This window comes from Neoarius graeffei, chromosome 19 (genome assembly GCF_027579695.1).
Source record: "Neoarius graeffei isolate fNeoGra1 chromosome 19, fNeoGra1.pri, whole genome shotgun sequence".
Classification (NCBI taxonomy): domain Eukaryota; kingdom Metazoa; phylum Chordata; class Actinopteri; order Siluriformes; family Ariidae; genus Neoarius; species Neoarius graeffei.
In genome coordinates, this window is record NC_083587.1 from 24,663,405 (window position 1) to 24,735,493 (window position 72,089).

General features: G+C 42.4%; 3 protein-coding genes across 3 annotated transcripts; 1 reads left to right on the plus strand and 2 right to left on the minus strand.

Moving 5' to 3' along the window:
- Nucleotides 1–10,688: 10,688 nt before the first annotated feature.
- Nucleotides 10,689–15,468, minus strand: mix23 (mitochondrial matrix import factor 23). The gene is made up of 5 exons (XM_060900868.1): nt 15,391–15,468; nt 14,648–14,773; nt 14,242–14,388; nt 12,146–12,205; nt 10,689–11,335 (listed from the first exon to the last, which is right to left on the minus strand). Exons 1-5 carry the CDS (start codon nt 15,439–15,441, stop codon nt 11,285–11,287), a joined length of 435 nt encoding a protein of 144 aa, XP_060756851.1. The 5' UTR covers nt 15,442–15,468; the 3' UTR covers nt 10,689–11,284.
- A 7,501-nt stretch (nt 15,469–22,969) lies between these two features.
- fam162a (family with sequence similarity 162 member A) lies at nt 22,970–26,667 on the plus strand. The gene is made up of 5 exons (XM_060899915.1): nt 22,970–23,183; nt 23,615–23,701; nt 24,804–24,915; nt 25,424–25,532; nt 25,935–26,667. The coding sequence occupies exons 1-5, from the start codon at nt 23,132–23,134 to the stop codon at nt 26,052–26,054; spliced, it is 480 nt and encodes a 159-aa protein (XP_060755898.1). The 5' UTR covers nt 22,970–23,131; the 3' UTR covers nt 26,055–26,667.
- A 23,257-nt stretch (nt 26,668–49,924) lies between these two features.
- kpna1 (karyopherin alpha 1 (importin alpha 5)) lies at nt 49,925–68,907 on the minus strand. The gene is made up of 14 exons (XM_060899916.1): nt 68,833–68,907; nt 61,207–61,340; nt 60,797–60,910; nt 59,628–59,727; nt 57,540–57,634; nt 56,722–56,853; nt 56,085–56,173; nt 55,823–55,922; nt 53,314–53,477; nt 52,544–52,622; nt 52,258–52,383; nt 52,030–52,157; nt 50,492–50,667; nt 49,925–50,384 (listed from the first exon to the last, which is right to left on the minus strand). The coding sequence occupies exons 2-14, from the start codon at nt 61,330–61,332 to the stop codon at nt 50,197–50,199; spliced, it is 1,617 nt and encodes a 538-aa protein (XP_060755899.1). The 5' UTR covers nt 61,333–61,340; nt 68,833–68,907; the 3' UTR covers nt 49,925–50,196.
- Nucleotides 68,908–72,089: the final 3,182 nt, after the last annotated feature.

The following is a 72,089-nucleotide window of genomic DNA, read 5'->3' on the forward strand; positions in this document are numbered from 1 at the left end:
CCTTTAAGTTCCTAGGGACCCACATTTCTGGGGACCTGTTTTGGGCGGCTAACACAACTGCCCTAGTAAAGAAAGCTCAGCAGCGCCTCCATTTTCTGAGGGTCCTGACACGGAACAGGCTGCAGACCGACTTGTTGGTCTCATTCTATCGGGCCACGATTGAGAGCATGCTGGTGCAGCATGCCACACCCAGTGTGGTACGCTGGCTGCACAGTGGCTGACAAAGAGGCTACAGAGGGTCACCAGAACTGCAGAGAGGGTGATTGGCTGGCTGTCCACTCCCCTCCCTGGACGCAATCGCCAACTCCAGGTGTCTCACCAGAGCTAAGGCGATCATAAGACCACTTTCATCCCAACCATCACCTGTTTAGCATGCTGCCCTCTGGGAAAAGGTTTAGTTCCTTCAGATGTAAAACCAACAGATTCAAGAACAGCTTCTTCCCTTGGGCAGTCAGAACTTTAAATGCACTTTAAAAAAAAATAACAAACAAACTCTTTTTACAGGTGTGTGTGTGTGTGTGTGTGTGTGTGTGTGTGAGAGTGAGTGAGTGAGTATGGGACACCACACTACCATTATTGATTGATCATGTGTGTGTAGATCACCACACTGCTGCTACTGATCATACCCATATGTGCAATACTAATGTGCAATATCTACCTGCCTACCTCTATTTTTATTTTTTTTATTATTACTAGTATTACTTTTTGTGTTGTATTTATTATGAATTTTTTAATATGTTCTCTTGCACCTTTGTGGCCATGCTGGCTAAATTTCGTTGTTCAGGCAACTGCTCAATAGGCAACTGCTCAATGACAGTCTTGAATCTTGAGCTGTACGGAAACCTCAGCAGCCCATCAATACTTCATGTAAAGAGGCTGAAGTTTATAGGGCACATGTGGAGGAGAAAGGAGGAATTAGTGAGCCAAGTGCTTCTTTTGGAGCCAAAGCAAGGAGTAAGAAGGAGGGGAAGACCAGCACTTATGTTGACCAGTTGAGGAAAGGCACTGGACTACCCATTGAGGAATTGAAAAACATCATGGATGACCATGAAGAATGGAGGAAGATAGTCGATGATGTCTGAGCTAGCTAGCTTTCGTGCAAGTGTGTGTGTGTGTGTGTGTGTGTGTGTATATATATATTTTTTTTTTTTTTTTTGGGGGGGGCTACTTTTGAGATACAGATATCCATGACATTAGAACACACAACAGGTTATGCAAACTTGTTTGGCAGAAGCTCCACAACATTAAATGCAAAAAATAAATTGTTAAAAAGGATGATGGATTGTTTAATTGATCTTTTTTTTTTGGGGGGGGGGGGGGGACTCACTCTGGTATAAGACGGTTTGGGATGTGAACATGGAAAATAATTTTCGGGGGTTACAGGAACTAGACTTCAGGCTGTGCCACGTCACACCATGTCCTCATTGATTGATTAACGTATCCTCAAGTATTTTATTCCTGACTTATTATGTAGGAAACTGTCCTGTTCTTTAATCCTGGTATTAACAGTATGAACATGACCAGGACAGACTGCAGTACCTTTATTTATCAAGCTATTACCTGACTTCAACTTTATTCCTTTAAAGATTCTAATCAAATATACCTCCCCCCCCCCCTTCACAAACAAACCCTTGATCTTGCCCCTGCTGCCATACTTGTACATCTGGGAAGGCATCATTAAGGCTGAATGATATATACATGTTTCAGAGTAACATGCTGCCATCCAGACAAAATATTTTTCAGAGAAGACCTTCCTTCTTTCAGCAAGACAATGCCAAACCGCTTTCTGCACCTATTAAAACTGCATGGCTCTGTAGTAAGAGTCTGGGTGCTAAACTGGCCTGCCTGCAGTCCAGACCTGTCATCCATTGAAAACATCTGGTGCATTATGAAGTGCAAAATATGACAAAGGAGACCTCGAAATGTTGAGCAACTGAAATTGTATATCAGGCAAGAATGGGACAAAATTTCTCTTTCAAAACTACAGCAATTAGTCTCCTCAGTTACCAAATGTTTAGAGTGTTGTTCAAATTAGAGGTGATGTAACACAGTGGTAAACATGCCCCTGTCCTAACATTTTTTAAACATGGTGCTGGCATCAAATTCAAAATGAGCATATATTTTTCAAAAAACAATAAAATTTCTCAATTTCAACATTTGATATGTTGTCTTTATACTATTTTCAATGAAATATAGGGTATCCAGAATTTGCATATTATTGCATTCTGGTTTTATTTACAGTTTACACAGCATCTCAACTTTTTTGGAATTAAGGTTGTACGTTACATTAATGGCATTTAGCAGATGCTTTTATCCAGAGAGATGTTCAACTTGCCCAAAGCAGCCTGGGGAGCAGTTAAGGGTTAAGTGCCTTGCTCAAGGGCACTTCAGCCACTCCTGCTGGTCCAAGGAATTGAACCAGGAACTATTAGAGCCCAAAGCTGCTTCTCTAACCATTAGGCCATTGTTTCCCCCCCTCACAATAACATGAGATGTGTTAGTTTTACTATAACTGTTACCATCTTCGCTTTGGTTTGTGTGTGGTGTGTGTTTTTTAATTAAATCAAATATAAATCAAGCAGGGGTAAATTGCTGTCAATCAGAAATGTAGCTAATTCAGCATCGGTTGTGAATCCTTTCAGGTCTCGCAGCTCCCTCCACCAAGTGACCGCTATGGATGGAGTTCAGGTTTGAAAATCGATCTTCATAATTTAAAAAAAAAAACAAATTGATAACAGGTACTTTAAGTAGTGATTTTATTAACTTCATTTTATCCTTTTTTTTATATATAAATTGTTTAGGATAGGAATTCCTTTTCCTTCTACCTTCTTGCTCCACTTGCTGTAGCTTGTAGAAAGGCAGGAGTAAGGAACATAGAGAAACAGGGTTTGCCTGCTAGTCAGTCTCATAATGGCAGAAAGGAAACGAAGAGCTGTTCTTTGAACATTCTTGAACCTGCTGATGTGGTGAATAACTCTGGAAAAGGATACTAATGTAAATTAACATTTTTGAACCTCACCAAACCTGTGTCTTATAATCAGAGGTGAAAAAACTGGATTGGCAAAGTAAAAGTCCTGCTTAGGTTTTCCTTCTGCCTGTGCTCTCAACACAGGTGATTTCACCAATTAGCTCATCAACCTGGCTTAGGGGATGTGGTAATTAGGATCAGTTGGTTCATTGAATTGTCTGGAGCAAAAATGTGGCAGGGTTTTTACTTTCTGCACCCGGGTTTTTCCACCTCTGCTTATAATTGCTGTTATTCAAAATCAAATATTATATTTCTTTTAGTTTTAATCATTTTTTTAGAATAGTGCCAAAGCTTTCAAGTACAACTTCTGATTTACCAAATTTTACGACAGAAATCAAAGATTTCCTGTTTTTGTGAAGACTTTTTAAAGTATCAGTATTCGTATCGTTATTGGGATTCTAGCCTTAGTGTGACTCAGTATTGGATTGAAAGGAAAATCAGTGGTCCACAGCATGTGCACGAGCAGTGACACTACTTCCTGGCTCTGACTGACTGTTTTGATTTGGGCATGGTGGATTCTTGAAAACGGGATTAGGAGCACTAGGTTGAGAAAGAGGAGTGTGTTATCTGTCTCACAGGTTATCTGTCTCATGTACTACCATCATCGCATAGTGACAGTTTTAACAACTATGATAAAATGTTGTTTTTATCCAGGTTATCTACTGCAGGTTTAAAGAGAAAAGGTTCCTCCTTCTTAACAGGAAATCAAACAAGCAGTATCAGCCAAAATGGGTGTGGTTCACTGGCTCTCAAATTCCATATTTCTCAATGTTTCTATTGCGGATGAAACACTGATTTCTGATTTAATTCTCTGGTGAGCTTCTACAGTGCAGAGGTTTCGAAACACTAGTCCAAAGTGTGGTTCAAAACACCTATGCTATGTGTCAGTCACAATTTGCTGTCTGACAGCCTGAAAGCTTTTGTTTCTTTGTTGTGTGGTCATTTCTCCAAAATATGTATTGATCATATGCATTGATAAAATAACATACCATAAAATATAATAATGGCCTTTACACATCGGGGCATTTTTTTTTAATGCAATAATTTCTCAGGTCAATATACAACCCGATTCCAAAAAAGTTGGAACAAGCCAGGGAATTGAGGTGGCTGGAATCTGCTGAGCCAATCGGCTCATTGGAACTCAGTCCAAACCTAAAGATCAAAAATCCCTGCATTTGGAAGGAAGGGGGGGGGGGGGGGTCTCCTCAACAGTAAGAAGTGATGGGAATATCACTGTGACCTGATGGCTGGATAGGCAAATTATCCATGTGGCATCAATATGTGCTGGAAAGAATTCACAGGATATTGCCAAAAGGTAGAGCAAAAGGGAAAACAAAGTCATCCAAATCTCGCTCCTACAAGCCATCAAGCTCTACAGCACCAGCATGGAAGGTGTAGATCTTTTGGATCAGTGTGTGGATGTATGTTCACGTCAGAGTAAAAACAAGAGATTGTACTTGCACATTTTTATCCACTTTTTGAATGCAACCTGTGTGTGATTTTGCTTCTTGAAACACTGGAATGAGCTCATGGATGGAAGACTGCTGACGTGTCCATCGTCTTTTTGTGCTAATTCACCATGGAATGAATGAAAATAACGCTTTGGACAGGAAATGTTTGACCCGTTCCTAATCAAATGATCAAAATCACAGCTTGTAGGATTATGAAGAGGAAGTGCAGAAAGACATTCTGCAAAGGACATTTTGAAATTTGATCATAAACATAGAATAAATAATTGTAAAGCTAAATCAGTGAAATGTCGTTCGCTACTAAACAAGATAACCAATCAGCTGTTGGAAGTCATACACATGCAGCTATCCATCTTAGATTTTTTTTTTCATACTAATATTTAAACACTTCTTTTCTGATGTTGAGTAAATATGTTTGAGTTCACATGCACATCTGGTGGATAGTGCACTTATTTTCACTTTAAAATATTAAGAGTGTTAGCAGTTTTCTTTTTTCTTTCATGATCCTGAAACAAATATTCTCCATTTTCTTCAGGGCATTTTGGGTAGAGTTGTATGTCCTATTTGTGCCTGTTCTTTTTCTCTTCCGTTATTGACATTTTTTTCATTCAGGGTACATATTTCTGTTCCAAAATGGTCTTTTTTTTTTTTTTTTGAAAGTTTAGTTTTCAGATTTTTAGTCAGTGCACTTTGTTTCCACATATCTTAATATTACAGTGTGAGAATTTCATGAGGTATCCTCATCTGAGTCAGAAGATATGGCCTGTTGATCAAGACCACCATTTCGGTGAATTGGTGGGGGCTACAGAGACTACACCAGTGTATAATTTTTTTTCCACAGAATGAAAAAAGAAAGATTTAAAGGTATAACTAGATATATTTTATTGTAAATATTATGAAATACAATTTGTATGGCAATGAGCACAAAATCAAATATCTTTTCTAACGAAGAAACACCTAATGAAGAATTGGGGGCTATGAAGACTACATGGGGTATGGAGACTACATTTCTCAATTAAACCACTAAGTGCAATTACTTCAAGTCTGTAATGACTAAAGGCATTTTTATACCTTTACTTCTCATGGTAATTATAAAAACATTATGGGAAATCCTTAAACCCTGATTAAACTCCGAGTTTAGAGAGGGCTATGGAGACTACATTGCTTTTTCCATTATCCCAGTGAACATTTTCAATGAACGCTGAAAGGTGTTGGTGCCTTACAGTCAACAAATTTTTTTTTCTGTGTATTATTCCTACATATATAGAGATTGAAACTACCAAAATGGATACCATTAAAAGAATTAGTGATTGAATTTTTGGGTTCCTTTTTGAGAACACTGACCAAAAACGTCATTTGGCATAATGACGGACACATTATTAAAGAACTGCAAAATTTTTGCCAGGTGATAAATGACTCCTTTTATATGCATATATTAAATTAAGCAGAGATACTACATTTATCATTTCATATCAATCTTATAGCACAAAATGCACTAGAAATGTGGGATTTTGTATTATGTTCTATAGTTCAATGTACAGTGGAACAGTATAACATGCCAAAACAGCCCTAAAATGGACCAAAAAGGCATAAAGAATCAACATGGAAACAAAATTTAAAAAGTGTTCTGTGGTGATCCAATGACACTAATGTAAACATATACAGTGCTCAGCGTAAATGAGTACACCCCCTTTGAAAAGTAACATTTTAATATCTCAACGAACACAATTTCCAAAATGTTGAAAAGACAAAGTTTAATATAACATCTGTTTAACTTATAACGTGAAAGTAAGGTTAATAATATAAACTTAGATTACACATTTTCCAGTTTTACTCAAATTAGGGTGGTGCAAAAATGAGTACACCCCACAACAAAAACTACTACATCTAGTACTTTGTATGGCCTCCATGATTTTTAATGACAGCACCAAGTCTTCTAGGCATGGAATGAACAAGTTGGCGATATTTTGTAACATCAATCTTTTTCCATTCTTCAACAATGACCTCTTTTAGTGACTGGATGCTGGATGGAGAGTGATGCTCAACTTGTCTCTTCAGAATTCCCCAAAGAAAATAATTTCTTTCCACCACAAAGGTGAAAGCTACAAGAAGATCAGCAAAGCTTTACTTATCAGTCAGAATACTGTAGCAAAAGTGGTACAAAAATTTAAGAAAGCTAGAACTGCAACCATCTCACAGAGATGTCCAGGTCGTCCACGGTAGTTAACACCTTGACAGGAGCGTCTTCTGATGAGAAGGGTTGAAGAAAATCGGCATGCAAGTTCACTGCAGTTATCTAAAGAAGTAGAAAGCCAAACCAGGGTGACTATTTCCCATGACACAATATGGCGTATGCTGCAGAGGAATGGCATGCATGGATGCCGTCCACGAAAGAAGCCTCTCCTAAAGCCCAGGCACAAAAAAAGCCCACCTAGAGTTTGCCAGGGCCCATGCTGACAAAGATGAAGACTACTGGGACTCTATACTCTGGAGTGATGAGACCAAGATAAATGTTTTTGGCTTCAAAACTGTATGGCGTCGCAAAGGTGAGGAATACAAAGAAAAATGCATGGTGCCTACAGCGAAACATGGTGGTGGCAGTGTCCTTATGTGGGGCTGCATGAGTGCTGCTGGTGTCGGGAAGCTGCATTTCATTGATGGCATCATGAATTCACAGATGTATTGCTCTATACTGAAAGAGAATATGCTACCATCACTCTGTGCCCTTGGTCGTCGTGCACTTTTCCAACATGACAATGATCCTAAACACACATCTAAGGCCACTGTTGGATTTCTGAAGAAGAACAGGGTGAAAGTGATTCAGTGGCCAAGTATGTCTCCTGATCTGAACCCAATCGAACACCTTTGGGGAATTCTGAAGAGATAAGTTGAGCATCACTCTCCATCCAGCATCCAGTCACTAAAAGAGGTCGTTGTTGAAGAATGGAAAAAGATTGATGTTGCAAAATGTTGCCAACTTGTTCATTCCATGAACATTCCATGAAGACTTCGTGCTGTCATTAAAAATCATGGAGGCCATACAAAGTACTAGATGTAGTAGTTTTTGTTGTGGGGTGTACTCATTTTTGCACCACCCTAATTTGAGTAAAACTGAAAAATGTGTAATCTAAGTTTATATTATTAACCTTACTTTCACGTTATAAGTTAAACAGATGTTATATTAAACTTTGTCTTTCCAACATTTTGGAAATTGTGTTTATTGAGATATTGTTTAAAATGTTACTTTTCAAAGGGGGTGTACTCATTTACACTGAGTACTGTAAGTTTAATACAAGAATCTTGACATATTTAAAAAAAAACACCTGCATAACATCTTATTTCTCCAAATGTGTACCCTGAGTGAAAAAATGCCGTATGTAAACAGAAGTTTGTAGGTTCTGGGACTTCAGTCTACTGGTACGTGTTCATTTCTGGAGTGTCAGTTGTATTTTTAGCCAAAGTCTCTGTAAGCTTTGGAACTGCATAGCGTCTTTGACAAGTACAGTAAAAAATGTCCTCTGAGGAATATGATGCCAGCAAAGAAGTGCAGCAAATCCCTGAAGAAGGTGGTGTATTTTCAGTGTTGTGACTGAATGCACTGAATAAACACTCTTCCTTAAATGTACACGTTTTTGGTGGAAGGTGACCCGGTACGGCATTAAATTATGCTGCCTTCAAATGGAACTTGTGAGCTTGTGATTACAACATGGGAAGTTGTGTACATGAAACACTTGGTGACCAAGTGCTGTCATCATGAGAACACAGCTACGAGGCAACGGCAACACGGATACCCGTAGCCTCCTTTTTTCAGACTAACGTTAACAATTTAGCAAGCTAAAAATGCTGGTAATGAACTGTAGGAAATGTAAATCTTTGAGTTTAGAGGACCTTATGTGTATGTGATCATCTTGTGTTCTCCACCACTGATTATCATCACAAAGGCATTTCACGTGACAAACACAGACCCGCCATTAAGTAGTAAAAACCTAAAAATGCCATATGGTAAATGTAATTCTGTTTTCTTTTGAAAAATAGCAGGAAGTATATTTCAGCTAATGAGAAGCCCCATGATAGGCAGACAATCAGAAGTCTGTATTTTAAACAAAGAGATTCCTTTTACGATGATATTAAAAGGAGCTGCCATTTTATTTTGGGGCGATCCTCCCCGAAAGGGACACAACTTAAAAACTAATGGAGGAAACTTAGACTTCAGTGTTTTTACAGGAATCACTCACGCTTGCATTGGCTCTATGCAATAAAAACGTTTTAAGGCAACTTCTTTCGTGTACCTTTCCTACAGGATAGGTATGCACAGGAAAAAGTAAATGCTATCAGTAATGCTGCTGAGCACTAGAAGTCCAAGCTGGTATAGGAGACTGTCAATTAATTCACTGGAAGAAAAGGAACCAACAGGGGAAGAATAAAAGCAAAGAACCCAGAAGATCGTATCAGGAAATGGAAACATCACTTTTTGAACTTACGAGGACATCCACCTGTGATAACGCCTAAGCAAACAAGAACTGTGATCCAAACCATCAACACAACTTCAGCATGGAAAAATTAAAGAGATGTGTGAAAGGCTTTAAAAACAATAAGGCATTTGAATTGGGCAACATTCCTATCGAAGTCTGGAAGTCAAATGCCCTAAACACACAACTTCTTGCAGCAAGCCATTAAATGGTAAGAGACCGTAAATTTGGGAAGAGAGTGGGATTGTGCCATTACCAAAGAAAGGTGACCTTGGAAAAACAGGAAATTATTGTGAAATATCACTGACGGTTGCTGCTTCCAAGATTTACAAAAAGCTGCTTCTGGACAGAATAAGACCACATCTGCATACACTATTACAAATAAACCAATATGATTTTTGCTCTGGAAGGTCGACCTTCTCGCACATTTTAACCCTGAGGAGATTAATTGAAGGAATAAAGGCAAAACAACTACCAGCAGTGCTTGTTGACTTTAGTAAGGCGTTTGATTCCATACACAGAGAAAAGTTGATAGAAATATTGACAGTCTACGGCATGCCCACTAAAATGGTGGAATCAATTAACATTCTCTACAAAGACACAGTTGCACAAGTACTTACACCTGATGGAGACACTGAGATTTTTGATGTAGTTGCAGGTGTCCTACAAGGAGATACTCTTGCACCATTCTTATTTATAGTCGCATTAGATTACGCCCTTCACGAAGCTACCAAAGATCCAGAAATAGGGTTCATGACATCAAAACGACAAGGCTCTCAACAACCTGCTGTATACATCACCGACATAGACTTTTTTGACGATTTGGCCTTACTTTCAAAATATGTGAAGCAGGCCCGACTACTCTTATTGAGGGTGGAAATTGCAAGAGAAGCTATTGGCTTGCATGTCAACTACAAGAACACAGAGAACATGCTGTACAACCAGGCAGATGCCGATTTGATAATGCTAGAGGGAAAGAAGCTGAAACAGGTTGAAGACTAAGTATCTTGGTTTGTGGATAGAACCTAGCAAGAGGGATATGAAAATAAGAATTGGACTACCTTGGCAAGCACTGAACAAAATGGACAAACTATGGAAATCTAACCTAGAGAGATCACTAAAAACACAGTTCTTCAGAGCAACAGTTGAGTGCGTTTTGTTGTACGGTGCAGAGTGCTGGACACTTACAAAGGATACGAACAGCCGATTAGAAGGCACGCGCACACATGCTAAGAGCAGTTCTCAGTGTTTCTTGGAAAGATCACAAATCGAACAATGAGCTGTACAGAAACCTCAGCAGCATATCATAAACACTTTGTGTAAGGATGCTGAATTTTATAGGGCACATTTGGAGGAGAAAGGAGGAATTAGTGAGCCAAGTGCTTCTTTCGGAGCTAAAGCAAGGACTAAGGAGGAGGGGAAGACCAGCACTTACTTATGTTGACCACTTGAGGAAAGATACTGGATTACCCAGTGAGGAATTGAAAAACATCATGGATGACCGTGAAGAATGGAGGAAGCTATTTGATGGTGTTCGAGCTAGCTAGCTTTCGTGCAAGTATATTTTTTGGCTACTTTTGAGATACAGACCTCAATGACATTAGAACACACAACTGGTTACACAAACTTGTTTGGCAGAAGCTCCACATCATTAAAGGCAAAAAAATAAATGGTTAAAAAGAATGATGGATTGTTTAATTGATCATGGGGGGGGGGGGGGGGGGAATCACTCTGGTACAAGACGGTGCAGGATGTGAATATGGAAAATAATTTTTGGGGGTTACAGGAACTAGACTTCGTGCCGTGCCATGTCACACCATATCATCATTGATTACTGATGTACCCTCAAGTGTTTTATTCCTGACTTATTATGTAGGAAACTGTCCTGTTCCTTAATCCTGGTATTAACAGTATGAACATGACCGGGACGGACTGCAGTACCTTTATTTATCAAGCTATTACTCGATTTCATTCCTTTAAAAAGAGTCTAATCAAAATGTACCATCGGTGGGTCTTTCCCCCCAATCCTGCACAGACGCACGCACACACAATTTCATTTCATCCTCACCATTCAGGTTGCAGTGTAAATTGTTAAGCGAGAGAGTAGAACTAAAAACACGCAGGCCACTGGAAAAAAAAAATTCTTTATAAAATCCATTTTGTCCAACAGCTGTATGAAGAGCAGAAGTCTCATGTTCATTTACAAACACAGGAGTTCAGACTAACAGTGGGAATCAGAGCAGCATTCCAATTCACTCCAGTTGTGAATCACAGCCATTGCAGTGAATACTGTAAATCTCTCCAAAGGGCAATGAGGCTTAATTGATCTTAGGAGGGATGTAGTGGATTCGACATCGTTCATTGAAAACCTGCAGAGAATCAAAATACAGTTGTTAATGTTTCTAAATCAAAGGGAAACTTTAATAAATAATCCAGAAGTATTGAGAAGAACAGTAAGAAGGCATTGCATATGTAAATGTGTACATTTAAAAAAAGATTAAATTTGTTTACTTGGTGCAGACTTGCTAACACGAAAGGGAAATAATACACAGTAATAAGGGTTTGTTTCGCAAGAATAAGAAATAATAAACTTGAGGTAGAACCCGGAGTGTGCATTTACAGCATTTAATTGCAACCACCAGCCAGAAATGTTTGCATGCAGGAAAGTAGAAAACTATGTTTTTTCTCCTTATTCTCGGAAAAACATGACACAGAGCAATTAATAAGAAAGTACAGTATATGTACACTTTTCTACTATCTACATCCACTGTGGTCTTCTGTTCCTGTAGTCCATCCACCTCAACGTTCAATGTGTTGGACATGCTGAAATGCTTTTCTGCTCAGCACACCAGGGTTGTAAAGGGTGATTATTCCATCTGGTCCCAAGAACCATGCCATGATCAGAGTCACAAAAAAAAAAAAAAACACATTTCTTCCCCCCCCACACATTGTTTTATTCAGGTCAAATTGGATAATTGTATGAATGAACAGTGATGCTGTACCGCTGTTCCTAATAAAGTCGTCAATGGGTGTGGTTTATTAAGCGTTTTGAAAAATGTGAACGGCACTGATCTATGTCAAAGGTGATTAGTGTACAAGTAAGGTTTCTGAATCTGGTGAAAAAGTTCAGGATACACAATTCACATAAATATACAGAAAGAGCATGCAGACATTCTGACCTTCAAACTGCGATCATTGATGACTTCTTCAATGTTCAGTTCTGACTGCATGAGTTTTAACTAAGAGCAAATGTAAAAGCGATAAAGAAAAGGTCATTCTTTATGAAGATGTTATAAATAAATACAATAGATAAACAACTCTTACAATTTAAAACGTCTACTTACGAAAAATAGATGGAACTGAATAAGTAAATAAAAGCAAACAGAACTAAAAGTGGATCTTTAGCTTTTTTTTTTTAAACCAAGAAATCAGTAGATGCAGGAATTTTTCAGCTACGGTATTGGGCAAAAGTTTTAGGCACATGTAAAGAAGTGCTATAGACCAAAAAATGGCTTTAAAAAAATGAAATGAAATGTTTCAACATAGTTTTCAACATAGAAAAAAAAAACCTATGTAACAGCAGTAAGCCATAATAAATGAAGCAAAGTCTATATTTAGTGTGAAACAACCCTTTGCTTTGAAAAAAAAAGTCTCAGGTCCAGTGAGTGCAGTTTTATGCGGAAATGAGCTGTAGGTTTTACTGAGCATTTTACAGAACCAGCCACAGTTCTTCTGGATACTTTGTCACACTCACTTCTTCATTTAGAACCAAAACCCAGTAGCCTTCATTATGTTTTCTTTTTTTAATCTGAAAAGTGCTCTCTTATGCTCTCTTCACCGGTGACCCGGTGAAATGTAACTGAATTGTCTTGGCCAGGCCTAAGGGTCCCATCTGCATCTCATCATTGCTGAGGAGTGTGCTCCCATCACCCAATCAAGCATCCAGCCAGAGCAGGTCATGATATATTTTTTTTACCATATTAACATGCCATTGTGTTTCATGCCTGATGTAAAGACTCTCGTCTCTGCAAGCCTACCACACAGATTTAATACTTTCATTTTGCACATCATTTTTAGGGCATACCTAACAACATGTTTTCTTTCTCTCCCCCCCCCCCAATCTGTCCCTCTGAGTTACATGTTGATCCTGGGATTGAGATGCTGGCCTCTTCTGCCCCTCGGACCTGCTTGATCCATCCTGGTGCCCTGTGTCTGGTCGGAGTTTTATCGCCCCACTCCTGTGAAGGACGGCCCCATGAGGACAGTTGAGGGTTATACCTGTTAAAACTGTTAATATTATAGTCAGGCTGTCTGTTGTTGCCCAAATGAGGATGGGTTCCCTTTTGAGTCTGGTTCCTCTCGAGGTTTCTTCCTCATGTCGTCTGAGGGAGTTTTTCCTTGCCACCGTCGCCACAGGCTTGCTCATTGGGGATAGATTAGGGATAAAATTAGCTCATGTTTTAAGTCGTTCAAATTCTGTAAAGCTGCTTTGCGACAATGTTTATTGTTAAAAGCGCTGTGCAAATAAACTTTTTTTTTTTTTTTTTTTTTTTTATGTAATATGCTGCTCAGATACATACTTTTTTCCTGGAACATTTTATTTTGTGCTGGAAAATAAACGTTTGGACTCTAAAATGTTTTTGTACTGACTCAATAATGTAGAAGTCATAAAATAGAAATGTATAACAGTTTGTGTGAAAAAAATAGGGTGCAAGTAAAGGTAGAGATATACAAAACACATTAGTAGATATATACACAGCCTAAACAAACAAATAAACTCAGTAAATAAGTACACTGCCTCAAGAAATATGCACAGGATTGCATTTTAACTTGGAAATTAAACTTTTGAAAAAATAATGTTATTTCTTAAATTTGAAATCTCCAATACGATTCGTACACCGAAAGAACTGAAATATTAAACTGTTAAATCACGTTCATTACTTTTCCCTGTAAAAGATGCTGGAGCTCGTGCTGAGGTTTGTCTCCCCCTGGTGGCAAGTCGGTAGATTTGTACACAACCTCGGTAGAAAAGTACCAAGCTCAGTAGAGAACTAATCAACCTTGATAGGTATATAAAATAAACTCAGCAGATATTTGCACAACCTCAGTAAATTTCTCAAGTAAAGGTAGAGATATACAAAACACATTAGTAGATATATACACAGCCTAAACAAACAAACTCAGTAGATAAGTGCACTGCCTCAAGAAACATGTAAACAGACATGTACCCAACCTTGGTAGATAAGGAAACAACCTCAGTAAGTAAGACCACTACCTTGTTCTGTTCTTTCCTGAGTTGTCTGATGATTGACAGGTTGTCGCTGTCCTTCGCCCTCGCTTCACGTAACCGTCCGACAACTTCTGATGTTTCTAGAATACATGCTTTTATTGCTTTATCTCTACTCATATGGGCCTCCATTAGCTGGAAAAGACAACCAACACACACACACACGTCAGTAAGCGCCTCCCTCATGCAAGCAAATGCACAATCTGATTCAGACCTGAATGAAATGTACTGATCAGATGGGCATCCCAAAAGCCTCTTAACGTTAAGAGCATCTTAACTGGGGGGGAGGGAGAAAGAGAGTGTTCATTGTGCTGCATGCTCTACCATTTAACGATGATCTTTGTGCTACAATGCTTTTGGGAAACTGCACAGTTTAGTTCTACAGCACACTTACAGATTCATAGAGCTCTTTACAGGTCTGTGTGGCGTTCACTTTGCCTGAGAAGGACACCGTGGGCACGGTGGTGTTGAGAGCGTGGACAATCCTGTCATCAAAGGTACGCATTGTTTTTAACACTTCCTGAAAGAGAGAGAAACACAGGACTATTCGGTCTTCATGAACCTCATTAGCCATAAATGTTACCAAAGTATTGACAAGACATGCATGTTTTTTTTCCCCCCTGGGTTAAATTGTCACTGAAAAACCTGAACACCTACAGGCATGCCCAAACATTTATTTAGTCATAAAATGCTACATAAATTGCAAATTGAAATAGATTATACTCCACCAAAGTGTCAAACTTGCAAAATCTACCTAAGCTACATACTATATATTAGTCAGAATCCACACTTTATCTTGGAAGACAAACAAACTTGTATATACAGTATAAATGAGAGAGTTTAAAATGTAGAGCAGCTTTCCCTCATACACATCCTATACAAAGCTCGGTCACATCCCAATTGACTGTACTTTCCCTATATATGTGCCCTACATAAGACACGAAATAACGGGTTCTAGACCCTATTTAGTGCACTACACAACCAACAGTTGAAAAAATCAGCCATAGTCAACTCTGTCACTGTATGAACCCCGCTAATAAACTTCGTCAATAAAACAGCAACAAGCTCACAAAGATGAGCTTTTATTCAAAAGAATTAATTTGTAATTTTTTAAAAAGGCAAAGCAAAAGCATTTACCTGAAACATTAAAAAGTCCTCACAATTCAGAGTACCACCGGGCGCCGCCATAGTGAACTGAAGGGTCCTCTAAACCCGTGAGGATCATAGCTGCCCAAACACTGCCTGCATTATATAGGTAAAAGAATATTGCACTGTTTAGTTGGCTAACCTGATCAAATTAAGAGGACTGTATAAAATATAAATGAACAATATATATTTAAAGAATATAGGAAAGGCCACGTTACGAAAGCATAATAATAAAGATTAATGTGAAATTTAAAATAGAGTAAAAAAAAAGATTTAAATTCATATTTTAACTGTATTTATGATTCATGAAAAATTCCTAATGTTTACATTTATAGAAACTCTATTTTATTATTTTTTAAATGTCCTTTTGTACTTGAACGTCCTAAACAGGCGGTCTGGACGGACTACTAACAGTCTCAACAAGGTCCTATTTAGCAGATGTACCTTCACTGCACCTAAGTGTGTCAAAGTGTTTAGAAACTACAGCTGTTGAATAGTAAAGTGCGAATTAAATTGTTAATAAAGTGAGTTATGATAATAGAAAGTTAAAAAGTGAGTTAGTAAATGGCTGATGGAAAACAAAACACAATGCCGTGATTTATGCTGATACATAGATACATTTATATTAAATTAGGTTCGTGATGAACGTTACGATGAACTGAACGTATAACAGCAATCACAACATGCTGAGATGAACAATGTTTTGTACGCAGTTGTGTACGTAGGATAACCACTGTAGCCTGGAATAAACAAAATTGTCATGGGGGAAAATGACAATGTTGCTTGTGAAATAAGAGCAGCTTCTTTCCCCATACCATCAACGTCATAAATATCTGACCTGATCCATCCGTACCATTATACCACTTGTATTTTTAGTATATATATATATATATATATATATATATATATATATATATATATTATGGAACAGACTTCCAAGTAATGTTCGGGAATCAGACACAGTCTCAGCATTTAAGTCTAGGCTGAAAACATATCTGTTTAGTCAAGCCTTTTGTTAATGGTGTTTATGAGGTAAAGGAGTAGATCTGGAGGGTCCTCAGACATAGAGTGTTTTGGTAAACTGGGATGTATGGATGCTGTCAGTTCCCACTCGCTTGCTCACTCAAGTTTGTTGACGGTGTAGTGGCTACTGCTTTATGTCCTGGGGCTCCCTCATGCCTGTGTTACCTTCTGGCTCTCTCCTTTTAGTTATGCTGTCATAGTTAGTTGCCGGAGTCCCTGCTTGTACTCGGTGCAATATGTATACTGCTCCTACTTATTCAGGTGACATTGGGCATACCTAACAACCTGTGTTTTCTTTCCCTCCCCCCCACCCCAAATCTGTCCCTCTGAGTTACATGGAGTCAACAGGAAATCTTTTGGTGGAGAGGGTGGAGACCTCGACTGGCTATCGTAGCCTGCAGGGAATCGGCCATCAGACATTCTGTCGCATGTCCCAGACCCGGTGAAATGTAACTGAATTGTCTTGGCCAGCCCCAAGGGTCCCATCTGCATCTCATCATTGCTGAGGAGTGTGCTCCCATCACCCAATCAAGCATCCAGCCAGAGCAGGTCATGATATTTTTTACCATATTAACATGCCATTGTTGTGTGTTATGCCTAATGTAAAGACTCTCGTCTCTGCGAGCCTACCACACAGATTTAATACTTGTCATTTTTAGGGCATACCTAACAACCTGTGTTTTCTTTCTCTCTCTCTCTCCCCCCCCCCCAATCTGTCCCTCTGAGTTACATGTTGATCCTGGGATTGAGATGCTGGCCTCTTCTGCCCCTTGGACCTGCTTGATCCATCCTGGTGCCCTGTGTCTGGTCGGAGTTTTATCGCACCGCTCCTGTGAAGGACGGCCCCATGAGGACAGTTGAGGGTTATACCTGTTAAAACTGTTAATATTATAGTCAGGCTGTCTGTTGTTGCCCAAATGAGGATGGGTTCCCTTTTGAGTCTGGTTCCTCTCGAGGTTTCTTCCTCATGTCATCTGAGGGAGTTTTTCCTTGCCACCTCGCCACAGGCTTGCTCATTGGGGATAGATTAGGGATAAAATTAGCTCATGTTTTAAGTCGTTCAAATTCTGTAAAGCTGCTTTGCGACAATGTTTATTGTTAAAAGCGCTATACAAATAAACTTGATTTGATTGGATTTGATTTGATCTGTATATGAAAGGCATTCCACCAAATGGGTGCCATTTCCTTGTACCACTCCCAAATTAAACTTAATTTGTTATATCTTTTCAACACTGATTATAATAACACACATATTTAACTATTCAAAATGTGTATTGGTCAACCTCAGGCTACATTATTTATTTTTTTACAAGGTTTGGAAGTCAAAAATGGCTGCATACTCTTTATATGAGTAACAGGACTGAAAGTAACAGGACTGAGTTTTTAGCCTAGGATTAGCTAATACATGGAATTAAGCCACATGGCATCATCGCTAATAGCATGACCACACTTAGCACATTCTAGTGATTTACCAAAAATCTCATCTCATTTCATTATCTCTAGCCGCTTTATCCTGTTCTACAGGGTCGCAGGCAAGCTGGAGCCTATCCCAGCTGACTACGGGCGAAAGGCGGGGTACACCCTGGACAAGTCACCAGGTCATCACAGGGCTGACACATAGACACAGACAACCATTCACACTCACATTCACACCTACGGTCAATTTAGAGTCACCAGTTAACCTAACCTGCATGTCTTTGGACTGTGGGGGAAACCGGAGCACCCAGAGGAAACCCATGCGGACACGGGGAGAACATGCAAACTCCGCACAGAAAGGCCCTCGCCGGCCACGGGGCTCGAACCCGGACCTTCTTGCTGTGAGGCGACAGCGCTAACCACTACACCACCATGCCGCCACCAAAAATCTGTATTTTTAAAATAAATAAATATCATCAAAGAAATAATTTAAGTCACAGGACAGTATGTTGACATTGACCTTATCAGTCAAAGTTAAAAAAAAAAAAAAATCATCAAATATACAGAAAAGTAAATGCGAGAACTAACTTTTGGTCTTCCCATGGCCTTCAGAAGACACAATTGATGTAACTTCCTGTTGAGCATGTGATTTATGGAATGTTCCAAATTTGTCAGATGGGGTAATTATGTTTGGGTAACAGGACTGAGTGAAAACTCAGGGACACGACTAAAATGTGTATTTTAACTAAGATATTGTGGATTTCTTATGAAAAAAATATAATTAAACCATGGATAGGATATGGAGTCACACAACAGTGCAAAAGAAATACTGTTTCTGAAGGATTTTAATCATAATATGTCATAGTTAAGTATAAAGTTAGAGTGCGGGGACAGGTAACACATGCTATTTTTCAGTGTTTTAGGTAGTTTTTATTAATCCTTACAATTATATATGGGCGGCACGGTGGTGTAGTGGTTAGCGCTGTCGCCTCACAGCAAGAAGGTCCTGGGTTCGAGCCCCGGGGTCGGCGAGGGCCTTTCTGTGCGGAGTTTGCATGTTCTCCCCGTGTCCGCGTGGGTTTCCTCCGGGTGCTCCGGTTTCCCCCACAGTCCAAAGACATGCAGGTTAGGTTAACTGGTGACTCTAAATTGACCGTAGGTGTGAATGTGAGTGTGAATGGTTGTCTGTGTCTATGTGTCAGCCCTGTGATGACCTGGCGACTTGTCCAGGGTGTACCCCGCCTTTCGCCCGTAGTCAGCTGGGATAGGCTCCAGCTTGCCTGCGACCCTGTAGAAGGATAAAGCGGCTAGAGATAATGAGATGAGATGAGACAATTATATATCTTAAATTTGAAATCAGATCAATGTGCAGGGCATTCTGCGTAATAAGGAAATGTATTTTAATGTACATTTTTATGTGCATTTATACATATAATTTTCTAGGGACAGAAATGGCACCGATTCGGTGGAATGGCTTATATATATTTGGGGGGGGGCACGGTGGTGTAGTGGTTAGTGCAGTAAGAAGGTCCTGGGTTCGAGCCCAGCAGCTGATGAGGGCCTTTTTGTGTGGAGTTTGCATGTTCTCCTAGTGTCTGTTTCCTCCAAAGACATGCAGGTTAGGCTAATTGATGGCTCTAAATTGACCGTAGATGTGAATGGTCATTTGCCTCTCTGTGTCAACCCTGTGATGACGTGGTGACTTGCCCAGGGTGTACCCTTCCTCTCTCGCCCATAGTCAGCTGGGATAGGCTCCAGCTTGCCTGCGACCCTGTAGGATAGGGTAAGTGGCTACAGATAATGGATGATACACACACAAACATATTACAAATATTTAATAGATATTGTGCAATACAGAACCATCCATCCATTATTTGTAGCTGCTTATCCTGTCCTACAGGATATCAGGCAAGCTGGATCCTATCCCAGCTGACTATGGTTGAGAGGCAGGGCTGACACAGAGACAAATTAATTTAATCTGCATGTCTTTGGACTGTGGGGGAAACCAGAGCACCCAGAGGAAACCCACGCAGACACGGGAAGAACATTCAAACTCCACACAGAAAGGCCCTTGTCGGCCGCTGGGCTGAAACCCAGGACCCTCTTGCTGTGAGGCGACAGTGCTAACCAGTACACCATCGTGCCACCCTGTATGATACAGATATTATATATAATATAGGTGTGTGTGTATATGTATATATCTCATCTCATTATCTCTAGCCGCTTTATCCTGTTCTACAGGGTCGCAGGCAAGCTGGAGTCTATCCCAGCTGACTATGGGCAAAAGGCGGGGTACACCCTGGACAAGTCGCCAGGTCATCACAGGGCTGACACATAGACACAGACAACCATTCACACTCACATTCACACCTACGGTCAATTTAGAGTCACCAGTTAACCTAACCTGCATGTCTTTGGACTGTGGGGGAAACCCACGCGGACACGGGGAGAACATGCAAACTCCACACGGAAAGGTCCTCGTCGGCCACGGGGCTCGAACCCGGACCGCTCATGATATTTTTTAACCATATTAACATGCCATTGTTGTGTATTATGCCTGATGTCAAGACTCTCGTCTCTGTGAGCCTACGACACAGACTTAATACTTGTGTCATTTTTAGGGCATACCTAACAACCTGTGTTTTCTCTACCTCCCCCCCAATCAATCTGTCCTTCTGAGTTACATGTCGGTCCTGGGATCGAGATGCTGACCTCTTCTGCCCCTCGGACCTGCTTGATCCATCCTGGTGCCCTTTGTCTGGTTGGAGTCTTATTGCATCGCTCCTGTGGAGGATGGACCCATGAGGACAGTTGAAAGTTACACCTGGAGGACGCTCTGGACTCTTACAGTAATGCTTTTATGGCTGAGGACTACAGTTGACTTGCTAACTTTAGGACTGCAGTTGTCATGAACAGTTTTGCACTCAAGTTTCCATCAGTGAAGAGTTACAACATCAACAAAACTGTCATGTTAAAACTGTTAATGTTATAGTCATGCTGTCTGTTGTTGCCCAAATGAGGATGGGTTCCCTTTTGAGTCTGGTTCCTCTCGAGGTTTCTTCCTCATGTTGTCTGAAGGAGTTTTTCCTTGCCACCGTCGCCACAGGCTTGCTCATTGGGGATAGATTAGGGATAAAATTAGCTCATGTTTTAAGTCGTTCAAATTCTGTAAAGCTGCTTTGCGACAATGTTTATTGTTAAAAGCATTATACAAATAAACTTGACTTGACTTGACCTTCTTGCTGTGAGGCAACAGCGCTAATCACTACATCACTGTGCCGCCCCCCTATCTCATCTCATTATCTGTAGCCGCTTTATCCTGTTCTACAGGGTCGCAGGCAAGCTGGAGCCTATCCCAGCTGACTACGGGCGAAAGGCGGGGTACACCCTGGACAAGTCGCCAGGTCATCACAGGGCTGACACACAGACACAGACAACCATTCACACTCACATTCACACCTACGGTCAATTTAGAGTCACCAGTTAACCTAACCTGCATGTCTTTGGACTGTGGGGGAAACCGGAGCACCCGGAGGAAACCCACGCGGACACGGGGAGAACATGCAAACTCCGCACAGAAAGGCCCTCGCCGGCCACGGGGCTCGAATCCGGACCTTCTTGCTTTGAGGCGACAGCACTAACCACTACACCACCGTGCTGCCCCCCGCCTGCCTATATTATGGATATTGTATATAGTAGTTATAATAGATTGCATATTTTTTATTTTGTGTAATGTTTATATAGTCCATATTACATGTACATATATACTAGGGTGCATCAGTTGTCCTCACTTTCATAAAATCTGATGCATTTTTGTTTGGGTGTTCCTTTTCACCAATAAAGACATCCTGTAAAAATTTTTTGACCATAATATTCAAAAGTCTAATGTTGGCACCATGAGGTTCATTTTTTGCCAAAAAACGCTTATTTTATGTTTTCGCGTAAGGTTTGAATCACAATGTTGGACTCCATTTATTGATTCCTTGTGACCCAGAGATCATGTTAGGAACCTTTGCAAGGGATTGAGAAGCATTAATGTGATTCATAATACATTTGTATTGTTTAAAAGTAGTTGAACAATGATTCAATGAACAGCTAAAACTCAAACTGTGCTTGATAATATATTTAGAATATGTACTAAAAATGTGTATCTAAGATATTTGGTATACTCTATAAGGTGCCATAATGTTTCATGAAAAGTGATCGAAATTTTGTCATAAAAGTTATAAAATAGCAGCTTTTTCCATAACTTTGAGCTCCTGGTGCCACCATTAAACTTTTGAATCTTGTCAAAATATTTCACCCAGTGTGTTTTCTTACCAAAAGGAACATAAAAACAAAAATGCATCCTGATCGGAGGAACTTTTCATTTTCAGGGGGCAACTGATGCACCCTAATATAGACATTTTTCTTATATTACACTACCGTTCAAAAGTTTGGGGTCACCCAGACAATTTTGTGTTTTCCATGAAAAGTCACACTTTTATTTCCCACCATAAGTTGTAAAATGAATAGAAAATATAGTCAAGACATTTTTCTGGCCATTTTGAGCATTTAATCGACCCCACAAATGTGATGCTCCAGAAACTCAATCTGCTCAAAGGAAGGTCAGTTTTATAGCTTCTCTAAAGAGCTCAACTGTTTTCAGCTGTGCTAACATGATTGTACAAGGGTTTTCTAATCATCCATTAGCCTTCTGAGGCAATGAGCAAACACATTGTACCATTAGAACACTGGAGTGAGAGTTGCTGGAAATGGGCCTCTATACACCTATGGAGATATTGCACCAAAAACCAGACATTTGCAGCTAGAATAGTCATTTACCACATTAGCAATGTATAGAGTGGATTTCTGATTAGTTTAAAGTGATCTTCATTGAAAAGAACAGTGCTTTTCTTTCAAAAATAAGGACATTTCAAAGCGACCCCAAACTTTTGAACGGTAGTGTACATATGCATATATTCACTCCCCCCGTTTTTTTTTCTTTCTGTATTGTTAGACACACACCAACTCCCGGAACCAAATTTCTTCTGTTTGTCAACAAACTTGGCCATTAAATACGATTGATTCTGAGTCTGAAATTTGAAAACAGTCCATAACGCAGATCCGCAGGACCAGTGAAGGGAGCACAGACCGGCTCGGCAAGCTACGCACTTCACCAACACAGTCAATGAGCTCAGGCTGATTTCAGTGACAGAAGAAAGAAGTTTGGGGGATTTGTGTGTTTTTAATGATTTAGGAAACAACAGATCTTTTCTTTTTGTCGTTGTATATCGATATTTAACTTCAAGACATGATCTTCAATGCAATCAGCAGATCTCGTGCCGCTTTTGGTACTTTTGTAGGTAGGTCAGTAGCATTATTGTGGTTTAGGAAACATTGTTTCTTTCTGGATGAAAATATGAAACATTTATAATTAAAAAACAAAACAACAAATCGCTGATTTCCTTTTTTGAGAAGCTTCTTGATTGTAAAACTCATGCTTACTGTAATGTATTTATCATTGGTGGGAATATAACGTTTATTTCCGATTTCATTCATAATCCATCAAGCTCACTCCTTCTTTATTCTCCTTAAACATATATCTTTAATTCTTTATGACTGATACAGTGTCTCTAATCACAATCAATCCAGAGTTCCCACCACCACCACTTTAGTGACGTCACAACCCGTAAAGGGCGCACCATGTGCCCTAAGAGTCGCACATTTTTCTGACACAAGTGTCATGTCATATTTCCTTGATGATAATCTGGTTCTCATTGTGTTTTACTTCCAGGCCAGTTGCAGAGATCTGCACTAAATTCAGCAGGCAGGAGGAAGTTGTGCAGTAAACCACATGAAGAGGCATGTGTGGCAACCCCAGGTTGGTACATTAGTGTCTTCTTGTTCTTTTGGCTGCTCCCGATTAGGGGTCGCCACAGCGGATCTTTCGTCCCCATTGCTCCCTGTCTTCCGCATCCTTCTCTACCACACCTGCTACTTTCATGTCCTCTCTCACCACATCCATGTATCTCCTCGTTTTCGTTTGCCTGGCGGCTCCATCCCCAACATTCTCCTTCCAACATGCTCTACATCTCTTCTCAGGATGTGCCCATATAATCTCAGTCTCATCTCTCTTAGCTTAATTCCCAAGCTCTCCACATGTGCTGTCCCTCTGATGTGCTCGTTCCTTATCCTGTCCAACCTCCTATCACAAACCTTAACATCCTCAACTTTGCCTCCTGTCTCTTCGTGGTCTCCAATCCGTACATCACAGCTGGTCTCACTACTGTCTTATACATCTTACCTTTCACTTTTGCTGGGACTTTCCTATCACAATCAGTGTGTTTTATATATTTATGGTCCATTAAAGCCTGTTTTTCTGTTTGTGTCTCTGAAATGTTAAACTCCGCTCTGTTCAGGATGCCTGTGGAGCCTGAAAAAAAAATGATCTGAAATACCTGTTTACTCCAGCAACTCTGAAATTTGCTGCAACTTTTTTTTTTTCTGTCAGCACATGCTGATGGTGTAACTGTTTTTTGTAACAGACATACAAATATATAGAAATTTCCTCAAGTTGTTTAACATAAGTAAATAAAATTAAAAGTAACCTCAGGATACCTGTAGATACACCTGAGGCAATTCAAAAGGCAAACAGAGTTTAAGTGGGTGTGGTTGGTTGTAAGGTGAAGGTGTAGCAATGGGTTTATTTGATCACAACTCGCTTCACACACAGTAAACAGCTCTAGCCTGTTTTATGCTTCAGCTAAGTGTAATTTATGTAATAAAAAAAATGAGGGGGATGCATACTTTCTATGTCATCATCATTGCAAAGTTGCTCTTAAATTCCATTTGAAATGTCATGAAAAAAGTCTAAGGATGCCTGTAGACACCCTGGTAAAAAGCAAAGCGTTATTTATTTTTCATCTACCAGGTCACTCTTTAATTCTCATCTTTTTTTTTCTTCTTCTTCCTGTTCTTTACAGCACAGAGACCAGGGTTCAAAATGCCCGGCTACCGGCCGTCCGAGACGGACAAGAAGATTCTTGTGTGGTCTGGACGCTTCAAATCCAAGGAGCAGATCCCAGAGCTTGTGTCGTAAGTGGTCACTTCCTGTTACATAACCAGATCAAATTGTTTATGAAGTCATATAATGCTTGTTCTCAAAGTCACTGCCCAGTGTGTAAAGTTAATTGGTGTAATTTGTGATATCTGGAAAGAGATCAAAGAACAGATATGGTTCATATGGAGAGCTGAGGATTTTCATATGGGATACAGATGCTTTCTCACACATTAAAAGAGATAAAAGGCCCATGTTTCTGAAATAGTCTTTGCTTTTGCTTGACAGTTGAAATGATGATATTGAACAGGGAAGGAGGCGTGGCCTCGGCGGCTATCAGTCGCAGGGAGGGAAGGAGGCGGGGCCTCGGTGGCTGTCAGTCGCAGGGAAGGAGGCTTCGCGCTTATGAGTTGCAGACATTGCCAAGGCTGGCACTTGCTTGTATTGTGCAGTGTATGCGTCCTTGCTGAGGTTTTTAACATTTGCTAAATGTAAAAAGCATTTTTGACCTTCATGTTACACACAGTCTTTGTTCCTGATTTCCAGATTTGAGATGATTGATGCAGCCAGGAACAGACTGCGTGTTAAAGCCTGCTATGCCATGATCGTCCTGACTATTGGAGGCTGCATCTGCATGGTCATCCTGGGAAAACAAGTAGGTCCTTCTTACAACTATACAGATCTGATACTTGGATAACTACATCTCCATATAGGTCATTTAAAAATAGACCATCAGTGGAACTTGCGTAATAAATTGGCAACTCGGCCTATGGCAATAATCAACATGGATATGGTACTTAAACATATTTGTTCCATTTGTAAGGCAGCAGAAGGGCACTTGTCTCCTTATTTTGGAGAAAATACATTCATCCTTTTGAGTGACACCAATGAAAGCATGGTTGTTGTATATGGTCATAACATGAACATTTAAATTAGTCCACCCCCCCAAAAAAAAAAAAAAAAAAAAAAATAAATAAATAAATATATATATATATATATATATATATATATATATATATATATATATATAAAAAAATATAAAAATCTGCCCCTGCAGGCTGCAAGTCGCCATGACAACCTGACCAGCAGGAACATGGAGAAAAAGGCTCGGTTGAGAGAAGAGGCACAGAAGGAACTAGAACTGGCAGCATCTCTGGCTGAGAAAAAAACACAATGAGGCTTGGAGCTTCCATCCCAAACCAGGAACACGAAAATGTTGTCACATGTTCACAATTTAAACAGTAATCACTCATCCTGGTACCACGATCACGTTCCTGCACTTTTAAATACATTTCTGGATTATTTCAAAAATATTGATCATCTGTTTTTGTTAATATACAGGGTGTTTCAAAAATATATATATATATATATATATATATATATATATATATAATATAATTTCACAATCTAATAACTTTGGCAATTCTCATACAGTCGACCTCAAATTTTAACAGCATGTGTGGAAACAGGTCAAAATTTTATGTTTAATGGTTTTTGTTTTTATCTTTTTAGGTATAGATATGCCATTCACTGGACAAGAAAAGGCGTTTTGTGTGTTAGAGTACGCTCGAACACAGTCAAACGAGACTGTGCAGCGTGCATTTATGAGAGAATTCTCTAAAAATGCACCAACTGTAATGCAGATTTGGACTCAAAGAGGAAGGCTGTGTGTGTCTGTGTCTCAGGCGGCGCGAATATTGAAAATTTGTGAAATCGTTCATGGAATCCACACACCTTTTGAATTTCTCATTCAAATTTTGAGGAATAAATTTTATATTGCTCAACATTAAGCCTGTTCAGTTTCATTTGCCTCGACTATGTAGTTTCTGGGATATTTATCAAAGTTTTTGAAACAGCCTGTATTTTTGTTTTATATGAGACAGAGCAAGCTGTTCAAGTTAAAATATATTAAATGAGAATCAGGCCCTGTGTCGTCAGTGTTTATTCTTCTTGCTTTGGTTTATTTGGGTCATAACCAAGGCAAAATGTTTGCAAAGCCTCATCCTTACTTTAAAAAAAAAAGTAACTTTCCATTTCCTTGAACAAGCAGTACAGAGGAAGAAGGCATGAGTGTGGACTGAGGTTTTTTTTTGTTTGTTTTTTTTTTAAATATGAACACTTGAAATTGTAACTTACAGTTGTGGTCAAAAGTTTAGACATTCATCATGGACATGAATGTCATGACAACACTGGACTTTCAGTTGGTCTTTTGCTGTGGCAGAATGATTGGACAACTAACGTCTTTTTGTCCGTGACCAGATGCTTTTGGTAGCTATTAAAAGCTTCGGGCAGAATACTAGTTGGATGTTTGACTGCTCTTCTTGGCAGAATTGGTAGGGTTCAATTAAATTTGTTGGTCTCCTGGCATGGACCTGACTTTTAAACACAGTTTATCTCTTTTCAGTAGGGTTGAGGTCTGGACTTTCGGAAGTCCATTCCAAAAACTTAATTGTTAGCCTGCTTTATCCATTCCATAACCAGTTTTGATGTGTTTAGGGTCATTGTCTTGTTGGAACACCCAATTGTGTCCAACTTTCAACCATCGAGCTGATGGTTTGAGGTAATGCTGAAGAATTCTGAGGTAGTCCTCCTTTATTATTCCACTCACTTTGTTAAACAGGTGGTACAGCGTTCTTGGGGCTGAATACCTCACTTTTACTCCTCCAAACATACCTCTGGTCATTGTAGCCAAACAACTCAATCTTTGTCTTATATCTGACCATAAAACTTTTCGTTCAGAAGACTTTTTTTTTTTTGTCCATATGGTTAGCTGCAAACTTCAGTTGAGCTTGAAGGTGTCAATTTTGGAACAGGGGCTTCTTTCATGAACGGCAGCCTCTCAGGCCATGGAGATGTAAAACTCGCTTGACTGTAGATGGTGACACTGTTGTTCCAGCAGCTTCCAGTTCATGGCAGGCCTGTATCTTTGTGGTTCCTGGACTAAACTAATTTCCTCTCAGCTGAGGTCACAATTTGGGTCATCTTCCAGACCTTGGCAATATGGCTCCACCTACAATAACTTGTACTTGTAGCCACAGAGAAACTACCAGCTGTAGTCAATCATCACTAACAGGCCTGGGCAAGTTAAGACTATTTCAAACTTTCACCACTGAATTAATACTTTACATGGGCATATGTATATTTTTGACTCTGTATGTATAATTTGGACCTTGCGTTGATTTCAGAAAACCCAAAATGAATTCAGACATGTGCACCAAATTCTTAGGTTTTTTTATTTTATTTTAAAAAGATATGTTGTATAATTCAGGACTGTGAAATAGAAATGACAAAATCTGAGCAATTTTAGCAGGGGGTCTGGGGGGGCGCAGCTCCCCAGGAGCCGTGGGCCTGGGGGCCGCAGGGCCCCAGAAGCTGAACAGATTTTGTGTATATTGATAGATTTGAAGCATCTCCTGAAAGCAAATATTTTCTCAACCATGCCATTTAATTTTAACTGTTATTATTATGTTGAAATAATACAATTTGAACTGATTTACCTTTTAACTGATAAGGGTTCACTTGAAGAATGAAAATATATCAATAACATACCTCATATTGTAAATTCACTTATATTCTTGTGTCGATTTGTATCAATTCATTGGGTACCATGTCTTTTCCAGGGGGGAAATTCTAGACTGACTATTAAATAATAGTCACTAATGTTCTTGTTTTTGAACTGATTCAATACCAAAATGTCTTTCTTGTTCATGTTAGACAGATTCTAGTCAAAAACTATATACAACTATTTACAAGTCAATATTTATATTTATTTCCTTTTCTTTGTTAGCAGTTTCTTCAGCTTAGAAAGCCTACTCTTTTCTTTCTGACTTTCTATATGGCTTTTCCTTGCTCTTTTGGTCTCTCTTTCATTACATATTCATGATAACAATGAACATTATGAACAATAACATAAGTTAAAACTACATAAATAATAAATGTGAACAAGATGGTCTACCTGGTAATCTATAGTTCAACAGCTTCAATTTCACCAATTCCGCATGTTTTTTTCCTTTAACATGGTCAACCAAGCGTGTTCTTCCACCAGAACCGTACTTCACATCCTGATGGCTAATGATGTGCATCACACCAGGGCTGAGAGCGATGTCAGCCACGCGGTAAAGTTTTAAATGTTTTTAAAGTTTTAGAGACTTTTTTCTGTCATGTTGGTGAATGAAATGGCCAATGGACAGTTTATCCTACTTTTCCTGCTGACGTTTTGTCAAATCGTAGGACTGTACAACTCATTTGCGGCTAGCAAAAACGCGGAAGCAGGTTTGTTTGTTGAATTAGCTGGTAACAAACATTCCAGTCAAATACCCTTCGGACATTACCAACTGTTTAATAAATTAATCCGACCGTTCCATTATGCCCCCAACAAACAACGTACCAGGAGGAGAAATGTTGGAGAAGTAAGGATAAATGTTACGCTACTGGTTGTCACAGAAAGTTTGCTGGTCCTTGCCCTGGACCATCCACCTGCAAAACATCTAGGTGTCCATGCCCTAACTGTGGGAAGACTGTGAGATCGAAAGCAAATGCAATTGCTTGTGATTTGTGTGACGAGTTTGTTCACTTAAAGGTGGAGTACGAGATTTTTTTCAGGAGTATTTTTATCATATTGCTTGAAAAGCTCCTCACACCCATGTTGCAAGCAGTACAATAGAAGGTTTGACCCAAAAACGAAATATTTTAATCCAGTCTACAGTGTAAAATAAAGGAAAAACACCATCCAATCATATCAAGGTACCACCTCAAAATGATTGGATACTGACACGTCAATCAGACTGAAGCCCGCGAGCAGCCCGTCCCTTCTGTGTGTGTGTGTGTGTGTGTGTGAGAGAGCGAGCAGCCCCTCCCCCAACCCGCGCGCTGCGAGCAGAGTGTCTCACAGAGCGCAGGATTTTCTCAGTGTGCTCCCTCCAAACAACGGGGATTTACACGAAAATGGAAGGAGATATTCACAAAATTCTTTCACAGTGAGCGCCACAAGGCTCTCCTGAACACACTGATGTAATTTTTTTTGTCTGTAGTGTAAAAAGTGAGGTCACTAGAGCGAGTTAAAAACGAGTGACTTTTCTGCCACGTTTATAATGGCAGTATATGAGGCTGCGCGCCTGCCCTCTCCTCACTTTCAGGCTTCTCATTCAAAAACTGCAAGTCCTATCGTGTAGGTAGACACATTGTGTGAATCAGGACAAGTGTGGCTACTACTTTTGAGAAAATTGTGTGTGTGGAGTGAAAATTGGGGCTGAAAACACAGTTTAAATGAGAAAGTTTGAGCTATTTTTCCAAGCTCTCTACACTCTAACTTAACGAGCTCCACTGGTGTGTAACACAATAGACACCCATTATAAAGCCGGATTTTCTCAGGCTTTATAAGGGGGAGGGGGTGGAGACGGGGGGGGGGGGGAGCATGGCGAGGGCGGGCGTGTTTCTTTTCAAAATATGGCTTGCAGGAACCGTTATTCCAAAATCTCGTACCCCACCTTTAAAATGTGCAAACATAGACCGTAAAACATACACTTTGGCCGTCAAAGCGCAGGCAAACATTCAGCTGGTGTGTAATGCCTGTTGTGTGCATGAAATGTGCTCCCCCGATATCCTGGATTTTATGCGAGAGGATGATGCATCTTTTGGTGGGGATGACAGTACGATCGAGAAAGGGAATATGTCCTTGGAACTTTTAAATCAAAGAGGGCTACATTTTATTCATGGCCGTAACTACCATTGAGGACACCGAGGTCATGTCCTCGGTATTTTTTTTCAGAAATTTAAAATTGGTCTACGCTGAATTCGAGCAGTGATCAATGTAAAACGCAGCGTATGCATCCACATGGCATCTGTATTTCCCCCCAATAAAATTCACATTTGTCTAATGTCATCTGAAATCTCTCAGCCTCTATCTCTATCGTTGCCATGTCTAACGCAGCATCACGCGACGTAGCCTATACTAGTGTCGGCCGGGGAAGTTGGGTTTTGGATAAAACAGGCAGGGTGTAGTCTACGCTCTATCACATATGCCTACCTAACCTAACGTAGGCTAATAGTCACATCGCATTATAGAGCTTTACCAGAGTGCAAAATGAAAAAGTTGCAACAAACTAAATTAAGGTTTGGACAGCCAAGAGAAGAGCAGGGAAAGAGAAGGAGGGAAGGTGAGAAAATATTGTCAGTGCAGTGGCAGACCGTTCAGCAGTGTCATGCCAACTTTCCAAGGGGAAACGTTTCATGGTCATTGCCTATTACATTTTAGTTAGCATTTCGAGAAACATTCAAAACTACGTTGTCACAGGCAGCCCTGTGCAGGGCTGACTAAGGGCCCGTTTACACGAGGACGCTGTCGGGTAAAAACGACTAAATATTTTATCGGAAGTGCCTTTCGTCTACACAGGGACGGCGTTTTCGAGGCTGAAAAACGGAAAAAATTGAAAACGCCTTCCAGAGTGGATAAGTTAAAAACAGCCCCCGTTGCATATCCGTCTAAACTACCCAATACGCGAAACTCTGCTCGGATCTGCTCACGTCGGGTACGCGTTTACATCATAGTAAGAGCATGTGTGACAGTGGGGGCGTGGTCAAGCGCAGGTCTGTGACAGGAGGGTGGAGTCAGGGAAGGTAAGTGGCAGAATCACTACACCTGATGTCAATTAACCTGTGTTTGTGTGTCTTCCCAGTGACCGCGCCCTATTTAAAGAGGGAGAGCAGAGAAGCTCATCCCCAAGCTAGACGCTGGTTGTGTGTCTCTCTGTTGGTTTAAAAATATTGTTAGACTGAAAAGTGTGGCAATAAAGCCTATTTGTAAACCTGATCTCTGTCCTGCCGTCCTCTGTGCTCCACCCACTCATATAGAACGGCTACAGCATGTCTGATTACATCGATCCAACGGACCTTCAAGCTGCTCTGGCAACTTCACGAGTAGCCATAGGCAGAGTAGTCAAAGTTTTCGCGGCGCAGATGTGCAGATCAGACAAGACGGAAGACATTGCGCATGCGTGCAGACATAGCGGAGGTCTTTCACAGCACCACTAAGCTGCCTGGCATGCACATCCAATTGAATTCCACACATTTATGCGTCACCGTATAGACGCAGATTTCCTCCTTGAAAACGGTCGTGTAGACGCGGAAAAAAGCGAGAACGAAAACGGACTTTTGCGTTTTTGTTTCAGACCGTCCCCGTGTAAAGTGGGCCTAAACGGGCTTGTTCGAGTAACTCTCTTTCTCTCTCACTCACTCACACAGACACACACACACAAATAATACACTCTCACACACTCTCTCTAATACATAGTCTTCACACAGAACTAATAGCTCTACATTCTAATGTAATTTAAGATAATGAAATGTAAATAATGCCAACACTTCAGGTAGCTGAGCAATACACTCAGTTCAGTTCAGTTTTGACTTTTATGTCAGACAAAACTCCACAGTTATGATGGCACAGTTTTAGAATTGTTGAAGTAAATGTGTTATGAGCCAAACTTACATTACACTCTGTTTCAGAGAATGCATGCAAATGGATCTCAATTCAAGACAGCCAGATAGACTGATGCCTTTACATTACTGCTCAGAATGTCTCTACACATACAGACACCCACAAATAACACACAAACTCTCAGTCACACTCTCTCTCTCTCTCACACACACACTCACACTATTATTACAAGGTGTAATACTAAAGCTTACAATTCAGCAGTTCACACCCTTTCTGTCATGTGTATGCTGCAGTGTAAATAATGCCAATACTTTAGGTAACTGGTACTTTAGGTATGTATACTCAGTTCAAGAGTTCACTACCTTTCTACTTTTATGTCAGATAAAACACCACAGTTATGGTGCCACAGTTGTAGAATTGTTAAAATAAATGTGTCCACCACCAAATCTATCCTTGGTTTGTTATTTATTTAAGTTGTGCCGGGGGGTGCTGTCAGCCATGCTTGACCTCGGTATTTGAAAAATCCTGGTTACGGCCCTGATTTTATTCACCTTAACGCAAGGAGTTTATTTCCGAAAATTGAAGAGTTAAGGCAGTTCATTGCAAGGACAAAAGCCGCAGTGATTGCTGTGACTGAGACGTGGCTGGACAGTTCCATTGAGGACGGCGAGATCAAACTGCCTGGTTTCAACTGCTACCGGTGAGACCGCAATAGGAACGGAGGAGGGGTATGTCTCTTTATTAGGACTGATTTATCATTCACCCCTTGCCCGGACTTACAGATAGACTCATTGGAAACTGCTTGGGTTGAAATTCGACTGCCCAAAACAAAGCCGATTTTGGTGGGGGGGTGTTACAGACCCCCAAAACAAAATGACTTTTATGAACTTTTAGAATCAGTGTGTATTGATAATGTGTTGATGGAGAAAGAATGCATCCTTTTGGGTGATTTTAATACAAATTTGTTGCTGACCACTAAAAATGGACTTCTTAAAAAGTTTTTACATTTCTGCAAGGTGTTTGGATTACAGCAACTTATAACTGAGCCAACCAGAGTAGATATGCACACACACTATTTTGGATCTGATACTGGTTACTGATAGTAAAAAAATCTGCTGTTCTGGGATATTGGACATTGGTCTCAGTGACCATAAAGTTATTTTCTGTACTCGTAGACATCTAAGGGTAAATTAGGATCAGGATCTCATCATTCCATAAAGATAAGATGTACAAGACAATATTCTAAGGAGGCTTTTGAGCTAAAACTTGCCGATCAGGATTGGAGTAAAGTTATGGACAGTAAGGATCCTGATCAGGCATGGAAGTTGTTTAAGGAGAGGTTTTTAGCAGCATTGGACATGGTTGCACCAATGAGAGAGATGAGAGTAAAGCAAAAGAGCGCCAAATGGATGACAACTGAAATAATTGATTTAATAAGACAGAGAGATCACTATTACAGAAAATACTCTAAGTCCAATCTTCAACACGATTTTGATAAATATGTATATAACGGGAACCAAGCAAGATATCATATACAGAAAGCTAAAGCTGATTACTATGCTGAAGCAGTGTCAGACAATATCCACCAACCAAAGAAACTGGAAAATCCTTAAAGACATTGGTGCTGGGAAATCAAATAGTAACAGCTGTAACACCGGGATTGATATTGACAATGCAATTTGTTTTGACAAAAAGGTTATATCGAATCATTTTAATAGGTTTTTCACTACAGTCGCTGCCAGTCTGGCTTCACATCTACCAATAGGATCTGGGAATTTTGGGGCATCCTTTTTGAGGTCTATCTACAAAGACGTATCACCTGACTCATTTGATCTTTGCACAGTATCAAATGAAAAGATAGGGGAGATGTTAGCATCCTTATCCACCAACAAGGCCACTGGCATGGATCAAATTCCAGCCAGATTCATTAAGGACAGTGCTAATGTTGTAGGGGGCGCTATTGCACATATTATAAATTTGTCTATACAACTTGGTAAAGTTCCAGCTGAAATGAAATGGGCCAGGGTACTCCCTCTATTCAAGAAAAATAGTAGGACAGATGTTAAAAACTATAAACCAGTGTCAATTCTGCCAACTTTGTCCAAAATTTTGGAGAGAGTGGACTTTGATCAGATGGAGAGGTATTTGTCCCAGAACAACTTGCTATATGACCTCCAATCTGGTTTTACAGTGGTGCTTGAAAGTTTGTGAACCCTTTAGAATTTTCTATATTTCTGCATAAATATGACCTAAAACATCATCAGATTTTCACACAAGTCCTAAAAGTAGATAAAGAGAACCCAGTTAAACAAATGAGACAAAAATATTATACTTGGTCATTTATTTATTGAAGAAAATGATCCAATATTACATATTTGTGAGTGGCAAAAGTATGTGAACCTTTGCTTTCAGTATCTGGTGTGACCCCTTTGTGCAGCAATAACTGCAACTAAACATTTCCAGTAACTGTTGATCAGTCCTGCACACCGGCTTGGAGGAATTTTAGCCCATTCCTCCGTACAGAACAGCTTCAACTTTGGGATGTCGGTGGGTTTCCTCACATGAACTGCTCACTTCAGGTCCTTCCACAACATTTTGATTGGATTAAGGTCAGGACTTTGACTTGGCCATTCCAAAACATTAACTTTATCCTTCTTTAACCATTCTTTGGTAGAATGACTTGTGTGCTTAGGGTCGTTGTCTTGCTACTTGACCCACCTTCTCTTGAGATTCAGTTCATGGACAGATGTCCTGACATTTTCCTTTAGAATTCGCTGGTATAATTCAGAATTCATTGCTCCATCAATGATGGCAAGCCGTCCTGGCCCAGATGCAGCAAAACAGGCCCAAACCATGATACTACCACCACCATGTTTCACAGATGGGATAAGGTTCTTATGCTGGAATGCAATGTTTTCCTTTCTCCAAACATCTCATCTCATCTCATTATCTCTAGCCGCTTTATCCTTCTACAGGGTCGCAGGCAAGCTGGAGCCTATCCCAGCTGACTACGGGCGAAAGGCGGGGTACACCCTGGACAAGTCGCCAGGTCATCACAGGGCTGACACATAGACACAGACAACCATTCACACTCACATTCACACCTACGGTCAATTTAGAGTCACCAGTTAACCTAACCTGCATGTCTTTGGACTGTGGGGGAAACCGGAGCACCCGGAGGAAACCCACGCGGACACAGGGAGAACATGCAAACTCCACACAGAAAGGCCCTCGCCGGCCCCGAACCCAGGACCTTCTTGCTGTGAGGCGACAGCGCTAACCACCGTGCCGCCTTCTCCAAACATAACGCTTCTCATTTAAACCAGAAAGTTCTATTTTGGTCTCATCCGTCCACAAAACATTTTTCCAATAGCCTTCTGGCTTGTCCATGTGATCTTTAGCAAACTGCAGACGAGCAGCAATGTTCTTTTTGGAGAGCAGTGGCTTTCTCCTTGCAACCCTGCCATACACACCATTGTTGTTCAGTGTTCTCCTGATGGTGGACTCATGAACATTAACATTAGCCAATGTGAGAGAGGCCTTCAGTTGCTTAGAAGTTACTCTGGGGTACTTTGTGACCTCATCGACTATCACATGCCTTGCTCTTGGAGTGATCTTTGTTGGTCGACCACTCCTGGGGAGGGTAACAATGGTCTTGAATTTCCTCCATTTGTAGACAATCTGTCTGACTGTGGATTGGTAGAGTCCAAACTCTGGAGAGATGGTTTTGTAACCTTTTCCAGCCTGATGAGCATCAACAACACTTTTTCTGAGGTCCTCAGAAATCTTCTTTGTTCGTGCCATGATACACTTCCACAAACGTGTTGTGAAGATCAGACTTTGATAGATCCCTGTTCTTTAAATAAAACAGGGTGCCCACTCACACCTGATCGTCATCCCATTGATTGAAAACACCTGACTCTAATTTCACCTTCAAATTAACTGCTAATCCTAGAGGTTCACATACTTTTGCCACTCACAGATGTGTACTATTGGGTCATTTTCCTCAATAAATAAATGACCAAGTATAATATTTTTTGTCTCATTTGTTTAACTGGGTTCTCTTTATATACTTTTAGGACGTGTGAAAATCTGATGATGTTTTAGGTCATATTTATGCAGAAATATAGAAAATTCTAAAGGGATCACAAACTTTCAAGCACCACTGTAGATCTGCTTACTCCACTGACACATGCCTCTCTCACCTATGTGATTACATCAGACAAGAAAGTGAAAAAGGAAATTATACTGGCATGGTTTTATTGGATTTACAGAAAGCGTTTGACACTGTGGACCATTCAATTCTTTTATCCAAGTTGCAATGCATGGGTTTTGGCCAGGCATCATTACAGTGGTTCAAATCATACCTATCAAATAGAAGTCAAATCTGTGATTATGATGGAGTATTGTCAGAACCTTTGCAAATATCTTGTGGGGTGCCCCAAGGCTCAATTTTAGGTCCTTTGTTATTTCTTATTTATGTAAATGATATGCCAGCAGCTGTTAAATGTAAAGTAATTCTCTATGCTGATGATTCCTCACTACTTGTATCTGGTAGAAACATCTCTCAGATTCAAGAAACCCTTAATGATGAGCTGAGTAATGTAAGAGAGTGGCTGTTGGATAATAGACTGTCATTACATGTGGGGAAATCTGAATGCATTTTATTTGGTACCAAACACGATAAAAAAGGCACCTGAGTTAAAAGTCACATGTAATGGTAATGAAATTCAAATAAAGACAACGGTTACATATTTAGGTTTAACACTGGATCAGACTTTGACCGGTCATTCCATTGCTGAGAAGCTATTAAACAAAAGTGCTTCCAAAGTGAAATTTTTATACCGTAACACAAGGCAGTTAGATTTTAAAATAAAAAAAACTTCGTGTCAGCGCTTGTTCAGTGCCATTTTGACTATGCTTGTTCAGCATGGTACAGTGGCCTGACAGTGAAAATTAAAATGTAGGTTATGCAGAACAACATGATCCGTTTTATATTGTGTAAACCATCTAGATATCATGTCACTTTTAATGATTTTAAGAAAGTGGACTTTCTGCCTGTAAAGCTAAGGGTTGAACAGCTAAAATTGAATCATATGTTCAACATTATCAATGGTATAGCCCCTAAGTATTTGGGATCCCAAATTGTAATGGTGCATACTCAACATACCCATGAAACAAGAGCAAGTGTCCGCTCTTGCAAGGTACCATCTGCAAAGAGCGTGGCACGTAACTCTTTCTTTTATACAGGAATTATGTTATGGAATAGCCTTCCACTAAATATTAAAATGACAGAAACAAAAAGGGATTTTAAACAAAAGGTTAGGGTTTTTTGTGGAATAAAGTAGAGAATTAGGTGACTTAGGAATGTGACTGTATATGTGATATCTGTTGCATGTGTTTGTATGTCTTGTCCTTTTCCACCAGGGACCATGTTGGAAATAAGTGTTTTACGCTTTTACATGTAATCCCTTGGATATCCTTTGTCTTCCTATATCCATAAATAAACCAAACCAAAAATGGCACAAGATGCAGTAAGCTTTCCCCGGTTCTTTTATCTTCCATATGTGCTCATGGAGATATTCACTACCGGCTTTCAACTCCAGCCATCGCCAATTCCATGGATTTTTGATGCCGTTTTCCTTGTCAATGTTTTTGACATCGTCGGTCTCACCGTCCTCTCTCTGAACGATGTCCCTCCGTGACGCGGACATACCGCGAAATTCTCCTTTTCAAAACCGTTGATATCGAAAGCGTGTTTAAAGAGCACAATGGTAAAACGAAAAGAACACAAGATTCGCGCCATGGTTTGTAAGCATGGCACAAATGCCGTAAACTGGTCCGTCATTGTTGCAAAAGAAAAAAAGATACCAAAAAAATTAATGTCGTTACAGAAAGAACAATTTGCGATAGGCTCGTTCCCAGACTCGCCGGCCCAGTGACCCTCGCTGTACGAGACTACTAGCGGTCGGTAGACAACAACCCCTACCCCCCCCCCAATTTGTTATTGCAAAATTAGATTTACTAAAATTATATTTTTGGCGGCCAAATTCGCGGAATTCCGCGGATTTTTCACAGCCCTGATAATTATTAGGGTGCATCAGTTGCCCTCACTTTCATAAAATCTGATGCATTTTTGTTTGGGTGTTCCTTTTCACCAATAAAGACATCCTGTAAAATTTTTTGACCATATTCAAAAGTCTAATGGTGGCACCATGAGGTTCATTTTTTGCCAAAAAACGCTTATGTTTTCGCGTAAGGTTTGAATCACAATGTTGGACTCAATTTATTGATTTCTTGTGACCCAGAGATCATGTTAAGAACCTTTGCAAGGGATTGAGAAGCATTAATGTGAGTCATAATACATTTGTATTGTTTAAAAGTTGTCAAGGACCAGACAGGAGAGAAGATCAAATGCACTCAAACCACAGTTTAATAATAACAAGGGAAAAGGGAGTTGGGAGAATGTGTGTGAGAAGATCAGTGGCAGGAGGACTGAGAGGCAGGGATGGCTGGTGGGAGCGTGGTGGTGACGTCTGAGGTCTCCCATCCAAGTACTGACCAGGCCTGACCCTGCTTAGCTTCTGAGATCAGACGGGATCAGGCGTTGTCAGAGAGGTGTGGCTGTAGGCTGACAGCACTTGGGTTTCAGGCAGTCTCCCAGCAGTAGTCCCTCAGCAGGCTGGAGTTAGTGAGCAGAACCGGGCTGATGGAGAGGCAGGCGAGCAGCAGGGCTGGGCAAGCTGGAGATCAGGCAAAGGTACAGGAGAGGCAGGCAAGAGGCAGAGTCGACAGGACAGAAGGCAGGTCAGGTTACCGGGGCTGGAGAGCAGACAGAGTCAGACGGAACAGAATATCATCAGGAGTCAGAGTAGTAGGAACACAGAGCAGGTTATCACGCTGGAAGTTGCAGACGATCTGACACCGAGGCTTGGGAGAACTGCAGCTTAAATACACACAGGGGGGAAGCAGGTGATCGGTGACAGCCAATGACAGTCACTGAAAAAGTTAATAAGAGGAAGTGAGAGCGGGCGTGGCCGGTAATGCTGAGTGGAGATGTTACCTGAAGAGAGAAGCCCACAGGTAGGACCATGACAGAACCCCCCCCCCCCCCCCAAGGGACGGCTCCAGAAGTCCCTAGCCACAGATCCACCAAGACGGGCGGGAGGAGGGGGAATACCGGTGGAGGGTCAGAACTCCTCTGACCGGTCAGTGTCCAAGGCCTCAGGATCTGGTTCAGAATCGGACTCGGGGACAGTAGCGGTTAGCGCATCGTCATTCCGACAAGGACCCCTTGGTCGACCCCTCCGGTTGGCCGGCTGGTCCGGATGCAGGCGATGAAAGGTGCTGATGAGGGTACGGTCTAAAATTCTCCCAGCAGGAACCCACATCCTCTCCTCAGGACCATAGCCCTCCCAATCCACCAGGTATTGGAGGCCCCTGCGCCGTGACTTCAGCAGTCGCCGGACGGAGTAGACCGGGCCACCATCGATGAGACGAGGCGGAGGAGGAGAAGGTGCAGCTGGGACCAGCGGGCTCTCGTGCACTGGCTTAATCTTTGAGACGTGGAAGGTGGGGTGCACTCTCATGGGCAGTCGGAGCCGGAGAGCAGACTGGCTGATTATCCTCTGGATCGGAAATGGTCCGACGAACCGAGGTGCCAGCTTACGAGACTCCACCTGGAGGGGCAGGTCCTTGGCTGACAACCACACCTTCTGGCCCACCCGGTAGGTGGGCGCAGGTGTCCTCTGCCGGTTGGCTCCAATGGAGTAGCTGGTGACTGACTTGGAGTGCAGTGCGGGCTTGAGACCAGGTGCGGCGGCATCAGTGTGCATAGGTGAGGGCAGACGGGCAGGTGACCTCTCCCTCCTGGCTGGGGAACAGGGGTGGTTGGTAGCCATACACGCAGTGGAATGGGGACAGTCCAGTGGCTGAGCTGGTGAGGAAGTTGTGGGAGTATTCCACCCACAGCAGGTGCTCACATCAGGCCCTAGGGTTGCGTGACGCCATGCACCGAAGAGCCTTCTCCAACTCCTGGTTAGTCCGCTCAGACTGGCTGTTGGATTGGGGTCGGAATCCGGAGGTGAGGCTGGCGGTGGCCCCGAGCAGGTGACAGAATTCCTTCCAGAAAGAAGAGGTGAATTGCGGCCCCCGGTCCAAAACGATGTCCCTGGGCAGCCCATGGATGCGGAAGACCTGCTGCAGGATGATCTGGGCGGTCTCTTTGGCCGACGGTAGTTTTGGGAGGGGAACAAAGTGTGCCATCTTGCTAAAATGGTCAATGATGCGAGTATGACACTCATCCCATTAGAAGGGGGCAGACCCGTAACAAAATCCAGGGAAATGTGGGACCAGGGTCGCATAGGCACGGGCAGAGGCTGGAGCAAACTGGCAGGAGGCCGGCTGGAGGATTTATTCTGATTACAGGTAGGGCAGGCTCGGACGAAGTCTCGCACATCCCTGCTCATAGACGGCCACCAGAACCGTTGGGCGAGCAGGTGGTAGGTGCGAGTGGAACCAGGGTGGCAGGCTAGACGGGAGTCGTGTCCCCATTGTATAACCTGGGATCACAGGTCTTCAGGAACAAAGAGGCGACTTGCAGGGCATGCACTGGGGCTGGGTTGGTCACGGAGGGCTTCCCGAACTCGTTCTTTGATGTCCCAGGTCAGAGCAGCAATGATACAGGGGTCAGGTAGGATGGGAGCTGGATCCTTGGAGGAGGCATCATCCTTCTGGAACTGGCGTGAGAGTGCGTCAGGCTTGGTGTTGCGAGATCCGGGCCGGTATGAAAGGGTGAAATTGAATCTGGTGAAAAAGAGAGCCCAGCAGGCCTGTCTGGGGTTGAGTCGTTTAGCGGTGCAGATGTATTCCAGATTCTTATGGTCTGTCCAGACCAGGAATGGGACTACGCACCCCTCCAGCCAGTGACGCCATTCCTCCAGGGCGAGCTTGACCGCCAGCAGTTCCCGGTTGCCTATGTCGTAATTGCGTTCGGCCGGTGATAGCCAGCGGGAGAAGAACGCACAGGGGTGGAGTTTGTTGTCATCCGCTGACCTCTGTGAGAGCACTGCCCCAACTCCCACATCCGAGACGTCCACCTCAACGATGAATTGCCGCTCCGCATCTGGCATCTGGAGGACGGGAGCAGTGGTGAACCGAGCCTTGAGGGTGGCAAAGGCTTTGTTGGCAGCCGGAATCCAGGTGAAGGGCTGTTTGGTGCTGGTCAAAGCGGTGAGGGGTGACGCAACGGTGCTGTAATTACGAATGAATTTCCTGTAGAAGTTAGCGAAGCCCAGGAACTGCTGAAGCTTCTTCCTGCTCTCTGGTACTGGCCATGAAGTCACTGCTGAGACTTTGGCAGGGTCCATCTGGATGCTCCCCTCTGCCACGATGTACCCCAGGAACACCACAGACTTGGCGTGAAACTCACACTTCTCTGCCTTGACGAAGAGGGAGTTTTCAAGGAGATGACGGAGCACTAGCTGGACATGCTGGGTGTGTTCGGACAGGGTCTTTGAGAAGATCAGGATGTCGTCGAGGAAAACGAACACGAACTTGTTCAACATATCTCGCAGGACATCATTCACCAGAGTCTGGAATACCGCTGGCGCGTTGGTAAGGCCAAACGGCATCACCCGGTATTCATAGTGACCGGTGGGGGTGTTGAACGCAGTCTTCCACTCGTCTCCCTCCCTTATCCGAACCAGGTGGTAGGCATTCCGGAGATCGAGTTTGGTGAAGATCGTGGCTCCCTGGAGCAGCTCGAAGGCGGAGGTAAGCAGTGGGAGAGGGTATCGGTTCTTGACGGTGATGTCGTTGAGACCCCTGTAATCGATGCAGGGGTGCAGGGATCCATCCTTCTTTCCCACGAAGAAGAACCCAGTGCCGGCGGGAGAAGAGGATGGACGGATGAGGCCGGCAGCCAGAGAGTCACTGATGTAGGCCTCCATCGCCTTCCTTTCTGGGGCAGACAGAGAGTAGAGACGGCCCTTGGGTGGTGCAGTGCCTGGGAGGAGATCAATGGCGCAGTCGTAGGGCCGGTGAGGAGGCAAGGAAGTGGCCTTGGCTTTGCTGAATACCTCCCGAAGGCTGCGATAACACACTGGGACATTAGTGAGATCGGGGGCAGAGCTGGCAGGTGGAGTACGAGGGGTTAGAGTGGAGGCTCGTAAGCAGGTCCGGTGGCAGTCCTTGCCCCATTCTCTCATCGCTCCAGTGGCCCAGTCGAGGTGAGGACTGTGCTGGCGGAGCCATGGATAGCCCAGGATGAGAGGTTGGCCGGGGGAATGGAGCAGGTGAAACTGGATGGGTTCGTTGTGGTTGCCTGACAGAGTCATCGGGACGGGGCAGTGAGGCGGGTGACGGTGCCAAGGAGATGGCCATCCAGCACCCTGGCTGGAACGGGAGAGGATAAGCGATGGCTTTGCAGACCCAACTGGCGCGCAAGCTCGGTGTCCATGATGTTAGCCTCGGCGCCAGAGTCAACCAGGGTGGCCAGGGTGTGGGTGGAATCCGACAGACGAAGGCAAACTTGGAGCATAGGTTTCTGGCTGGTGGAGGATTGGATGATCATTGAGCTCAGCCGGGCCCCTCCTATGTCCGGTGAGCTCGGGCTTCTTCGTGCGCGGATGACTGACTGAGTCTGGCGGGCCCTCTCTCGTCGACGGGTCTGGACCCGGCGGTCAATGTGGACGGCCAGGGCGATGGCCTCATCGAGTGTCGACGGTTGTTCGTATGAGACCAATTCGTCCTTCATGTAGTCGGCCAGGCTGTGCAGAAAGGCGTCCACCAGCGCCTGCATGTTCCACTTGCTGCGCTGGGCCAAGGTCCAGAAATCGATCGAGTAGTCAGCCACTGTTCGTCTGCCTTGGCGAATACTCATCAGTCCTCCGGATGCCTCTACCGCCGACGAGCCCAGGTCGAAGACCTTAATCATCTCCATTGCAAACAGGGAGAAGGAGGCACACGCCGGTGTCCGGGGTTCATACTCAGCAGTCCCCCACAGGCGGGCGCGGCCAGTCAGACGAGTGATGATGAAGGCCACCTTCGCTGCCTCCGACGCGAAGGTTCTGGGCTGCAGGTCGAACAGCAACCGGCAGCTGGTCAGGAAAGCACGGACTTGGGAGGGATCACTGTCAAAACGCTCCGGACTGCCGACCTTGGGTTCCGGGGCATCGAGTGCAGCAGGAGCACCTCCCGGAGCTGGCCAGTCAGCGGCGGGTATGACGGGCTGATGCAACGAGGGGTGGCGATGGTTGACTCGGAGGAGCAGGGGGTGCTAGGGCGGTGAGCAGCTGGAGTGCTTGGTCCAGTCGTTGTTGCTGTTGCTGCTGCTGATGACCAAGCTGGATCAGGGCTGCAACGTCGGCAGACATCCGACTGACATCTCCTTCGGTGCGCTGCAGCCGGTCTAGGGCAGAGGGTTCCGGCGCTGACTCCATGTCTTGGTCAGATCGTTCTGTCAAGGACCAGACAGGAGAGGAGATCAAATGCACTCAAACCACAGTTTAACAACAGGGGAAAAGGGAGTTGGGAGAATGTGTGTGTGTGAAGTTCAGTGGCAGGAGGACTGAGAGGCAGGGATGGCTGGTGGGAGCGTGGTGGTGACGTCTGAGGTCTCCCATCCAAGTACTGACCCTGCTTAGCTTCTGAGATCAGACGGGATCAGGCGTTGTCAGAGAGGTGTGGCTGTAGGCTGACAGCACTTGGGTTTCAGGCAGTCTCCCAGCAGTAGTCCCTCAGCAGGCTGGAGTTAGTGAGCAGAACCAGGCTGATGGAGAGGCAGGCGAGCAGCAGGGCTGGGCAAGCTGGAGATCAGGCGAAGGTACAGGAGAGGCAGGCAAGAGGCAGAGTCGACAGGACAGAAGGCAGGTCAGGTTACCAGGGCTGGAGAGCAGACAGAGTCAGACGGAACAGAATATCATCAGGAGTCAGAGTAGTAGGAACACAGAGCAGGCTATCACGCTGGAAGTTGCAGACGATCTGACACCGAGGCTTGGGAGAACTGCAGCTTAAATACACACGGGGGGAAGCAGGTGATCGGCAACAACCAATGACGGTCACTGAAAGTTAATAAGAGAAAGTGAGAGCAGGCGTGGCCGGTAATGCTGAGTGGAGATGTTACCTGAAGAGAGAAGCCCACAGGTAGGACCATGACAAAAAGTAGTTGAACAATGATTCAGTGAACAGCTAAAACTCAAACTGTGCTTGATAATAGATTTAGAATACGTACTAAAAATGTGTATCCAAGATATTTGGTATACTCTATAAGGTGCCATAATAGTTATAAAATAGCAGCTTTTTCCATAACTTTGAGCTCCTGGTGCCACCATTAAACTTTTGAATTTTGTCAAAATATTTCACCCAGTGTGTTTTCTTACCAAAAGGAACATAAAAACAAAAATGCATCATGATCGGAGGAACTTTTCATTTTTAGGGGGCAACTGATGCACCCTAATAATTATTCATTCAAAGAAATCATTGAAAGCCCAATGTTGGCATGACATGTCCATGACGAGTGTATGTAAACTTCTGACCACAACTGTATATTGTGTTGTACACAATGTCTTAGAAATGCGTTTCATTATATCGCTAACCCTTAGCTCTGATATTAGTATCATATTTTTAAGAAAAAAAAAATTGAATTGGTGCATTCCTAAAATTGAGGAAGTGTAATAAGTAATTAGCTTATAATTAGTGAATAATTAGCTTGGATGAGACAGGCTGTAATCCCAGTTCCATTCCCTGGACCAGCAGGAATGGCTGAAGTGCCCTTGGGCAAGGCACCTAACCCCTAACTACTCCCCAGGCTGCTCTGGGTACATTGTACATCGCTCTGGATAAGAGCATCTGCTAAATGCCATTAGTGTAGTGCAAATGTAATGTAATTCGTCTACCTGAAAATGTGAGTAGCCATATATTTACAAGGTTCTTATATTTGATAAGTTTCTTGTCCTGAACTGAGTCGTAACAGATGAAAACTGAAGTGGAAGGTTGACAAAAGTCATGCTTGAATGTAGCTTTAATTAAGCAAGAGTACTCAGAGCACAATATCCCCCACGGGCAACTACAGTGGTGCCTGAAAGTTTGTGAACCCTTTAGAATTTTCTATATTTCTGCATAAATATGACCTAAAACAATTAGATTTTCATACAAGTCCTCAAAGTAGATAAAGAGAACCCAGTTAAACAAATGAGATAAAAATATTACACTTGGTCATTTATTTATTGAGGAAAATGATCCAATATTACATATGTGAGTAATTCAGGGGTGATAGCGTTCCGGTGCGCCGCGCCGGATTTCCGGCGCGCCGTGGCTGGGGAAAAAAAAAAAAAAAAAACTAGTTCGCCCATTGTCCTGTGTCATTCTGAGATGCGCAGATAGACAGTAAAGGGAATTCCGAATTCCCTTTACTGTCTATCTGCGCATCTCAGTGACACAGGACAATGGGCGAACTAGATTTTTTTTTTCCCCCCCCAGCCACGGCGCGCCAGAAATCCGGCGCGGCGCGCCGGAACGCTATCACCCATGGTAATTAACGAAGAGACAGGAGGCAAAAGTTGGAGGTGGCGGAGTTGAGGATGTTAAGGTTTGCGATGGGAGTGACAAGGTTGGACAGGATAAGGAACGAGCACATCAGAGAGACAGCACATGTGGAGAGCTTGGGAATTAAGCTAAGAGAGATGAGACTGAGATGGTATGGGCACATCCTGAGACGAGATGCAGAGCATGTGGGAAGGAGAATGTTGAGGATGGAGCTGCCAGGCAAACGAAAACAAGGAAGGCCAAAGAGGAGATACATGGATGTGGTGAGAGAGGACATGAAAGTGGCAGGTGTGGTAGAGAAGGATGCAGAAGACAGGGAGCAATGGAGACAAAAGATCTGCTGTGGCAACCCCTAATCGGGTGCAACCAAAAGAAGATTACATATCTGTGAGTGACAAAAGTATGTGAACCTTTGTGGTCAGTATCTGGTGTGATCCCCTTGGGCAGCAATAACTGCAACTAAACATTGCCAGTAACTGTTGATCAGTCCTGCACACCAGCTTGGAGGAATTTTAGCCCGTTCCTCCGTACAGAACAGCTTCAACTCTGGGATGTTGGTGGGTTTCCTCACACGAACTGCTCGCTTCAGGTCCTTCCACAACATTTCGATTGGATTAAAGATCAGGACTTTGACTTGGCCATTCCAAAACATTAACTTTATTCTTCTTTAACCATTCTTTGGTAGAACGACTTGTATGCTTAGGGTCATTGTCTTGCTGCATGACCCACCTTCTCTTGAGATTCAGTTCATGGACAGATGTCCTGACATTTTCCTTTAGAATTCGCTGGTATAATTCAGAATTCATTGTTTAATTAATGACAGCAAGCCATCCTGACCCCAGATGCAGCAAAACGGGCCCAAACCATGATACTACCACAAGCATGTTTCGCAGATGGGATAAGGTTCTTATGGTGGAACGCAGTGTTTTCCTTTCTCCAAGCATAACGTTTCTCATTTAAACCAAAAAGTTCTATTTTGGTCTCATCTGTCCACAAAACATTTTTCCAATAGTCTTCTGGCTTGTCCACGTGATCTTCAGCAAACTGCAGACGAGCAGCAATGTTCTTTTTGGAGAGCAGTGGCTTTCTCCTTGCAACCCTGCCATGCACACCATTGTTGTTCATTGTTCTCCTGATGGTGGACTCATGAACATTAACATTAGCCAATGTGAGAGAGGCCTTCAGTTGCTTAGAAGTTACCCTGGGGTCCTTTGTGACCTCGCCAACTATTACACGCCTTGCTCTTGGAGTGATCTTTGTTGGTCGACCACTCCTGGGGAGGGTAACAATGGTCTTGAATTTCCTCCATTTGTACACAATCTGTCTGACTGTGGATTGGTGGAGTCTAAACTCTTTAGAGACGGTTTTGTAACCTTTTCCAGCCTGATGAGCATCAACAACGCTTTTTCTGAGGTCCTCAGAAATCTCCTTTGTTCGTGCCATGACACACTTCTACAAACATGTGGTGTGAAGATCAGACTTTGATAGATCCCTGTTCTTTAAATAAAACAGGGTGCCCACTCACACCTGATTGTCATCCCATTGATTGAAAACACCTGACTCTAATTTCACCTTCAAATTAACTGTTAATCCTAGAGGTTCACATACTTTTGCCACTCACATATGTAATTTGATCATTTTCCTCAATAAATAAATGACCAAGTATAATATTTTTGTCTCATTTTTTAAACTGGCTTCTCTTTATATACTTTTAGGACTTATGTGAAAACCTGATGTTTTGGGTCATATTTATGCAGAAATATAGAAAATTCTAAAGGGTTCACAAACTTTCAAGCACCACTGTATATCTATGCTATAAGTGCTTAATACACCCTCATGAAATTGTCAAAATACAAGTTTGGTAATCAAGGGCCATAACTGGTGAAATGTGACCGAATTGAACGAAATTGTAATATGCACATTACCAACATATAGCAAGGCATTTTGCAAAGTTTTGGAAAATTCCTGCAAAAATTGCAAGAGGAGTTGATTTCATAATACAAGCACACTTTCATGAAATTGCCAAGCTACAAGTTTAGTAATCAAGGGCCATAACTCTGAAAAAATCAGACCGAATTGAACTAAATTGCAATATGTGTACTACTGACAAATAAAGAATCCCGTCAAGTTTCATGAAATTCCTCCAAAAATTGTGAGAGGAGTTGATTTCAGAAGGTGAGTACTCTTCCCAGGATGGACGGGCAGTCGGGGATAAAAAGGGAGTGGTTTTCACTCATTATCTTCACCATCTGCTTTTCTGAACCTGGCCAGGACGTTAGCCAAAAGCCTTAAATAACATCATTCTCAGCACAACTCAAATATAGTATTTGAAAAATTAAACAGTGAACAGAAATAAAATGAACAGAAAGGCTGAAGAAGAACTGGCATCCAACATCATTCTGCTTTAAATCTTATTTGGGTGTCTGCCATCTAAGCTTGCAATCATTTTGCATGCAGAACATACACAACGGTTCAGACTATAAAAAGTAATTTAATTTAAAGATTACCTACCTGTTTGAATTTCATTCGGGCTCCACTCTATTCACATTTTTGGTGTGTTATATGAACATCTGCTTTCGGATTCATTAAAATCAGTCAGATTATTAGGCTGCATGTGAAAATATTTACCGTGTTATTCGCCATCCTGAACCAAGATGAGCAGAAATGGAAAACAACACGGCCACGGGAACTCATGAAACAGCATTTATGCAAATGGCTTAACAGAGAACAGTTATACAATCTCAATACAACAGCAGTATTGAAAAATGACGAGCTGGTCATCTCTCTGTGAGAGAATCCGACATTTAAAAAAAAAAAAATCCAGGAGTAAACAAACAAAAACAAACTTGCAGCTTTTTTTTTTTAAATAGCAAACATAAGTCACCAGTATGCTTCAAGCTCAATTTGGATTCATTTCCTGCCTCATTTAAATTGCTGCTGGGTTGTAAATCTTAATTTCACATAAGGATTATGGCACAGTCGGTACTAACAGATTCCACCCCAAAATGAAAATGTGAAGAAATGTGGGTTTTTTTTAGCCCCCTTATGTCACCCTAGTTAACGATGATATTATATGGGGTCATCTGAACATGGGTCTATGATCAGCAATATCAGTCATGTTAAAGTGTGTGCGCGCGCGCGCACGCGTGCGTCTGTCAGTCACACTGGGAAACTAAGATTTCAGCTCACTAAATGTCATCGAGAGTCCGAGTAGTGGAGGAAGCTTCAGAAGGGAAAAGCTCATCAGCGATACGATTTCACTCCGATATTTAGTGTGTTTAGTTCTGTAAAAGAACATCCTGCGAACTGGGGCGTGCACCGAGTGCAGACCTTTCTCGTCTCATTTCCTGAGGAGCGGAGAGCCAAGTACTGCATGGAAAGAAAAATTATTTCCATTCGAATCAAAGGATTTATGTCCTGAACATAAAGTGCTGCTGATAATAAAGGATGATAATCGTATGGAATTGTCCCCTTTAAGTCCGAAGAGTCTGGCACACAGGCTCAATTAGAAAAAGAAAAAAAAAGTAAAAAAAAAAAAAAAATTTGTCTTTGTCTCAGTGCTCAGGGAGATTCCAACTCCCAGAAGGTGCAAACGTCATTGTAAGGATCCTGCAGAGTCATTGTAGGAATGCATGAGAATGAAAGCAAATAAGTTCAATATTCAATTAAGTGGCACACAGTCAGTCAGTCACACACAGTCTGGACTCCTGTCTCTGTCCGTCAACAAGAGTTGCCTTTTTCTTTAGGCAGTCCGGGTCGAATGAGTAGAGAAAAGTGCTGAAGTGAATTTCAGTCTTCAGGGCCCACTGGCCAAGTTGTGCCTCTCTGTTCCCTCCCCCAACGTTTGTATGCGCATTTCCAGGCGCTCCCACAGTCACATGGTCAGTCCAGTGTTTCTGAACGAATGAAAAAGGGATCACGTACAGGCCGTCCGTCTCAAGACGTCCGTATTGCAGCAAGGTCATACGTTCAAGCAGTCAATAACCAGCTTCTAATCAACTCAGCTGGATGCAGCGTGTAGTCTTGATGCTTGTTTATATTGGTTGGGGCATTTTTTTTTTGGGGGGGGGGGGGGGGGGGGGTGTCCATGGTGGGAATTAATGCAAGGTGGCCAATACGGGAGTCTTTCAAAGGTTCCAGAGCTGCTCTGGTGGTCATTTTTTGGATTAATCTGGTTCGATTTTCCTGAAGCCGTTCTTCAAAACCAGTGACAGCAGGTGTGAAGGGAGCAGGAAAGGTAAAGGTTAAGGAAGTCGACCAGCAACACAGGCTCTTGCAACGTCACACTCTTTATAATCATTATAGATATTAAGAACTCTCTCTGCTGTGGCTTTTCTGGTGCTCAGAGCTGGAAGCCTTCCATGGGAGCCTCGCACTGCTGGAAGAGGAACTGCTGCTGCTGCAAGTCGACAGCAGGGGCCAGGGCTGGATCCTCATCCTCAGGGCTGAAGTAGTGCTCGATCAGGTCGAATGCTTTCTGGTAGATCTCCTGGTTCTCGTGGCCCTGCAGGAACTCCAGCTTATCCAGACCTGAGGAAAGGAATCAGTGGAGTTCTCAAAATACAACGCTGAAATCTCGTGAGACGATTAGATGTTTAGAAAGTATTAAAAGTAGAAGCCCGAGTGTGTGGAGTTACCATATGCTTCCTCGATGAGGGCGCAGTACGGGTTGATTCCTCCTCCTCGCTTGGCCTCCAGCTCTCCCAGTCTGAGGATGTTCTCCAGGCCATTCAGCGCCACCTGCACAATCTTGGAGTCCATCAGGGTCAGAAGGTCACAGAGAGGCTTGATGCAACCCAGCTCCACCAGATGCCTTTTTAAAATAAACAACAGCTTTATTAAAGTTCCATTTTTTCCTTTATTGCCCTGACAAAGTGATGGATCCAGACTTCTATATTTGGGCCTGAAATTTCCTTCACATTTTGAGGTTCTACTTGTGCAACAGGTCAGAGCTCTTCCCATGCTGAAATACTGCCGGTGTACACCAGATACTTTGTGAGGTCTATATGGGATGTAGTTTTGCAAATAAAATTTTTTTTTACACTTATGTATGCCAGATTAGGTGATATCTGATGCCAGGGCCTGTACCCATTTAAGTGTTGGAAATGTCCAACAAATTTATGTGGTTCACGCTGGCAAGCAAGAAAGAAAGCGACAGTTAAACTGAGATTTTCTCAAGTCTATCCGACTTGGGTATGATGGTGTAAATATAAACTCAGATAATGGGTTGTAAGCTATAACTAAAGAAGGGAAAAACACCACCAGACCATGCACGCCCCCAAGTGACAGCAATGTTCATTACACACAAGTCTACAAGCCACACAATATTATGCTGTTAAAGTGAATATCACAGGTAAATTCAGGAGCAAGATCAATGTAACTCTCCTATTTTATATTAAACTTTGGTCAAATATCTGGAACATTCTGCATTCTCTGCAGTTTTTTTACCTTGCGCAATACCAGAAAAATTCAGTTGAAATCAAGCCATTTGAGGCGAATTGGTCCGCCTCTGAAAAAACTTGGCATTTGGATTTTCCGGCAAACATTGATTTTCGTGACGTCACGTGCGGGACGCCTCCCTCTGAATCCTACGTCAGCGCTAGTTTGTTTATGAGAAAACGACCTGCTGGTTTTCTGCAAATTTCTTCAACGTTATCGCGTAATTATTAAAATGGTTAACAGATGTATCGTAGGAGGGTGTACTCGTAGCAACACCAGTCTTGATGGGATTAGTACTCATCGTTTCCCAAAAGACCGGACAATGAGAGGGAAATGGGAGCGCTTGGTCTACACAGGCTGTGCACTGAAACCATGCAAAGCTCACGCAGCCTGCTGGCGCTTCCGCAGGTAACGTCACGAATCTGGCTCCAGACTCCCTTGGGATTTTTCCAGATGCGTTTTGTTATTTTATTTTTTTCTGCTGTAGATAGATGGGCTTGTGCAAAATTACCCTTCTGGATGAGTGTGTAAAGGGACATACTTTCATATATTAAAAAAAAACAAAAAAAACAAATTGGTCCAAAATATGCCCTTTAAATTGTATATCTTATTTTCACAAACAATTTTCTGAAACACTAGCATGAGGAAATGGAATAAACTGGAGAAATAGCATACAGGCATCTAATTTATGCTCGCACAGTTAAAGCCTACGGTTTCATTTTAAGCAATACCCGACCTGATCTGCTCAGCAGAGCCCCCAGATGTGGCATTGGTGATGGCCCACGCCGCCTCCTTCCTCGTCCGGAACTCAGCCACCTGAAGGATAGTGATAAGAGGAGGAAGCAAACCTGCGTCTATCACCATCTAGAGAAAAAGAGAGAGCAGACAAAACTCTTCATCATCAAGCACACACAGATATATCATACTGAGCCATACTCATATACTGAGCCCGACAGACACGCACCTGTATCTGTGCCCGGTTCCCAGCAGTAATATTGGAGATTGTCCAGCAGGCTTCTTTCTTAATGGACTCCTTAGGGCTACATAGCAAGTGAAGGAGACTTTGAAGGGCTGAACAGTTCAAGATCACCTGTTCAGGTAAAATACAAACAGGATTAAAAAAAAAAAACACACATTTTTTACTCTTAATTGCCAAGCTAAACACACTCCTAAAGGTGACCCTCTAAAGCAATATATAAAACTCATAAGAAACCAGACAAGACAGAAAAGTGCAATTTTGTTTTTATTACCTGTGTCTGAACGTCATCTCCTGTGACGATGTTCCCCACAGCCCGAAGCGCAGGAGAGACTACCTTATAATCTGAATGTCTAAGTAAATAAATAAATAAATAAATAAATGTAACTAAACATCCAGCCAATAACATGGAGTTTTCCACTGATCTTGCAATCACTACTCTATCTTGGCTGACATTTAAAAGATAAACATTTTTGGCTTTTCAATTTTTAAAGGCGTTGCTATACAGGCTACTGTATAAAAACAACAATAATACAGTTACATTTTAAAAATCCAGATAAATCAACTGGACGTCACTCAACAAATGAAGAAAATACAAATTCCCACTTAATCGATTGCTAATCCGAATTTAGCATTATTGAATCAATTACAGAACAATTATTATATTATAGGTGCCATAATACAATAAACATGCTGTAACATGCAAATTAAAACATACATAGGCATAAATTATTTTTTTCTGAACCCCAACAGGAAATTACTGTAGTATGCAAATTAAATATCAGCACACGCCTAACATCTTATCATGGTCTATGTGGTCACAATGTTGTATTAAAAAGGTAAACAAAAAATACACAGAGCGTGACGTTTGGTAGCTTCTCAGCGCGCACAACTATATTTAACCACCTAGATCAGAGCTAGTCAGTTAGCGTGCCATCTGCCCAGCATCGTGTTTCAGACTTCATAATACTTCATATACCTGATGATCAGAACATGTCTAACTGCACACTCGACCACCTTCTAAGGCTGTGTGTAATATCTTACAGTAGCAGCTCCACCAGTCTGCGGCACACGCCCGAGTCTATAACAGCCTGGATCTTTTCATTGGGCCCGTCAGACAGGTAGGAGAGCGCCCAGCACGCATCAGCCAGAATGTCTGTATCATTCACAAAGAGCAGCCAGGAGAGCACGCTCAGGCACGGTGACACCTACACACACGGCAAGTGCATTTTCTGTATTCAATGTCACTTATGTAAATATATCCAAGATTATTCTATCCACATTCACTGGATATGAGCAATCGCACGCTCTGATTGGTTACTCTACTACTAGGCAATCAGCTCATATACCGTGAGTAGAGAAAAACAAAATGACGGAGCGTTTAGCTCAACCAACCGAGGACAAAATAAAAACTCTTCTCAATAAGATAAGACCTTTATTATCCAACAATGGGAAAATTTCCTGTTTGCAGCAGCACAGTGGATAGCAGCAGCAGAGGACATATCAAGCCACACAAGTAAAATAAATAAATAAATAAATAAATAAATACTAAATTAGAGGAATTATGAAGTAGGTGAAACAGACTTATTACACATATCAGGTGGTCGTAATTGCAAAAGATAAAACAGAAAAAAAAGTGTTTGATGAAATGAAAGTATTTGATGGTAAGAACATCTTTTTTTATTTTTCAAGAATTATTATTATAGCATTTTTTCACAAATTTCTGCTGCCATTTCGACAGTTTGTTTACATTCTAAGCGGAAATGATTTTGTTGGACGTTTTGTATAAAAGTTTTTATTTGAATTTGCAAAAAAAAAAAAAGCTCAGTTTCTCAAAATCCAGTGAATGTAGATAGAATAAAACAATTAACAAAATTAACAAATATTCCACTCAATCTCATCGTACATGGCTTATAGCCAACTCTGTGCTACGCACCTCATCAGCCATCAGCTCATGTACGACTCAATTTCATGGAATACTTCTTAATTATACACCAAATGTTACTTTTCATAATGATCCAGGGATCCCAGCAGTAATTGAAAAAAATAGAGGAATGTAAGAAACTATCACCGGGCGGCACGGTGGTGTGGGCTAGTGGTTAGCGCTGTCGCCTCACAGCAAGAAGGTCCGGGTTCGAGCCCCGTGGCCGGCAAGGGCCTTTCTGTGTGGAGTTTGCATGCTCTCCCCGTGTCCGCGTGGGTTTCCCTCCGGGTGCTCCGGTTTCCCCCACAGTCCAAAGACATGCAGGTTAGGTTAACTGGTGGCTCTAAATTGACCGTAGGTGTGAATGTGAGTGTGAATGGTTGTCTGTGTCTATGTGTCAGCCCTGTGATGACCTGGCGACTTGTCCAGGGTGTACCCCGCCTTTCGCCCGTAGTCAGCTGGGATAGGCTCCAGCTTGCCTGCGACCCTGTAGAAGGATAAAGCGGCTACAGATAATGAGATGAGAAACTATCAGCAGGGGTCAAGGGGGCTGCCTGAAGCTGTTGAGATTTTAACATTTAAAGATGCTATAGAACACATTTTTTACATAGATTTAACATAGAAAAGCAACAGATGATAATGTGTATCCATTTGATGCCATATTTTGTAATCAATGACATAAGTGGCAAGAAAAGAATTATAAAAATTAGACGAAAATGTAGCTTTGAAGAATATACTTGCCTAAATATTCCACTGATTTTGTTATAACAATAGCATCCATAGTTCATCTCATTTGTTTATTTTTTTTGTTTCAAGTTAATGTCAAAACTAGTCTAATATAAGCCACATTCATTTTTCAAAAATCATGAATATGAGCAGAAATCAATGATTCAGTAATATTAGATATATACATATGTACAGCAAATACTGGAGATATTTGATTTAAACCTCTCTTTTTGAAAGGTTTCACTGCAAAGGAATTTAATGCTCTTTTCTGGGGTGCATTCTGTCTTTCCTCCAGTTTTCTCTGCTTTTGTTTCTCTGATCTTTCCTTCTGCTTTTCTGATGTTCCTGCAGTGCTCTGAATCAAGTTCAACGCATTAGAAACAAAAGCACGAACGGAGTTAAAACATGTTTTCTAGCAAATGGGCGCAGCCATATTGTTTTCTTGTTCTATCGCGTACAGTCTCGCGGTCAGTGTTGCCAGATACTCCTGACGTTTTCCAGAATATGTTCAAAACCCGCCAAAATGCACATGAAACCCCCAACTGGGCTGAGAACCGCGCAATCTGGCAACACTGCTCGCGGTATTTACATCAATTTAACTTCTGAGTGTTTCCGAATGTCAACGAGAACAAACGAAGCCGACGAAAACATCGCTAAACAAGCAAACCAAATCAGAACGTATTCTGCTGGTCATTTTACTTAAACATATTTTTAATGGATATACAAGAGATTTAAAAAAAAAAAAAAAAAAAACACTTTCGCTAGAAAATAGCGGAATTCCGCTAAATAGCGGACGTCTGGGATCCCTGATGATCTTTTAAAACTGCAAAGCTACAACAGGAACCACAAAAAGCCAGTACTATGTGGCAAATGTAAACCCACAATCCAGTACCAGGGTCTTACCTTGGTAAAATCTGGAGGTGGGTTCTTGCCTCTGCACAGATTAGACAGAGCCCACACTGCGTTCCTCATCATAGTCAAGCGATTCTGTTTGGTCAAGAGCCTGTATACAGGACACAACATAATTCATACAAACAACACCGAGTTATAGTAAACAGCATGCTGCATGAATAATCATGGACTTGTAAAGTTAGGTGCAGCAGCTTAGAAAAGATAAAACTGAACTTAACCCACGACAAAGAGGACACTTTGGAAAGAAACCTACTGTATAAGTGAGGGAAGGATGTTGCAATCCAGCACGTAGTCTCTGCACTCTGTACTGTCTCCTGCAATGTTCCCCAACGCCCACACCGCCTGCACAGAAAACACAAGACCATGAGGAAATGAGACAGGCAGAACAAGAAATCAGAACAAAAAGACAGAGAGCCATACAAAGTGAAACAGATAGAGGTGGATTGTCGACACTAAATCACTATTAGTGTGAATGAGTGCGTGCATACCCAGTGTTGCCTGGAATAGACCCCGAAGCCACTACGGTTCGGACCAGGATAAAGCCGTTACTTTATATTCATTAATAAAGTCAGTCCAGAAACATCCTTAGAGTCTGAGACTAAGGAGGGAAAAAGCTGATGAAACAGGGTATGTGGTTGCTATGGTTACCTGATGGTTTAGGAAACCGGTTACTGGGAATGCGACTACATTTTCATACACCAACAGAAAAGTGAAGCAAGCAAGTCTGTTGCTAGGTACTTAGCAGAAACTAACACGGCTGAGCTGACCAATTTAGGGTTTGATCAGTTTTGGTTTACTGCCATTTATTTTGCTAACAACTAGTGACGATGTACCTGTACACTTGCATGTTAAAAATAAACAGAGATGACCTGGAGTGCGGTTTACTGTACCTGCTCCTGGACATCCTCGAAGTCAGAGCTGAGCATCTCTATGAAGATGGGCACAGCACCAGCCTGGATCACTACGCGTGTCTGGTGAGACGTACCAGAGGCGATGTTTGTCAAGACCCACGCTGCTTCAAACTGTAGAGACACAACACCATTATCACAATGGCCTGATCTTTTACTGCTTTACTTTTCAGGCAAAGCAGAATGCTTGCATACACATTCCTTTAACATGAGCCATCACAAGAGCATTCCATCTGGAGTAAGTAATTGACTCATGGCCGTTGTAGGTCTAAGAGCTCAAAACGGGATTCTGGCTGTCCAGCATTCTGAGGAATGAGGTGGTGTGGGGTGTGTTTATTGTCAGTCTGACCCTACATTCACATTAGCAAGCCATGCACTTATATTATATTCAGTCTGGGAGCAATGACAAGGAACAGATTTGAAATTGCAGTACAGTGACCGATTCAAACGATTAGCTGTAGTATGTTCTTTGACTCCATCAGTGGCATGTGTGACCTGATGTCTCCAGGCTCTAGGGTTAGCACCAGCAATGTCTGCTAGACTACTTGCCGTCTTTATACTATTTAGACTACTCGAAACACATAACCTTTTGCTTTAATTCAAATCAAGCCCTGTTGAAGTGGAACTACATGCAAAATTGTGCAGAACATCTGACAGACAACTTGGCATATTTCTGGAGTTAATTTTTTTTTCATGAAGCCTACGGCTTAATACTGGTAAGAGACTACCTAAGAGCAATATCATCAACTTGTCCCTGGCTAATAAGAATGCTCAGTGATGTTCCTCTATGTGGGCTTCACCTGTAGTGTGCAGTTCTCCTTCCTCTTCAGAAACTCCACAAAGCGCTCCACTACACCGGGTGTGGCAATGACCTCATCAATAGGGGGGTTGGGCTCTAACAAAAGGACAGACACCACTCACATAAGCAAAGATACACATTACACGAGGATACTAGTCATGTAACGATATATCGTGTGACGTGAAATCACAATACAATTTTATACTGATTTGAATTGCTGAAATAAAAAAAAATAAAAATAAAAATCACGATTATCATCAGGCTGCACAACCTTAGCTTTTCCTAACTGTAATTCTGTCGTTTAGCCAGCAGAGGGTGAAATAACATACAATAGCAGGAATGGCTTCACCCTAGGTGGAAGTAACACAACTCAAATGCCATGAAAACACACAAAACAGATGAAAATTGGGAAAGCGCCATTGTACGAATGACTGTACAAAGAGATTTTCAAGCTACAAGAAAAGAAGCAAATGGAGGCAGTAAACATGTTTGTAAAAAGTTTATTAAGAACAACCCTATTTGTTAACATTTTCATTTTTAATAAAAGGAATAGCTTAATTAACAGGCCATTATATTTTACTGCAACCTTTACAAAAGTGGGTAATTTTTTAAAATTAATTAAAAATTAATTATTGTTGGTCATTATGCAAATGAAACTAACAGAAGGAATATTTAAGTTGATAAAGAATAATTAAATGTTGCTTTTTTGGTAGCTCAAATCTGGCTTTTGGGAGAACATTTTCTTCAATTTATTTTTTCAAAAATATTATGGAAAAATTGAATCAAATCATGAACTGAGTGAATTGTTACATGCCCATTACATACACAACTGTGTGGTGTATTTTATATGGATAAGAATGTTGGACGTTATACATTGTGAGGACATTTGGCCAAACCCTGTGAAGAAAATGGCTTTTGAAGCAAAAACTGCAGGTTTATTTAAAACAAACACAAGAGTGCTCTGACAGCACAATATCCCCCGCTGGCAACTATACCTACGCTATAAGTGCTAAATACACCCTCATGAAATTGTCAAAGTACAAGTTTGGTAATCAAGGGTGATAACTCTGGTAAAAGGTGACTGAACTGAACAAAATTACAATACGCGTATTACCGACATATAACAAAGAATCCTGTCAAGTTTTGTGAAATTCCTCCAAAAATTGCGAGAGGAGAGGATTTCAGAAGGTGAGTACCCTTCCCGGGACGGACAGACAGACGTCGTGGCGATGTCCATCCAATCCCCCTTCAGGCCTTTCGGCCAGCAGGGGATAATAATTTTGTTAATCGAGGGCTATAACTCTGGTAAAACATACTGTAATTTCGTTAAATTGGGTAAGTGTACTACCGACATACAGCAATGCCTCTTGTCAAGTTTTGTGAAATTCCTCCAAAAAAAACTGTGAAAGGAGTTGATTTCAGAAGGTGAGTACCCTTTCCTGGGATGGACGGACAGACGGACATCGCCATGACATAATCCCCTTTTGGGCCTTTCGGCCAGCAGGGGATTAAAAAAAAAAACCCACACAACTAAGAGTCTCATCTCATTAACTCTAGCCGCTTTATCCTGTTCTACAGGGTCGCAGGCAAGCTGGAGTCTATCCCAGCTGACTACGGGTGAAAGGCGGGGTACACCCTGGACAAGTCGCCAGGTCATCACAGGGCTGACACATAGACACAGACAACCATTCACACTCACATTCACACCTACGCTCAATTTAGAGTCACCAGTTAACCTAACCTGCATGTCTTTGGACTGTGGGGGAAACCAGAGCACCCGGAGGAAACCCACGCGGACACGGGGAGAACATGCAAACCCCACACAGAAAGGCCCTCGCTGGCCACGGGGCTCGAACCCGGACCTTCTTGCTGTGAGGCGACAGAGCTAACCACTACACCACCGTGCTGCCCCAACTAAGAGTCAAAAGATTTATTTTAAATTATGAAATTTAAGGTTATATTTAGATTAGGTATAGCATTAATTAACTGCATACTAATGATGTCAGCAAAAGGTCCTCACAAGGCGCTAAGATAAACGTGTGTGTGTGTGTGTGTGTGTGTGTGTGTGTGTGTGTGTGTTCGTTCTAACCTTTAGACAAAAGCTTTCTGAAGCGCTGTGTTCCCATAAGCTGTTGTTCTGGAGAGCTGGAGAAGATCATCTGGGTCATGTCCTCAGATATAACACCACCCTAACGAATAAAGAACATCTGCATAAACTGCTCTAAGGTGCTGCCCAGTCCTGTGTTTTAGTTCATTTGAGTGAAACAAAGTGGTAGCTAAGGCTACGATCAAACTACAGCTGAAAATGAGGCGTTTTGGTGGTGATGCTTCCCTGAGCTTCAGGAAGTATTCCCAAACCCATCTGCGAGTATTCGCCACTTAGTTTGCTGATGAAAACGTTGCCACCAAATTTCAGTGAGTGCATTGAAATGTTTCCCGACAATTTTGGCCAATCACGAGGTGGAGACACACCAAAAAACAACGCGCAAAGCTCGGAGAACATTCATTGTGCATCGCACAATGCTACCAATTTTTATATCACCAAATATTCGCAAGCCCATCACAAGCTGTCATGTGACCATAGCTTAACATAATGTAGAACCGTACTGTGAGCTACTTAGCTACATAGTGCATTAATACAGACTAAGGGGAAAATGAACAAGTATATGATCATCATCCAAATCGAAGGAAGGTTCTAATGTAGCACTTTGTGTTGTTTGGCTAACATTTCAGCTATGAGATACAAATTTCGATCCTCGCATGTTACTCAAATCTGGCTAACGCCTTCATTTTCTTTTGATATGTTTAACTGCATAGTAAAGCAGGAGAGCTTTGCACTTTTTTGCCATTCTTCTTGGTTTCATCTGTGTCGTGTTATAGCATCAACTGGATCTCATCATAGCGGATATGTGGTGCAGCAGGTAGCAGGATCTGAGACGAGTAGCTTACAGTATAGTTACAGAGCATCACTGTGAAGTGTATTACAGAGATTAAAAATCTCGACATTTAATCCAGGATGAATTACAGAAGTGACTGTTGAGCTTCCTTTTTGTCAATGAGCAACTACAAATAACACACTAATATAACAGAGATGTGAAATTTGCTTGTCCTGAGTGTCTACTGATTTAGCCACTGCTCTATGCTGATTACAAGGCTATTACATAACACTGTAGAACACAGCAGTGCACTCACCGTACACAACGGCTTTTTAGGTTTAACTACAAACAAGTTTGAAACTGTGTCCTGCTTAACTCTTACCGTGATTTGTTCCATGTTATTGGCCTGCGATTCCAGGTAGCCGCTGTCTGACATCCCATCATCCTCCAGTGTGCAGTCTTCCTTCACTGTGGCCACATTCCTCCGTTTGAACAGCTGTAAGGCCACAGAGATGTTGAAAGTTTTTTTTTTACTTAATTATGCGTAACCATAGCAACCATACTGCCCATGTAACACCACTGCATTACTGGTTTAACATTTTCTCTTGCCAGCATGGAACCATGTGGCAATCTCTGGCCTTAAACTACTACCCAGATGGTTTGAGGAAATCCCCCAGAGCAATTATGAGCAATTTTGGCTGTTCCTGCCACCAAGATAAAGATCTCTGCATGTGCCAAAGAACTACAGCAACAGAGTGGTTCACAAAACCCTGAAGCTGCCCATCATCTCACCTGTTCATCTTTCTTCTGTTTGCGTAGCTGCAGGCCTTCCTCCTCCCTCCTCCTCCTCATCTCGTCTGTGTTAAGTGAATTGTTCTTATAGCTTCGGAGTCGTGCATTGTCCTTTCCTTGACTCATGGTGTAGCCTTCAGGGAAGAATTACAGTGTGTTAAGTGTGAAATTTTGCCCTTCATTCAGGTTGAATCCTATTGCACTACATCTTAATAGAACTCAATTAATTTTAGCTAATATTTAATGGTTCAGCTCCATAAGTTCTTGTGTTTCCACTGGCAGCAAGTTTCTTGGACTAACAACCTCTTCAATCAAGAAGTGACTGCTTTGGGGGCATGTTTACATTTAATAGACATTTCATAACATTAAATGTGACAAAAGGTTTAAAAGTAGTGTGTCATTTTTTAATAACTAAATTGTAACCGCTGACAAATGGCTATTGCAGAAGAGGAATAAACACTTCAGAGCATGCTCTTATGGAAAAATAACACTGCCTAGATTAGATTAGATTAAATTAGATTAGATAGAACTTTATTGATCCCTTTGGAAGGGTTCCCTCAGGGAAATTAAAATTCCAGCAGCATCATTACAGGATAAAAAGAGAAAACTTCTAAATAAATTTAAGTATTTACATATACAAATATAAAAAAAGAATAAGATATGGGAAAAGAAAGAAAGAAAAAGTCCAGCAAGAGCAGTATTGCACATTGTCTAGTATTGCTTTTTGTCAGGCTCGGCTAGGCTACTGCTCCTTCCCGTCCTCTGTCCTCCTGTTACCCTTCCTCCCCCTCAGAGAGGAGCTGTACAGTCCGATGGCGTGAGGGACAAAGGAGTTAAGTCTGTTTGTCCTGCACTTGGGAAGGAGCATTCGGTCACTAAACAGGCTCCTCTGGTTGCTGATGATGGTGTGCAGAGGGTGACTGGCATCGTCCATGATGTTCAGTAGTTTGTCCATAGATCTCTTCTCTGCCACCATCACTAGAGAGACCAGCTTCATGCCGACCACAGAGCCGGCCCGCCTGATCAGTTTGTCCAGCCTGGATGTGTCCTTCTTGGATGTGCTGCCCCCCCCCAGCACACCACGGTGTAAAACAGGACACTAGCGACCACGGACTGATAGAACATCCACAGGAGTGTCTTGCAGATGTTAAAGGACTGCAGCCTCCTCAGGAAGTATAGCTTGCTCTGTCCCTTCCTGTACAAGTGGTTGGTGTTGCAAGTCCAGTCCAGCTTGCTGTCCAGCCACAGCCCAAGGTACTTGTAGGAATCCACAGCCTCCACCTCAACTCCCTCGATCAGAACTGGTCATGACCTTGGTCTGGACCTCACAAAGTCAATGACCAGCTCCTCGAGGTGTTGAGCTGCAGATGGTTCCTGTTGCACCAGACAGCAAAGTCCCTCACCAGGCTCCTATACGCCTCCTCTCTGTTGTCCCTGATACACCCCACGATGGCTGTGTCATCGGCAAACTTCTGAATGTGACACAGCTCTGAGTTCTAGCAGAAGTCCGCGGTGTACAGGGTGAAGAGAAGAGGGGCCAGCACCGTGCCCTGGGGTGCGCCAGTGCTGCTAATCACAGTGTCAGATGTGATGTCCTTCAGCCTGACGTACTGCAGCCTGTCAGTGAGGTAGCTGGAGATCCAGGTGACCAGGCAGGGGTCCACTCGCATCCTGTTCAGTTTGTCCTGAAGCATAAGGGGCTGGATGGTGCTGAAGGCACTCGAGAAGTCCAAGAAGAGGATCCTCACTGTGACATTTCCCTTATCCAGATGCGAGTGGGCTCGGTGTAGCAGGTAGAGGATAGCGTCTTCCACACCAACACCTGCTAAGTACGCAAACTGCAGACAGTCCTGGGCATGCTGCACCTGGGGTCTGAGGAGGCTGAGGAAGAGCCGCTCCAACGTCTTCATCAGATGTGAAGTGAGTGCCACCAGTCGGAAGTCGTTCAGCTCGCTGGGCCGGTTCTTCTTGGGAACTGGAACAATGCATGAGGTCTTCCAGAGAGTGGGCACTCTCCCCAGCTACAGGCTAAAGGCCTCTGCATGCTCTTGCGACAAGGCTTTTGCAGATAGCTTTTCGCAGACAGTTGTAATTTATCGTTGAGTGGGGAGTAATAGGCGTGCGCGATGTTATTCACCGGCACAACGCAAGGGGGCGCGAAGTCGCTAGGAGTAGTTGGTGGGTGTGGTTAGTGGAGTGTTTATCCTCCGGTTACTTATAATGACTAGAACTTTTTTTTTTTATAATGACTAGAACTGGAGTCGTATAGATGTACGTACTTCCTCAATCAACCACTCTTCATGCTGCTCCATCTTCGCTCGTGTTTTTAAAAATGCCGGTCGTGAAAACAAACCAAACCGGGAAAGTAGGGAAGCGGAAGTGCGTGTACAGCGGATGTAGAGTGGACCAATCAGAGCCCTCTTGTCTGCGGCGCTGTCTGCGAGGCTTCTGCGGTGGTCACAATTTTTGGGAGGTGCGCGCAGAGCGTCTGCGAAGGTGGGGGGGCTACGCAGACACTGTCTGCGACGCTATCTGCGAGGACTGGGTTGTCAGCATAAATTGGCCTTAAGGTTGAACATGCATTGGAGTGGTTCACCCAGTTCAGCAGCGCAGGTCTTCAGTAATCAGGGACACACCTTGTCCGGGCCTGCTGCTTTCCTGGGGTGAAGCTTCCTCAGTTGACCTCTGACCTGGTCTGCAGTAATGCATGGAGGAGTCTGTGTTGAGGTGGGGGAGGAGGGGGCTGCTGCGATGACTGGGGGGAGGTGTGTTGAGGGAAGAAGGAGAGATAGCTGCAGTGAGGGGGAGGGTGGAGGGACGTGGGCTGGTTAAACCAGTTGAAGTCATCATTCAGCTCGTTCACCCTCTTCACTGTCCCCTCAACAACTCTAGTCTTTGTGTTGTGGACTGTGATGGTTTTCACACCTTCCCAGACCTCCCTCATGCTGTTCTTCAGCTTCTGCTCCACCTTTCTCCTGTGGCTGTCCTTAGCTTCCCTCATGCAGCATTTCACCTCCTGCTGTGCTGCCTTCATCACCTCCCTGTCCCTGCTCCTGAAGGCTGCCTTCTTTTTGTTGAAGACAGCTTTGACTTCCTGTGTTACCCATGGGTTGTTATTAGGGTAACACTGTACAGTCTTAGCGGGGGAGACCACGTCTGCACAGAAGTTGAGGTAATCCGTCAGACAGTGTGTCAGCCCCTCTATGTCCTCACAGTGTGGGCTAAGCAGCACATCCCAGTCCGTGGTGTCATAATCTCTGAGGGCATCTTCCATTTCAGGGGACCACTTCCTGATGGAGCTAGTTGTTGCAGGCTGCCTTTGGACCAGGGGGGTGTACTTCGGCTGTAGAAGAACCAGGTTGTGGTCAAACTTCCCTAGTGGGGGGAGGGTTGTGACTCTGTATGCATCCCTCACATTAGCATACAGCAAGTCAATTGTCCTGTTGTTCCTTGTTGGACAGTCCACAACCTGGTAAAAAGCAGCCAAAGTAGAGTCCAAAGTAGCATGATTAAAGTCCCCAGAAATGATCATAAATGCCTCAGGGTGCCATGTCTGCAGTCTTGCTGAGTGAATCCTCTCACATACAGCGGCTGCGGCTGCCCTCGGAGAGATGTAAACACAGATGGTGATCACGTGACTGAACTCCCTCGGCAGATAATATGGCCGCAGGCTAACGGCTAGCAGCTCCAAGTCTGGGCAACATAAGACTGTCTTTACAGAGATATGTCCCGGGTCACACCAGCAGTTGTTCACGTAGATGATGAGTCCCCCACCTTTGCCTTCCCTGCATGCTTTAGTGTCTCTGTCGGCTCTCACAGCAGTGAATCCCCGCAGGTCCATGTTAGCATCCAGTACGAGGTGTGTTAGCCATGTCTCCGTAAAGATAAAACAAGCTGCTCTCCCGGTAAATCCGCTGGTTGTTCAGTGCAGATAGCTCGTCAACCTTGTCCGCTAGCCTAGCCTTTAGCTTAGCCCCAGTTTTGCAGCCCCTGGGTCTCCTCTTCAGCTCCGCCAGGATGGGGTATCGTATCCCGGCTCGTCCCATTGTTTTCAGGACCAGCAGCTCCTCTCTCGAATAAGCGAGAAAACTGGCTCCTGGTTGCGTGTTAAAGTTAAAAATATCCATGTGATATGAATAAAAACACACTATGTCTTTGTAAGAAGAGCAGAAAAGTAAAAAGGTGGGAAACAAGGAGGTTTAAAGAGCTAAAAACTACAGAGCTACTGGAGAGGCAGCCGTCTCCCACAGCCCAACACTGGGCGATATGAAATATACCGTATCAAGATATTTTTGATGATATACAGTACCAGTCAAAAGTTTGGACACACCTCCTAATTCAATTATTTTCTTTATTTTTATGAATTAAAAGACTCTTTGTCTTAAAAGTAACGATAGATGTCGTTTCTCTTTACTTAGTTGAGTGGTTCTTGACATAATATGGATTACTACAGTTGTGAATGGAATAGGGCTATTTTATTATGTTTATTATTTACTATTTACTATTTGATCTCAAACGCATTAAGAAGGTAAGAAACTCGTCCACGAATTACCTTTTGATGAGGCACACCTGTTAATTGAAAAGCATTTTAGGTGACTACCTCATGAAGCTGGTTAAGATAATGCCAAGTGTACAAAGTGTCATCAAGGTAAACAGTGGCTACTTTGAAGAATCTAAAATATGAAACATATCTTGTTTTTTTTTTACCACTTTCCCCCCACTACATAATGCCATAGTTTTGATGTCAGTATTGTTCTCCAATATAGAAAATACAAACTGCAGAAAACTCTATGAATGAGTAAGGGTGTAACTTTTGAATGATACTGTATATATTACGATACATAGGTTTAGTAACCAGCTGCCATTTAAACAAGTGTGCTCTGAGAACACAATATCCCCCGCTAGCAACTCTGCCATAACTCTGGTAAAATGCGACTGAATTAAACAAAATTATAATGTGTATTACCGACATATAACAAAGAATCCTGTCAAGTTTCATGAAATTCCTCCAAAAATTGTGAGAGGAGTTGATTTCAGAAGGCGAGTACTCTTCCTGGGATGGACATCACCACGACATAATCCCCCTTCAGGCCTTTCGGCCAGCGGGGGGTAATAAAAATTGTGAGGGAAGTTGATTTCAGAAAGCAAGTACACCTTGATGAAATTGCCAAAGTACAAGTTTGTTCATAATCAAGGGCATAACTCTGGTAAAATCTGCTGAAATTACATGAAATTTCAATATGTGTATAACTATCGTATGCCAAAGCCTTCTGCCAAGTTTGGTGAAATTCCTCCAAAAATTGTGAGAGGAGTTAATTTTAGAAGGTGCGCACCCTTCCTGGGATGGACGGACACAGGCACAATAAAATACCCCTTTGGGCCTTTTGGCCAGCAGGGGATTAAAAAAAAATGCTGAAATAAATATCACGATACCTACGATATTGAAGAAAAAAAAATGCATCATGACAAATTTATCAAGGTACTGCATGTTTATGTGTATTCCCAATCCTCATCTCATCTCATCTCATTATCTCTAGCCGCTTTATCCTGTCCTACAGGGTCGCAGGCAAGCTGGAGCCTATCCCAGCTGACTACGGGCGAAAGGCGGGATACACCCTGGACAAGTCGCCAGGTCATCACAGGGCTGACACATAGACACAGACAACCATTCACACTCACATTCACACCTACGCTCAATTTAGAGTCACCAGTTAACCTAACCTGCATGTCTTTGGACTGTGGGGGAAACCGGAGCACCCGGAGGAAACCCACGCGGACACAGGGAGATCATGCAAACTCTGCACAGAAAGGCCCTTGCTGGCCACGGGGCTCGAACCCGGACCTTCGTGCTGTGAGGCGACAGCGCTAACCACTACACCACCGTGCCGCCCCTATTCCCAATCCTAATGCTGGCAAATACACAGGATTGAAAGGATCTATGCAGCTTGCCAAGCATTTGACTTAAAAAAGAATTTAAAAAAAAGAAAAAGATAGTTTTGTAACCATGAACAGCTGAGTACTTTTCACCATCATCCCAAATGCACCTCATGCTGAACAGAAACAAATGTTTGTGAGGGAAACAATTAACACAACATTGGGGGGTTTTTTTGGTTCATCAAAGCCACCACTGCACATTTTATGTTTTAGGAGCTCAGTGTACCTGACGATCATCACTTCATTACCATTCAGCCAAGGAAAAAAACAACAAGTGTTTGTGCAGAAACATCACTGAAACGCATGGATTAAAACTGCAGGATTTTGTGAAACACCGAAAACAAAGTACTGTGGATTACATAGCTTTCATATCTGTAATGTTCAGAAAGCAAGCATTGCACAAGATCAAGATTTTTTTTGTTTCCCAGATATTTGAACCAGATGGCATGGTCGTGGGGTGGGTATTAACTTCTGTCTCATTGCTCCAGGATTCCTGATCCTGAGATACTGTCGGTGTGGAGTTTCTGTGTGCGTTCTCTTCCTATCGCTCCCATATTTTTTTCTGGTTTCCTCACAAAAAAAAACCCACACCCACCACATGCTGAGATATGGACTGGCTACACCCTGAATGAGTGTCAGGGTCTACAGAAGAATTAAACACCATCCTGGGAATATGGGAATAAGCTGCAAGCGTTCCCGGGATAGTCTCGGGATTCCCCGCACCATGATGATCAGGATGAAACTAAAAGGTGGTGACTGATTGAACAAATGAATCATTTTTGAAGCCGGCTGTGAAAAAATGTCCAATTATGATACCAGTTTTAAAAGGTCAAAGGTAAAAGTGTATCATAAAAAAACCACATTAAATGCGATGTGCATTAGGAAGGATGCATTAGGGAAGAAAATAGGGGGTGTCTAAGGACAACAAATTTAACCTAGATAACAGAAAAGATTGCCCAAAACGTTCTGAATTTCCATAATATTCCAGGAATGGAAATAAGAGCATTTTAATTACCAATTTTTCCAGACATGCGCAATAAGCCCACTGGATAGCATGTACACTACATAAGAATCTATAGCTAGCTACGCTTTGCTCCAGTAACATCACCAGAATTACATTTTCTTTTACTTGTATTATTTTTATTTATTTATTTTTCTATGACACTTGAGCACCAGAACCACTTAAACAGCCCCTGAATAGTATGGAATCTCTACACTACTACATGTGTTTGATTATCATGACTTCTATGTAATATTTTACACTCAGTAAGTGTCGTCGTCAACAACAACAACATACCACTAACAGAGATCAAGCTAGCCGCAATGTCGTCCTAACGGCTTTTTCGAGAATAATTTTCCTATCCGCATTCCGTCAAACACCGCCTACTTTCCTAGGATTGGCTTGTCCACCAAAAAAAATGGCCGCACAAATTTATACACCAATCGTATCACAGCAAACGGGGTACTATTGCCCAATCTTAAATCAGGAGGGCGGGACTTGTCGAAAACGTGTGGGGAAAAAAATAACCACCTCACTGGCGTAGCTAGCTGACAAGGGCTAGATCTACTTTGCCTTATGGCTTATTTGTCATGTCTTCAGGATCATTTTCAGTATCTATCTGATTAGTATCGTTCACGGAATAAATAAAAATAAATAAACAACGAAACTGTGCGAATTCTTTAGACACTGACCTGTAAAACAGTCTCGATTTACCCCCTCGTCGTTCGGGCCACTGATCCGAAGAGTCCGCCGGTATTATGTTACTGCGCATGCGTGATTCTGAAGGTAGACGTTCTAACAGCGCATGCGTATTCAAATGATTATTTTATTTCTTTCATAAGTTGTTTTGAAATCTATTTTAAAGCAAATAAAAGCTGACAAGCATTGTATGGGCCTCCTGTTAAATTTAGGGACATCCAGAGGTAGTGTAGTATTTTGTATTAAATTTCTAATAAATTAAAAGGCAAGTCACATTAACCAAGTGCCTTGGTTGTAGTAATTTATATTTCACATAAACCCAAATCAGCTGTGGTTCAGGGTGCCAGAAGCATAGAAATATGCAGCTATATAATACTGTCAATCAGTCATTTGTTGCATCAACTAATCACATAGAGGTAAGGTTGAGGATAAGACTGTTATATGACAGCTATTGAATTATAGTCCTAGTGAGTGAAATTGGCGAATTATATATTGTGATTGATATATAAATCACAAACTTCATTAGCCACATTCAATTCAATTGCTTTGAGTAAGCACCTGATCCGTATGAATCCGGGAATCAGTCACAGGAATACTGAGAGTGTGAGTCATGAATACACTGGATATGACACAGTCACCATCACAGGGCACCACACTCTTTCACACCTACAGACAAGTTATCTTAAAGGTAGACTGCCTTTCAGATTTTTCAAGTCTCATCTCATCTCATTATCTCTAGCCGCTTTATCCTTCTACAGGGTCGCAGGCAAGCTGGAGCCTATCCCAGCTGACTACGGGCGAAAGGCGGGGTACACCCTGGACAAGTCGCCAGGTCATCACAGGGCTGACACATAGACACAGACAACCATTCACACCCACATTCACTTTAGAGTCACCAGTTAACCTAACCTGCATGTCTTTGGACTGTGGGGGAAACCGGAGCACCCGGAGGAAACCCACACGGACACGGGGAGAACATGCAACCTCCACACAGAAAGGCCCTCGCCGGCCCCGGGGCTCGAACCCAGGACCTTCTTGCTGTGAGGCGATAGCGCTAACCACTACACCACCGTGCCGCCCAGATTTTTCAAGTGTAGGTCATAAAAATAATTTTCAGACACCCAATTATTTTTGTTTAGTGGACCGAAACTTCATCTCATCTCATTATCTCTAACCGCTTTATCCTGTTCTACAGGGTGACAGGCAAGCTGGAGCCTATCCCAGCTGACTACGGGCGAAAGGCGGGGTACACCCTGGACAAGTTGCCAGGTCATCACAGGGCTGACACATAGACACAGACAACCATTCACACTCACACCTACGGTCAATTGAGAGACACCAGTTAACCTAACCTGCATGTCTTTGGACTGTGGGGGAAACCGGAGCACCCGGAGGAAACCCACACGGACAACATGCAAACTCCATACAGAAAGGCCCTCGCTGGCCACGGGGCTCAAACCCGGACCTTCTTGCTGTGAGGCGACAGTGCTAACCACTACACCACCGTGCCGCCCCTGGACCGAAACCTCATCTCATCTCATCATCTCTAGCCGCTTTATCCTGTTCTACAGGGTCGCAGGCAAGCTGGAGCCTATCCCAGCTGACTACGGGTGAAAGGCGGGGTACACCCTGGACAAGTCGCCAGGTCATCACAGGGCTGACACATAGACACAGACAACCATTCACACTCACATTCACACCTACGGTCAATTTAGAGTCACCAGTTAACCTAACCTGCATGTCTTTGGACTGTGGGGGAAACTGGAGCACCTGGAGGAAACCCACGCAGACACGGGGAGAACATGCAAACTCCGCACAGAAAGGCCCTCGCCGGCCACGGGGCTCGAACCCGGACCTTCTTGCTGTGAGGCGACAGCGCTAACCACTACACCACCATGCTGCCCGGACCGAAACCTACTGAATTCAAATCAGAGACTTCCAATTTTATGTATTTATTTATTTATTTATTTATTTATTTATTTTTAATAGAACAATTAATGAATTTTATGGCCAAATGGCCCTAAATTCTCTGCTATTTTTTCCTGCTTCACCATGACCCAATTCAAGATACTACGTCATGCATCATGTGGTGGGTTTTTGCTTGTTCGCGCAAGGCATTGTGGGATATGAATTTGAAACAGGAGAGAAAAATGGAGGACGTGAGTCTGCAAATGAAATGTGGAAGACTGACTACAGTAACGGAAAGTGAGAAGAAAAGACGTTATGTTGCAAAGGAAAGGAAACGCAGGACCAAACTAATAAATATCGGTGGTCAGGGAGCACCTCGGTGTGATCAGGAGGAATTACAATAACATTCTATTGATAATAGTGTATATATGTGGGTATGGTACATATGGATATACATATATATTACATAAAATGTGAGTATATATATATATATATATATATATATATATATATATATATATATATATGCATAATTGTATATAATATATATGCATAATAATGATATGGATGTCTCTGTATGTATGTATATGTGTATAGTTATAGGTATGTGTATATGTATTAAAGGTTCTAGATTTACTTCCTCTCTGTATGACAGAGAAATTAAGGACTTGATATTCTTCTACAAGTCATTGTATGGACAAACACATCTTAATGTTCATAATTTTGTTAAGTTTTCAAACCATGGATGTACTCGTCTGACTCAAAACCCTTCCCTTGTTCTTGAGACACCTTTATGTAAGACTAGCACATTTAAAGCATCTTACTTTAATCATATAATCTGTCTCTGGAATACTATTTGTAAACAAGTGTCTCCTAGCACTTTTTCTAATCTTGCTAAGTTTAAGTCATATCTAAGACTTAAGTACTCTTCACTTCTTAATGACATATTTGATGTAGATCTAACATGCACATGGTCTGTAGTACGCCAGTGTCCTTGTCACAGATGATGTTAGTATTCTTTCTTAAGTTAGAACTTAACTAGGTTAGTTTTAGTGTTATTTAGATTTGTATCATCAGTCTCATCTCATCTCATTATCTCTAGCCGCTTTATCCTGTTCCACAGGGTCACAGGCAAGCTGGAGCCTATCCCAGCTGACTATGGGCGAAAGGTGGGGTACACCCTGGACAAGTCGCCAGGTCATCACAGGGCTGACACATAGACACAGACAACCATTCACACCTACGGTCAATTTAGAGTTACCAGTTAACCTAACCTGCATGTCTTTGGACTGTGGGGGAAACCAGAGCACCCGGAGGAAACCCACGCGGACACGGGGAGAAC

Coding starts and splice junctions, on each gene's coding strand:
- mix23 (XM_060900868.1), bottom strand. CDS start 15,441: ATGGCGGCGCCCGGTGGTACTCTGAATTGTGAGGACTTTTTAATGTTT. Junction 14,774..15,390: donor AGGACTTTTTAATGTTTCAG/GTAAATGCTTTT, acceptor TCTCTCTTTCAG/GAAGTGTTAAAAACAATGCG. Junction 14,389..14,647: donor GTAAAGAGCTCTATGAATCT/GTAAGTGTGCTG, acceptor TGTCTTTTCCAG/CTAATGGAGGCCCATATGAG.
- fam162a (XM_060899915.1), top strand. CDS start 23,132: ATGATCTTCAATGCAATCAGCAGATCTCGTGCCGCTTTTGGTACTTTT. Junction 23,184..23,614: donor CGCTTTTGGTACTTTTGTAG/GTAGGTCAGTAG, acceptor TTTTACTTCCAG/GCCAGTTGCAGAGATCTGCA. Junction 23,702..24,803: donor GGCATGTGTGGCAACCCCAG/GTTGGTACATTA, acceptor TGTTCTTTACAG/CACAGAGACCAGGGTTCAAA.
- kpna1 (XM_060899916.1), bottom strand. CDS start 61,332: ATGAGTCAAGGAAAGGACAATGCACGACTCCGAAGCTATAAGAACAAT. Junction 60,911..61,206: donor AACAGAAGAAAGATGAACAG/GTGAGATGATGG, acceptor GTGGCCTTACAG/CTGTTCAAACGGAGGAATGT. Junction 52,158..52,257: donor GGAACCGGGCACAGATACAG/GTGCGTGTCTGT, acceptor CTTTTTCTCTAG/ATGGTGATAGACGCAGGTTT.